At 36.0% G+C, this 61,044-nt stretch overlaps 1 protein-coding gene and 1 long non-coding RNA gene across 2 annotated transcripts; one reads left to right on the forward strand and one right to left on the reverse strand.

Moving 5' to 3' along the window:
• Window positions 1-4,719: 4,719 nt before the first annotated feature.
• LOC128199479 (uncharacterized) lies at window positions 4,720-32,091 on the forward strand. The gene is made up of 3 exons (XR_008252117.1): window positions 4,720-4,841; window positions 23,846-24,000; window positions 31,172-32,091. It is a non-coding gene; the product is annotated as an uncharacterized LOC128199479 (long non-coding RNA).
• Window positions 32,092-50,612: 18,521 nt separating this feature from the next.
• Window positions 50,613-60,684, reverse strand: LOC112056114 (two pore potassium channel protein sup-9; the record flags this gene model as incomplete). The annotated part of the gene is given in 8 exon segments (XM_052889307.1): window positions 50,613-52,770; window positions 54,079-54,166; window positions 55,338-55,452; window positions 56,767-56,954; window positions 58,064-58,254; window positions 58,652-58,778; window positions 59,316-59,471; window positions 60,081-60,684. Coding segments are annotated over 8 exon segments (1,734 nt in total). The 3' UTR covers window positions 50,613-52,028.
• Between the last annotated feature and the right edge of the window lie 360 nt (window positions 60,685-61,044).

Here is a 61,044-nt window from a genome sequence, read left to right on the forward strand (position 1 = left end):
TACTTTACGGTAGATGGCGCTATATGTTTAGACTTCTCACCGCTAGATGTCTATTCATAAATTTAGTTTTACTATTTGTCACAAGATGGCGCATTTTTAAGAAGTTTTATATCAAGTTTCGTGGCCTCAGTAACTAAACGGCAACGGGAATCCCACGTCTGCTTGTATTAAATAAATTTAAAAGTAATAATATCATAGAATGCACAAGATAGGTGAGCGAAACTCCATTTTAGTTGCATGATGGACTCATGAGAATAAAACCATCATTCGATTGAAATTAAACCTCTGTTAATTCTACTTCATTATTAGCAACCCATTTTCGGCTCACTGTTGAGCACGAGTCTCCTCTCAGAGTGAGAGGGGTTAAGCTCATAGTCCACCACGCTGACCCGATGCGGATTGGCAGACTTCGCACACGTAGAGAATTAAGATTAAAAATTCTCTGGTATGTGGGTCTTCTCGCGATGTTTTTCCTTCACCGTGAAATTTAGTTTATTAAAATGCACACAACTGAAAAGTTGGAGGTCCAGATTCGAACCTACTTTTTTTGACCCTATTTACCTATTTTTTTTTTTTTATTCTTTACAAGTTAGCCCTTGACTACAATCTCACCTGATGGTAAGTGATGATGCAGTCTAAAGATGGAAGCGGGCTAACTTGATAGGAGGAGGATGAAAATCCACACCCCTTTCGGTTTCTACACGGCATCGTACCGGAACGCTAAATTGCTTGGCGATACGTCTTTGCCGGTAGGGTGGTAACTAGCCACGGCCGAAGCCTCCCACCAGCCAAAGCCACCTATCTTAACGTAAAAAGCTAAATTTCTGTTTCAAGGTGGGATTTGGAAACATCTCCTTGAAACAGAAGTCAACTGGCGCAGTGTTACGCGCGGTGGATTTTCAAGACGGAGGTCCTGGGTTCGATCCCCGGCAGGGCAGATTGAGGTTTTCTTAATTCCACGTCTGCCAGTGGGAGGCTTCGGCAAAGACTAATTACCACCCTACCGACAAAGACGTACCGACAAGTGATTTAGCGTTCCGGTACGATGTCGCGTAGAAACCGAAAGGGGTGTGGATTTTCATCCTTCTCCTAATAAGTTAGCCCGCTTCATTTACCATCAGGTGAGATTGTAGACAAGGGCTTACTTATAAATAATAAAAAAAATAACAAAAAAAATGAAGAGATCCGCAGAAGCACCAAAGACATTTTGTTTTTTTAATTTATTTTATTGATAATATACCTACTTAACAATACTTAACAATTATTTAACATATCTATCATCATCATCATCCTCATCATCATCATCATCATCATCATCATCATCATCATCATTATTTAACATATCTATACTCTCGCCAAACTTATCTCAACAAAAATAACTCAGCGAGTCGCAAAACTGAAGATGCAATGGGCAGGACACATAGTTCGAAGAGCTGATGGACTTTGGAGTCCCCACACGCTGGAATGGCGACCCCACACCGGAAAGCGCAGTGTTGGTCGACCCCTCACTAGGTGGACCGAGGTCATCAAGCGGGTTGCAGGGAGCTGGACGCTGGCTGCTGGAAAGACCATTGTTTTTGAAAGAAAGAAAGAAAAGAAAGAAAAAAGCTTTATTAGTGAATTATGCCACACAACACAATTTGTTCTATAACAATATCCTGCGATGTGTGGCACAACCCAGTAAACGGATCCAACTCAGCATAATGCTACATACTCTTTAAATAACGAAAAATTTTTGGTGATTAAAGGTACGGGATGGTACAGTACTTACTGTCCACAGCTGGACTTAAGCCTCTAAAATATGTTACGGAACTATACTAACATACTTTTACTTGGAGGCGTAAGTGTGGACTAGACGTGGATTTTGAGAAAATTATATATCACGTGTCTCAAACGGTGAAGGAAAACACCGAAAGGAAACCTGCATACCAGAGAATTTTCTTAGTTGTCTGCGTGTGTGAAGTCTGCCAATTCGCATTGGGCCAGTGTGGTGGACTATTGGCCTAACCCCACTCATTCTGAGAGGAGACTCGAGCTCAGCAGTGAGCCGAATATGGGTTGATAACGATGAACGAATGTCATACATCTTAGAATCCTTATTAAATGAGCATATTTCAAAGTTAGATGTACAACTTTGCCTAGTACATTTTTTTTCAACGTGATCGTTAAAAGTACATTCAATAAAAATCGTTAAAAATAAAAAAAAATAATTGGGCCCTTTTCTTTTAAAAACAAACTCACTCTGTAGAAAAATAAACAAAGTTTCATTGGCTAATACAACTATTTAAAAATAATTACCAAGCATAAAATCAACGCTAAAATAATTTTTCAGCACATGGTACGACTAAACTGCATTGAAGGTTGGGGTTTTTGTATTTTGTACAAAAGCCACAAAGTCAGCCATTGACAGTCAATTATTCACACGTTTCTGCAGCGCATACGGCAGCGAAGACGTTACATAAGTCGAGTCGTCATGCACGCAGCGACAAATACACGATCAGTTATAGTAGTGGGTGCTGCAGACACATGAGAATAATTGATCGTCGATGGCGTGCATAACTTAAAAACTGTAAAATTTCGGCTAACATATTGCGTTATTTTAGTAGGCCTTGATATCAGCTATCACTCTGTAAAGTATTTCTTAATATTTACAGGAACACCCTGTATGTGAGAATTCTAAAGTAATACAATATGCCACGGTCGAATCCTTCAGAAATTGGATTGATAATACTTTAATGAGAAACCATCCACCGTCTCAGGAATAAACAAAGGTAACCCTTCAAATGTGCACGGAAAAAACTGTGGGTCAAATGGACCGCTATTGTCATACAAATTAATGGCTTCTTATTGCCGGGGTGCGGTCGTTACAATAATGTTTGTCTTTCATTGTTCCCTGAATGGGATGCTGCATCTTAGATCTTGATGCTTTAGTTTGAAATAACGGTCTTGGGTAGTTGAGTTTTTTAGTGTATTTTAATTATAAGGTATTGGAAATCAATTGATATTTGAAAATATTACAATGAATTATAATTTAACTAAATACTTTTTATTCTATTTCGTTACCCATTAAGTGGTTTTGTTTGTTTATTGTTAAACTAGCGGACGCTAGCGACGTCGTCCGCGTGTAATTCAGTTTTTCACGAATCCCGCGGAAACCGTGCATTTTTCCGGGATGACTAGTAGCTTACTAGTATGTGTTTATCCAGAGTAAAATCTATTTCCATTCCAAAATTCAGCTAAACTACATATACTTACACACACACAAATTTTCACCTTTATAATATTAGTGTGAAGTGTGATTTCCACCAATAGTATGGTGAGGTAGATACATGGGCGCTATGCTATTTTGCTATATTAAAATTAAAAGAGCATAGCATAGAGGGATGGAAAATAATGTTTACAAGCAGTAAAAAAAGTAAAAAACTTAGTAAGGCTAAATGCAAATAAAAGCAATCCTAAAGGCAAATAAAAGCAATCAGTTAAAATCATGTAAAATGTAAAAATATGAGCAAGGTGCGCCATGTATTTTATAATCGGCTTTAAAAAAAAGAGAGTTTTCATAATATAAAACAAGCAACGTATGATATTGGACCGATTCAACATAATCTACAAATAAAAGTTTTTTTTTTTGGTTACCAATATTTTATATGATGTTACACAATTTCTAAAGTAAGTAAACTTCTAAAAAAAAAACATTGAATCATACATTTTGCAGTCGGTTAATGATATAAAGTCCAACCCTGCAACGTCCACAAGGTGTCAAATATAGACATGTGGCCACCCCTCGTGAGAACCGGTTTCGCCGAAATGCAAATGTGCTCATTGTGCGGACAATTCTTCGATATTAATTGTTGTTTTTTACGTTTATGCTGTCCTATGGACGCAACGGATATGTCGATGTTTTACAAAATTAAACCTATTTAAAATATTTTGCTAATAAAATACAAAGTTAATAACCAAATTTTAACAAGTATTTTGACTTATGTTATTGCAAATATACATTATATTTTATTCAATAATATATGTCACCAAGTTTTATGTAGCATATTGATAAAAAAATATAATAATAAAAGAAACATAAATAATGTTGTCTCTCAATGAAGTAAAACTTTTTCCATTTTCCTTTTTTTTATCTTGGCAAACAGACTCTTGACTGATGACTGTCCGAGGCGTCTTAAACGTAAACGCATACTCGACCTGGATATTTGAAAAACAGGACGCACCAAATTAGCGCCGAATCCTAATGAGGATCGACCTCCACAAGACAAAGACACTCGCAACATATTTGTTTATAGTCTTAGGACTGATCGCAGATTGGCCGTACAAGAAAAAAAAATCTTTTTAAAAATAAGTTTTCAATTTTTATGGAACTCTAACGTTTCTTATTCTTATTATCTTTCAAAATATTTTTTTAATACTATAAAACAATGAATTAAATACTGTTTTTATTTTTATTTTATTTTATTAAAAATAAAAAGGTATAATTTCTATCGACATCGACAAACCAAATTGTCAGCTGCCACCACTGGCAACCGACCAAACCGGTTAGGTCAGTTCCGCAATCACAATAGAGAACCCAATGGTTACTTAAATAGGTCCAAAAATTATAATGCAATCCGGTATTATTAAACGTTCGACCCTTTATCAAAGGTGGGTCCTATTGTCCAGTTCTCGCCCTTCGCATCTTTTGTCCGGACCCCAGGAAGATAACCGGTAAGACAACTTTTGACCCCATACCGCAGTGCAAGGGTTAAAATCAGTTGCGTTTTGACCATGCATTGGTATTCTTGTGCTGAAAATATTTTAGTTTTGAAATTCTTGTGACGTGAATTTTCATTGAGGTAAGTGATTTTCATTTTTACCGTTTTCTCTAAAAGTTAAAAGTGATTGTTAGGAGGAGACTGAAAATCCATATCCTTATCGGTTTCTACATCGTACCCAAACTCGATCGTAGAGTGATAACTAGCCACGGCCGAAGCCTCCCACCAGCTAGACCTGGACTAATTAAGAAAACCTCAATCGGCCCAACCAGGGATCGAATCCAGAGCCACCTTCTTGTAAATTAAAAAAAAAACTTAGATTGAGATTTTTTTTAATTTTCGCAAAAAATAGAAACACAAATTCGTTATTCGTTCTCAAGTTTATTTTTAAAATAAACATCTAAACTAATAAATCAATAAACGAAATAAATCATAGTGATATAGTATCCCCAATTGGGCGTTTTAAGAACACCCCAGTTTTAAAATGATATTTTTTTCCACCCCCGCCACCCTTATCGATTGTATTTTTGAGAGCGCTCCTTCATTGGCGCATTTTTGTTTGAAACTTAAGCTTTTTCTAAAGGTGGGCGTTAGGGAGGCGGCGTTTTTAGGGTTGGCAGATGCTCTTTTTTTTGAATATTTCTTTTTTTACGTTTTAATTTTTACATGATTGGATAAATTTTTAAGCAGTAGGAAGATATTTATCTGATAGCCTATTCACTGTCTTTGAGTAGGTACTTTAATGGATATACTTACATGAAATTTACCAAATAGATATTGTTAGTAATTCCTAGTTGACGTGATTTAGTATTCACCATTTAATTATTGCCAACTGATTAAAATTACTAACCAGTGTGTTTGACATAGTGATTTTCGTTAACAATGGTCTTTAGGGAATACGAAAAATGCTGTTGTTATTGATTTGATGCTAATTATATTGGGTGACTAATAAGTTAGTAAATTTTAAAAAGTATTTTCATCATTATCAACCCATATCGGCTCACTATTGAGCATTAGTCTCCTCTCAGAATGAAAGGTGTTAGTCATCTACGCTGGCCCAATGTGGATTGGTAGACTTGGAGAATTAAGAAAATTCTCAGGTGATGCAGGTTTCCTCTAGATGTTTTTCCTTCATCGTTTGAGACACGTGTGTGAAGTTCGTGTCGAAATTCCTGTGTGAAATCTGCCAATCCGTATTGGGCCAGCGTGGTGGACTATTGGCCTAACCCCTCTTATTCTGAGAGGAGACTCGAGCTCAGCAGTGAGCCGAATACGGGTTGTTGTTGATGATGATTATTATTATTCATATGTTATAAGTATAGAAAAGACTATATAACACCAAAAAAAAAGAACTAAAATATAAAAGCAAATGCTAAGTGGCAACCCTATCCGCTGTTCTTGTTCTTAAAAAGATTTTCCCGTTTAGAGAGAAATTCTCCCGAGTCCTGAGCCGCTTTTATTAGTTTCGTTTTTTGTTTTGCTGTCGGTTTGTAACGCGAAGTCATATTTAATAATAAATCTTTTGAAAGTCCTGAATCCAAATAGCCTTATCTTTTAAAGGCTTTCATGTTGCGGTGTATTTTGAAAGAGTTATCACAAATACAAAAATAAAATATGGGTAGAAAAATTAAATTGTCATTTGAATCATTAAATACTTAATAAATAATTTGCATGCCAAATTGGCAAGATACATTTACCATCTACATCTACCGACCACCTGTATATATAATGCATGTATCTGCAAATATATAAATTGATTGATTGATTGAAGGTAGATACTTTAGCTTTTGAAGTCAGGATTTGAAGAATATTACTTAGTAGGTACTAGGTACCTAAGTGCTACCTACGTACACAATCATAATGAGAAAATTTTCTTTAGGTTCATTTTTAATTTAGGTCAAATTATACACGACATAGGTACACGCACATGCATAAATTATTATTTATTATTGCTTGATTACCTTTCAATGAAACTACTAGTTTCAAATCCATACAGGGCCCTTAGTCATGAACGTTGCAAAAACCATTACATGATTAAGGATTCCGTATGGTTTTGAAACTAGTTGGGCATACTCCGACGTGAGTTATAGCCGCGTTTCTTAATAAATTAATATGAATAGCACTTATGATAAAATTATCCTATTTTACTAAATTACATTATTAATTACTAAATTACCTATAATTATGAGAAAGGAGATGGTCCATTTCAGGTCCACACTTATACCCCGTATCATTAAAATTTAAAAAATACAAGGATTTTATTAAAATCTAAAAAAGTGAATAAACCTAAATAAATAAAAAACAAAAATTAAAACCCAAGTTTTTGAGTTATAAAAAAATGGTGCCCTTAAAGCAACCATGACATTGGCTGTACGGTATAATACCTTTGCCTTTTCCATACGGGAAAGAATAAAGAAAAAAAAAGCAACCATGACATGACAATTGACAGCAAACGTCAAATCGACTACTGCATTGAAAACGTCATCAATCCGCCATTATTATCCATATTAGTGTTAAATTTCTTGGGAGAGAATGAATATCATAAATAGTTAAATATATTTAAAAAAAATATTTCCTTTTATTTCTGCCAGGGTACAATGACTGATCCTGGGCTCCATACAATTTTGGACCATCTCCTTTACTTAGGGTACTAGGTACATATTATGTATTCTATGCTTAGGGCACCTACATAATATACTCATATTCAACTATAGTTTGAAAGATGCATAAATAAAAGTTGTTGTCCTCTGCAAAGTCGGTAACATCTTCCCAACCCTCCGCCGGCCTATCAAAACTTCGTAATCATTAAGCAAATATAATTACGAATAAATCCGAAATGGAAGGAGGGCCGTCAAAAAACTTGAAACGAACCAGGAAGGAATTGATTTTATTTGAGAGTAGACACGATTTTTTGATTAAAGAGGGTAGAAAGAAAACTTTTGTGTTGCGCGAAAGCTTTCGCTTTTCAAACCTGTTTATTGGTAGGTAGGTACTTGACTTACCTTACCTTACCTTACCTTACTTTACATTATTAGCCGATGGACGTCCACTGCTGGACATAGGCCTCTTGCATGGACTTCCAAAAACAACAGTCTCAAGCCGCCAGCAACCCTTTTGATGTCCTCAGTCCACCTAGTGGGAGGTCGACCAACACTGCCGCCATTCCAGCACCATTATTTATATACCCTCATCAGTTATTTAGTCGTCTTATATGTTAAATGATAGCGTATTTATGCTTGATTGAATTTAAAAGTGTATTAGGTTGCCTTTGATTAATTCCATTCATGGTTTCCTAGATTTTGTATGAAATATGTGTTTGGCCGCAATCTAACTAGGCGACCTATATTTTGCAATGTGTCATTGTAAATAGGTATTCTCTATCAATTATTTCTTATCACTAATAAATAACAGATGAGGGTACCTATATATTTCTAATGCCGAATCCTAGAACAATGGATTTTTTCGGTCTTCGCTTCGATAAAAAGTAGCGATAACAAAAGCTATACACTTACTCATGGGCTAAGTAGTGAGGTGTGTATTGTGTAAGTATATTTATATATCAGAAAATCATCGAATTTTGCTAGTTTTGGATATCGTCACCAAAGTTTGTTGTTATTTAATTTCCTCATCGGGACAAGCAACTAATTAGTAAACGGAGCCTTGAGCCGCCGGATGTTTTCAGACAAATCGTAGCAGTTAAAGAGTAAATTGCTTCCTAAAGTTTTCGCCGCAGCGAGCGATGTGTCACTTTGAAAAATTTACACCGACATTGACAGCTCGAGTTGTGACGTAGTTGTGATATCACAAAATACTTCGCTTAACTCGCGATTGTTTAAGGCTTGAATAGTTATGTTACAAATGTTAAAAGGTCATGTTATGACTGTTAAAGCCTGAAGGAGCATTGTTATAATGATAGCTCGATTTGTGATGTACTTGTGACATTCCGAAATACTTTCTGCGCTTTTTCACATGGCTATTGAAGTGTTATGGTTTTCGAGTGTATAATTATGTTAGAGAAGTTGTTTGTACCGATTTATACATTTGTTTCGAGTATGCGACGTGTGAATTAGTTATTACGCCACTATACGAGGATTACTGATGGTGTCAGAAAAAAAATAAGCCAACGCGGTGCGAGTTTTCATCAAAAATGTTGCCTCATCTTGTCGTTGCTGATAATAAGAAACTGTTGAGATCGTTCTCTTTTTGTAGATTTACGAATTAGTCCGCGATAGCCCATCTATGTCTTTCTTTATGGATTCACGATACTCGACATCTTTAATTCTGATTACCTTACGGGCGACCCCTATGAAAAATCTATACTATTATTATAAAGCTGAAGAGTTTGTTTGTACGCCGCTAATCATATAGCACATATATAATATATAAAATATAACCGATAGTAGTTCCTAGTAGTTAAGTATACAATTTTGGAAGCACAAAAAATAATAAAGGTTATGCACCTTACCTAACTATACCGTAAAACTTTTAAATCTATTTGTTCGTCATATCTATACTAATATTATCAAGCTGAAAAGTTTGTTTGTTTGCTTGTACGCTCTAATCTCAGGAACTACTGATCCGATTTGAAAAATGATTTCAGTGTTAGATAGCCCATTTATCGAGGAAGGCTATGTTTTATCTCCGTATTCCTACGGGAACGAGAACCACGCGATTGAGACCGCGCGGCGTCAGCTAAAAATATTTTTCCATTCAAATGAATTAATAGAACAATTACTAAAGATTAGGAGCACAATTTTATATCAACGGAGTTTACAAATTTTGAATCCAACAAATCCGGGCATTCATTTCGAAGAGATAAAATTTAAATTGCAAAATTCCCCCTTCGAAAAAAGTGGGCGTCAAAAAAGTACTCGCGGCCCTCTGAAGAAGGGCTCTCCCGACCCTATTAAATATTTTTCCTTTCTTCGCTTTCTTGCGATCGGGAAATTTTCCGCCGTGCCGATTCAAAATGGCGTTTTGTGTTTTGCGACTTCTTTTTTTAATAAGATTTCTTTAGTAAAACGTCGTTTTGAAAATAAGGGCTACTTCTATATGATATACCTACCTATTAAGTAATTAATACTCGTACACACTCCATAGCTATTACTCGCCTAGAAATGAATTTTTAACTTTCAATAAATTTTCAGCCAAAATATTTAATATCTTCCCCATATCTAAAGAAAAAACCTTAATTACCTACTTAACCTTAGAAAAAACGTAATTAATTAACCTTAAAATTACGAAATTACGAAATTATTATGAAATTACGTTTTTTCTATATCAGGTGTCATGTGCCATTGCAAAAATTTAGGATGTTCGGCTGAGTAACAAAGAAACAAATTACTTAAAGATATCGATCATTAGGTACAGGTAGTCTAGTAAAATTGGCCTTACGAAATGAATAATGACGGAACCCAGTTACCTTCAGTATCATCAACCCTATTCGGCTCACTGCTGAGCTCGAGTCTCCTCTCAGAAAGAGAGAGTATCCTCTCTTTCTGAGAGGAGACTCGACTCTGAGACCAAATACCACGCGGGCCCAATGATGTTTGGTGGATTTCACAAAAGTAGAAAATTAAGAAAATTCTCAAATGGTCAAGGAAAAACATGTATGTACTTCTTATAATTATTTAATTTATAAATATAAATTACTGTTAATTGTTAATATTAATATGTAACAAAGATATAAAATAATTAAAGGGATCCTAAATTTATCGCAAGAGAAAAGGAAAAACATCGTGAGGAAATCTATATTATCTTACGCTTGTATAAACTCAAAAATATATTCCATATTTAAAATTCTTTATCTCACTCACAAAAACAAATAACTAAAATTAGAAGGCATTCAAATATCCAAAGACAAAAGAATAGCTGTATAAATGAGCTAATGTTTCAGATTCATTACTTTCATTTGAAAGCGAGGGGTCACAATCAAGGAATAATTTTCTTTTGCCTGTCTTCGGACTCGCCCCTTGGAATATAGATAAGATAAACATTGTTCATTGCAAGCCAGGAAGTTGGAACAGATTAATTTTTTTTAATAAATTTCATAGATGAATCTTTTGAATTATGATATTTAAGCTCATAGAAAAACTCTATAGGTATATATTTTATTTATGACCTACAAGACTTTCAACGTTTGCCTCACCTCTGACGAAAATGAAAATCAATAACAAAACTTCAAACTTACGGTTACTTATTAATATATCAACGATTTTCTATAAGTTATTATTAAAAAGGCCTCAAACAGTGAAGGAAAACATCGTGAGGAAACCTGCACACCAGAGACTTTTTCTAAATTCTCTACGTGTGTGAAGTCTGCCAATCCGCATTGGGCCAGCGTGGTGGACTATTGGCCTAACCCCTTTCATTCTGAAAGGAAACTCGAGCTCAGCAGTGAGCCGAGTATAGGTTGATAATGATGATGATGATGATGATGATTAGCCGTAACTTTTTAAAATATCAAACAATCCCTTTTACCTGTAACTATTCTTATAGTTAAAATGTTAGTTATTCCTAGAATCTATATTTTATTTACCGATACGATAATTGTTTAGAAAGATGGAGTTTCAATTCGATGGACTACTATACATGGTGAAAATATTTTATAAAGGTGAAATTTTATAAGTATATATAGTTTATTTTTCCAAAGATTCAACATATTAGTACATTATTTTCAAACATAGCAGTAATATTGTGATTGGAACCATCCCATTAAGTTTGCAGTATTACTACTGTAACTTGTGACGGGCGGCCCCGCTCTTCCATAATATATAGTAGACTAATCTATACTAATATAATAAAGCTGAAGAGTTTGTTTGTTTGTTTGTTTGTTTGATTGAACGCGCTAATCTCTGGAACTACTGGTCCGATTTGAAAAATTCTTTCAGTGTTAGATAGCCCGTTTATCGAGGAAGGCTATAGGCTATATACTATCCCTGTATTCCTACGGGAACGGGAACCACGCGGGTAAAACCGCGCGGCATCAGCTAGTACATTGGATATAAATAATCATTAAAACTAAATTACTAATAATATACAAAAGTGCATGTGTTTGTGTTTGTGAGTGGTTTGTGTGTGTTGTGTTTGAGTGGTGTGTGTGAGTATGTGTACATGAGCATGCGAGTTTGTGCAAGTTTTTATATTCCGATTTATGCTACACTTGATGCAAAAGGTTTTCGGCTTGATCATAGTTAAGTTTAAAATTACTGTAGTTGTTGAAAAAGGTCTTAAAAAATGTACTTATTTAAAAAGGTCTTTTAGCCTAATAACTACTCGAGGTAAACAAAATCGATTAAGTTAATTAAAATACAAGACAATAAAATTAACTTTTTTATTATAACAAAATATCTGACGCCCGGGACTTCATCCGCGCAAAAGTCACAAATCCCGCAAAAACCATAGATAAAACGTCTCATATGTGTTAATCCATAGTATCTTCATTTCAAATTTTAGCCAAATCGGTTCAGTAGTTTCGGCGTGAAAGAGTAAGAACACACAATCTTTCGTCTATTTTTTTTCTTTTTAATAAATTTAAAAATAGAATGACATATAACAGACGGTTATAATTTGGCGCGTTCCTTGCAACGAAAGGTGGGATGAGTATAAATCTAGTTGGTAAGTCTGCAGTGGATTAGAGACACCGTGTTAGCAGTAATCTCTCTGATAGGCGGGAAAGGGTTAGATTCTTATTGGAGCGCTTGAATTCGAATTTGGAACGCAGATATGTTTTGTTTTTTTTAATGCTGCAACGTGCAAAGGTTCATTCTAAACAGCAGCTAGAACTATTAGAAAGTTACACTTATATTATAAAGGAAAAAGTTTGTTTGTGTGTATGTTTGTTTACGCTGCAAGCGTAGGATTTGGCTAAAATAAAAAGAAAGGGGATAAGTTTATATCCGTGATTAACACATATTAGGTTCCATTTTTATTTGGATAAAATAGTTTTCGCGGGAATTGGGAATAATAAATTTCACACAGACGAAGTCGAGGGCTTCAGCATAGTATTTCATTAAATAGAGATTGTTCATAAGTTCTTTGCCGTAGTTTGAATTGTCGCATCTAAAGCAATTTTTGGTATTAATTATTTGGTTAAAATTCTGAATGTAGGATTTTGTATATTTTCTTCTAAGTAGAATAGTAAGAGTGATAGTTAGTATAGATAGAGGGTGTGGGTTCGAATCCGGTCCGGGGCATGCACCTCCAACTTTTCAGTTGTGTCCATTTTAAGAAATTAAATATCACGTGTCTCAAACGGTGAAGGAAAAATCGTGAGGAAACCTGCATACCAGAGAATTTTCTTAAATCACTGCGTGTGTGAAGTCTGCCAATCCACATTGGGCCAGCGTGGTGGAGTATTGGCCTAACCCCTCTCATTCTGAGAGGAGACTCAAGCTCAGCATGAGCCAAATATGGGTTGATAACTGATATTCTACTTAAAAGAAAATCTAAATGCAGTTTTTTGAACCACTTAGTTAAACCTACTTTTAAAACTAAACCCCATTTACTCCCAAACGTCATGACAGTGTGAAAATTAAAAAGTTAAGCCGAACCAAAATGGCGGTAGGAATAGTTGCGAGTTTAAGAGGGAAAGTGTTGGGAAACTTTTTAATTTGCGAACGGTCCGTGTTCGAAAGTCGAATTTTTCATCGCGAAGTTTAACGTTCGAAGTGCGAATAGTTTAATAGATAGTTAAAGTTGGGATACCCGTATTTTAAATTGGCCACTTTGAGTTTGTAGAAATAATTTTCTATTTATTGCCGTGCAATATGTGCCGTATAACTTTGGATATGACCTGTGCTTTCGATCCTCAATGCACGCACCTCCAAAGTCCAATAATAATATAATAATAATAATAATAATTTATTTATTCATGAGAAAGTACAGAAGGTTTACAGAACTTGCTATAGACATACATACTTTCTACCTTGACAGGTGTATGAATATTAAAAATAATATTATACTAACTAATAATTCCAAAATTTCAGTAATTAAATATTCAATCGGTGTATTTTTTTTTTATTTATACCATATAAATAAAAAAAAAAATACAAGTACAATTAGCATAATTTGACGAAGCATTCTTAACATCAAATATAAATAATTAATATACTATCAGAATCCATTAAAATTAAACAGTGTCAATATAAATGCTATGTCAGGTGTAATGCAACATTAAATCAATCAATGTCATATAATTAAAAATATGAAGTCAAAAATTAAAAATTAATGTCAGAAATTAAAATTAAAATTGTTAATAATTTATAAGAAAATCATAACTGATTATATTTATTGTTGCATTCAGAATTTGTCATTTAAAAAGTCTTTTACACAATAATAATTTTTATATATAAATATTCAGTAGTCCAAATATTCAGTTATGTTTTTTTTTCTTTACAAGTTGGCCTTTGACTACAATCTCACCTGATGGTAATTGATGATGCGATCTGAGATGGAAGCGGGCTAACTTGTTAGGAGGAGGATCGCTTGGCGGTACGTCTTTGTCGGTAGGGTGGTAACTAGCTACGGCCAAAGCCTCCCACCAGCCAGACCTGGACCAATAAAGAAAACCTCAATCGGTCCAGCCGGGGATCGAACCCAGGACCTCCGGTTTGTAAATCCACTGTACATACCACTGCGCCAAGGAGGCTGTCAAAAAAAAGAGATACCTATAATTAGGTGTGTCCTCTGCTTTTTCCGTCATCTATAAGAACCTTTCTTAGTAGAAATTTCTAAAAAGAACTTATAGAAAATGCTAGGCCATAGATCAAAGAATGATCGATGTCCGTAAATAGATAACATGATTAGTGACATAAATAAGCTGCATCCGCCATTGCTTCCTGTCGCACCGGAACTCGGCTATTACGTCACTTCCGCGACGAGCGCGAAAATAGCCGTATACAAAAAGCTGCTTAGAACAAAGATTCAAAACGCTAAGACTAATGTTATGCCCCGTACCTCTTCCTTACGAACCACGTTTATAAGAGTACTAGCGGACGCGCGAGTGGTTTACCTATAGTGAGTAGACGTCCGCTAAGAACGGATTTTACGAGAGGGCCAGATTAAGGAGGTCTAAGTGTGGGCAAAGTCGCGGGCATTCGCTAGTGAATATGTAAAGTTACTTATCACGAAATAACGAAACCGCTTGACGTAGGTACAAAGTTCAACGGTAAAGCGGTCGGACTCATCACCGAGGGTGGTGGTTCGATCCCCGCTTCGTTGGACTATAGTCGTACCCACTCCTAATACAGAAAAGGTCATATTTAGAAGATATAAAAAAAAAATAGAAGTTTTTCAGGGAGGTACTTTATATACTAAAGTCTAGCTAAGAACGGACTTTGTTTTGTGAGAGGGCTAGATAAAGAAGATCTAAAAGGGCGGACGAAGTCGGGGGTGTCCGCTATACCGCAATACTACAAACTTTACAATAACCTAATAACCTCTTTATAATATTACTAGCGGACGCCCGCGACTTCGTATGCGTGGAATTTAGTTTTCACAAATCCCGCAGAAACCGTGGATTTTTTCGGGGTGAAAAGTTGCCTATGTGTTAATCCAGAGTATTATCTATTTTCACTTCAAATTTCAGCCAAATCGCTTCAGTAGCCGCAGCGTAAAAGAGGAACAAACATTCGCCTTTATAATATTAGTAGGAAGTAGGATTAAGTATAGAAGAATGTACGAGTATACCTAACCAGAATTTATCAATAAAGCTGTCCAAAACTAAAGAAAATCTTTCAAGAAAATGGCGTCAAAAAACCAGGGGATTCCAGGGGATTGAGCCAATTTAGATTTATTTATCACCCCCCTCGCGAAAGTTTGCAGCCACCCCTAACGGGGGGCGGTGAAGCTGGGCTACTACTATAACTGCCTTTATTTTGAGATTTTAAAAGTATTTTCTTTTATATTATCATCACAAATTCTTCATTTATTTAATTATAATTAATAAAAAAAACTTCTTATTCGTGTAACATCGTTTAGCATTCAAAACATCGATTATCAAGTTTTTATCAAACGCAAGCTAGAAAATTCGTATTATACAAACACTAGCTGACGCCGCGCGGTTTCTCCCTCGTAGTTCTCGTTCCCGTAGGAATACGGGGATAATATATAGCCTCGATAAATGGGCTATCTAACACTGAAATAATTTTTCAAATCAGACCAGTTGTTCCTGAGATTAGCGCGTTTGACGGCCTCCGTGGCGCAGTGGTATGCGCGGTGGATTTACAAGACGGAGGTCCTGGGTTCGATCCCCGGCTGGGCTGATTGAGATTATCTTAATTGGTCCAGGTCTGGCTGGTGGGAGGCTTTAGCCGTGGCTAGTTAGCACCCTACAGGCAATGACGTACCGTCAAGCGAGCTAGCCCGCTTCCATCTTAGATTGCAGTGAGATTGTAGTCAAGGGCTAACTTGTAAAGAATATAAAAAAAATACTATAATGATACTTGAAAATGAATTGCACTATATGACTTCAATACTTATTGTTAAATGGTGATAGCCTAATGGATATGACCCTCTGTCTTCGGAAGGTGTAGGTTTGAATCCGGTCCGGAGCATGCACCTTCAACTTTCCAGATTTGTTAATTTTAAGAAATTAAAAATTACGTGTCTTAAACGGTGAATGAAAAACATCGTGAGGAAACCTGAAAATTTTCTTAATTCTCTACGCGTGTGAAATCTGTCAATCCGCATTTGGCCAGCATGGACTAAGGCCTAACCGTTCCCATTCTGAGAGGAGACTCGTGCTCAACAGTGAGCCGAATATGGGTTGTTAATGATGACACTAAAAAATAAAAAACCTGACTGAGTTTGTTGTTGAATGTTTACATAAAATTATGCACAAATTATGTTACGATTACTATCATATGTCACTTAAGGTTACAATAGAGTATTTATTAAAAAAATTGGTTTCTAAAAAAAATTTAAATTTAAAATTTAAATAAAAATTCTTTAGTGGCATTATTTTTTTTCTACAGTTGACAAAATGTAATAAGTAATGAAAATGTCTCTGGCACACTTCCTGTTAATTGGGCCCCGATAAAAAGTACAAAAAGGGGTGCGATTTCACCCCTTCGCAAAAAGTTTCACCCTTAGGTAAGTTAAATCTGTTTCCTTCACCCCACCGGTATATAATGAGCGTTTTTCTATCAGTCTATTCTATAATTTAAAAAAAAAACTTCAAATAAATTTGGTTATAGAGAGTTTATCATAAACAATATAGAATAGTTTTGTGTTTGCGTTAGATCGGCAAAACGTGATTCTCTATCGGTGGAGTAGGTACTTACCTATTAAAATAAAAAAATTGTCTTTGTTTTAAAATCAATTGCCAAATAGACATTTTGATTTTTTATTGAGAACTAGCAGTAGCATGCGACTTTGTTCGCGCTTTTTCCTTCTTTTGATGTTTTAGCCATGATCTGACAACATCAACAGGGAAGCTGATTTTGATATGAATCAGCTTCCCTGTTGATGTTGTCAGATCATAAATGAAAATAAACAATAGCAATTTATAGTAAATAGAATAAGGGTTTGAAATATATCGACATCAATTAATAAAAGTTAAGGATTTCATAGAAAACTTTAAAATATATTTAATTTAAAATTTCATTATTTTTCCAAGCGTCAAAAACGCTGTCGTCCATTTTGTGACGTCACTATGTTACTTGTTGTCACTAAAGGAATAAACGTCAAACTAATTAGTAACTAATAGGTAATTTTGTCAAACACTTCGTTTCGTACGTTTACCTTAACTAGGTAAACGTAACGTCATGAAAAAAAACTATACACCATTAAGACAACAGCATTTTGGCCTGTATGGTCAAAAAAGATGTTTAATATTTTTTTTAATATCTCGTAAATATATAAAACTTGTATTTATTTAAATCTATTAGAATGCTGTTGAACAATTAGAAACTCTTAAAATAAGTGTCAACTAGCCTATTGTCGAACTTGCCTTGAACGAGCCTTGCCAAGAATTTTACTAGCGGACGCCCGCGAATTCATCCGCGTGAATTTTTTTTTCACAAATCTCTCCTGGATTTTTCCGGATACAAAGTAGCCTATGTGTTTCGCGTTTATAATAAATATTAGTAGGATGATCTAAACATCAATCTATCTAAAATCTAAATCGATTTTATTCAATTCCAAGAAGATCTTGCATAGAGAACTATTCTTACTCCATACACATAACATCATAAAATTATAACTGCCACATTAGCTGGCACTTTCGCCAGCCGCGTAAATTCAAACGACACCGGCCATTAATATCGCCCGCAAATGTATAAATTTGCTGAGTTTTGTAAGAACGCCAAATGCAAAGAAAACATTAAACGCGAATTGAAACATATTTTCTGGGTTTTGTAGCGGAAGCGGACGGAGACAGACAGACACAGTCGCTGGAACTGCGCCAGGACTTCCCCGACCAGAGACAATGACTTTTTTTTCTTAGGCAATGGTTGGCTAGTATCCATCTTAATGTAAAAAAAGTTTACGAACAAGAATTTGAATTTAAAATTTATATGAAGGAAGAGCAGCTGTTGACCGCGGTCTAATCCAGTTGAAATTAGGATGTTTTTTAATGTCTCGATGAGTTTAAGCAGTTCTTATAAGACTGCATTCATTATGAATATCATCATCATCATCATTATCAACCCATTTTCGGCTCACTGCTGAGCTCGAGTCTCCTTTCAGAATGATAGGGGTTAGGTCAATAGTCCACCACGCTGGCCCAATGCGGATTGGCAGAGTTCACACACGCAGAGAATTAAGAAAACTCTCTGATATGCAGGTTTTCTCACGATGGTTTCCTTCACCGTTTGAGACACGTGATATTTTAATTTCTTAAAATGCACACAACTGAAAAGTTGGAGACGCATGCCCCGGACCGGATTCGAACCTACACCCTCCGAAATCGGAGGCAGAGGTCATATCCACTGGGCTATCACGGCTCCCTATGAATATATACTAATACTATTTCTCTATATTATGAGTCATGAGACCCCTGTGCTTGTGCTTGTGGTCTCTGCCTTCGATTCGAAGGGTGTAGGTTCGAATCTTGTCCGGAGCATGCATCTCCAATTTTTGCAGTTATGTGCAGTGTGTACTTTAACGGAGCATGCATCTTCAATTTTTGCAGTTATGTGCACTTTAAGATATTTAATGTCACGTGTCTCCAAAGATGAAGGAAAACCAGCATTCGTGAGAATTTTCTCAATTCTCTGCGTGTGTGAATTTAGCCAATCCGCGTTGGACCAGCGACCAGTACTACAACGCTCGTTCTGAGAGGAGACTCGTACTTAACAGTAAGCCGAATATGGGTTATTAAATTATGATGATGATGACTAAATGATGATTATTTAGGCGACTGTTGATTTTCTTGCCTTCACTTCTTTGTAGAATCAGTTTCTGAATCTAACGAACGCAGTACCTATTTAAAAAAAGCTTGTCAACCTATCTGAAATAAAAGATTTTTTTTGAATAAAATATCCTCTATGATGGATTAAGTAAAAGAAATTGTAATACAAAAGATTTGATAAACAAACTTAATTATTTGCATTCATTAATTGTTTTATTCCATCCAATTCCTTGAAGCAATTTTTCAGTTTTCGCTTTGAAACTCCTCAGCTTTTCTCATTCCGCGCTTAAATTAAAAACAATTATGAGCCGGGGGTGGCTAGGGGGGGTCGAAATGAAAAATTAAGACAATTTGAGCTACGCCCGCCCTCGGTATAGACAGCCTTCGCCCGCGGATAGCGACTGGACATAGATTATAGAACTTCTTCGTCTACGTATTATTTTATTAACACCTTTTTTTACTCTACTTACTAAGGAGATTTGATTGGGTATTTCGAGATGTGTATTGATACTTTACAGTACAGCTTTAGTACTCTACAATCTACATAGGGTTGAACATACGGCAATTAAAGTCATTGTAAATTTTTAAAAATACCGTAAAGACTCACTATCTGGTGCAGTAAGAACGAGACAAAGATCTGTATAAATTATTTATCTTCAATATGACTGTAAAATGTATTTATTAGTATATTTTAATATGTATTATATTCATATTTGTGTAATATTGTTTATGTATTAGGATGTAAATTATTTTTATGTATGTGTATTACTAATACTATGGTTATTTTTGTTTTACGCCACCTGCTGATGTCCTTAAGTTTTCCTAAACCCAAGTTTGCCTGGAAGAAGTTGCTACTTAGCGATAAGGCCGCCTTTTGTATGCTGATCTCATCTTAATATGTTTTTATTTCATTTGTGTGTCTTGGTGGTGTGCAAATAATGTATATCTATCTATCTATTTATTTATCTATAGAGTTGAATTGGGGTGTATGGCAAAGTCAAAGTTCATCATCATCATCATCATTAAGTATTAATCCACTCTGCTCACTGTCGTCACGAGTCTCCTCTCAGAATTAAACGGGTAAGGCCAATAGTCCACCACGTGGATGTAATGCGGATTGGCAGACTTTACACACGTCGAGAATTACGGAAATTCTCAGGTATGCAGGTTTCCTCAAGAGTCAAAATTAATTAATTGTTTTAGGCTTTGATTACAAGCCCTTTTGAAACGTCAATTTATGATTATGTCATGATTTAATGGTGGTAATTAAAGTCGAAAAACTACGTATTTATTTTTATTTTTTCGGTTAAAATTATCCCTTGACTATAATCTCACCTGATGGTAAGTGATGATGCAATCTAAGATGGAAGTAGGCTAACTTGTTAGGAGATGAATGAAAATCCACACCCGTTTCAGTTTCTACACGACATCGTACCGGAACTCTAAATCGCTTGGCGGTACGTCTTTGCCGGTAGGGTGGTAAGTAGCCACGGCCGAAGCTTCCACCAGCCAGAACGAGAAACCGATAGGGATGTGGATTTTCATCCTCCTCCTAACAAGTTAGCCCCCTACCATCTTAAATTGCATCATCACTTACCATCAGGTGAGATTGTAGTCAAGGGCTAACATGTAATGAATAAAAATAAAAAAACTATGCACGGTTCGTTATCAATCCATATTCGGCTTACTGCTGAGCTCGAGTGTCCTCTCAAAATGAGAGGGGTTAGGCCAATAGTCCACCACGCTGGCCTAATCCGGATTGGCAGGCTTTACAAACGCAGAGAATTGAGAAAATTCTCTGGTATGCAGGTTTCCTCACGATGTTTTCTTTCACCGATAGTTTAAATTAAGAAATACTGGAATGAGTTCAGTAATCTTAAGCAACAAGATAAACAGACCTGCCTTCAATAGAAACGAGGCCCCTACAAAAAAAGGTAAGAAAGAAACGGGCAATGCCTTATTAATGAGTTAGAAAAGAATGGAAGATCACCCCGCGAAAAATTAAGATTCAAATAGTAAGAAAATTAAAATTCGACGAACGGTCAACTGTGTGTCTCTTTCCAACTCGTTACAGCCAAGTGTAGCTATCTCTGTCTTCTTGGGGTGAAAAAAAGGGTGATCCTTCGATGGGTGGGGTTACAGATGTTATTGGAATGGTAATGATAGCGTTTGACGGTTTTTGTTACGGTCTCTGAGCGTAATTTGCATTTTTTTTAAGAAAGCTCTTTTTTTTGCTGTATATCAAAGAAAAAAGACATAAGAATACAGAATAATTTTGTTAACATAATTTTATAAATTAAATGCTTACATTTTTTTTATTATTGGGCTTAACACACGGAATCACGACCAGTATTACACAAGAATATTAAGCCAAATATTTTAGTTCTTCGTATCTAAAGTCAGTCATTGACGGTCAATTATTCTCACGTTTCTGCAGCGTAAACGGCAGCAAAGACGTTTCACAAGTCGAGCCGTCATGCACGCAGCGACCAATACACGATCAGTTATAGTCGTGGGTGCTGCAGAAACGTGAGAATAATTGATCGTCAATGGCGTGGATAACACTGTTGACCACAAATTACCATTAAACTATACATATATCAAGAATTGACGGAATGAGTAGAAAGCATTGGACAATACACATTAGGTACAAAATTTGTTATCAAGTCCCAAATTAAGCGTAGCTTGTAATCATCATCATCATCACTATCAACCCATATTCAGCTCACTGCTGAGCTCAAATCTCCTCTCAATGAGAGGGATTAGGCCAATAGTCCACCACGCTGGCCCAATGCGGATTGGCAGACTCCACAAACGCAGAGAATTAAGAAAATTCTCAGGTATGCAGGTTTCTTCATAATGATTTTCCTTCACCGTTTGAGACACACTGTTTCACCCGCCTAGTTATGTAATAAAATATAGCCTGTGACACTCACAAATAACGTGATTTTCTATAGGTAAAAGAATTTTCATAATCAGTTCAGTAGAATCACATATTTTACTCTACAATCTCACAAACTTTACCTCTTTATAATATTAGTTTAGACAAAAGTTTTAATTAATCACGTATATCTATTAACAAAGTTATTTTTTAATTTGGATAATATGTCCGTCTAATCAGACGTAACGACTATTTTAGTCAGTGCCTACCCACTAATCCAGCAGGCGGGAATCGAACCCATTTCTTATAGACTCAGGTATTTATGGTTTGTAAGTTTGCTTATTTATTAAACGAAAACCATAACCAATTATTATAATCTATGAAGATTTTTGTTAAAAGTTAAAAACACAATAACTTATTTTTGTTGTCCTAAGCCGAGCCTCGAACCCTGGACTTCGACACACTTAGTGACAACCAATGAGGTAGTCATTATACGAGTAATATTATGTACAAGTACAAATTGATCGTCGGCTATAAACAACACCAGTTTTTTTTGTTTAATTAAATACTTAACGTCAGAGATCAAAAGAGGGTCTCAAGACAGTAAAAATGCCTCCCCCTCCCCCCTCCAGGGGGGTGAGTTTCTTTGTTCAGTTATCTATACAATTGAAAGTCTCGCAAAAAGATAGCTGGACGCTTGCTTAGGGTTGTTACTGTCGCCTGTTTTTGTTCTATTTTTTTTTATTTATAATTAACATTTAAAAGATATAAAAAAATCATTGAACTAAATATCAAGGAAATTTTCCTTGACTAATTGCGTGTGTTATCGAAAAGTTGAAACCAAAGTTTTCTTTTATGATAACTATCAAATGCCATTAGTAATCTCGACAGACTTGATGTACCTACATAAAAAACCTAAATGTTCCTACATAACCTCTAAAAACCTAATTTTATTAGTCGTTGTTAATAAATATATAGCAGATGCCCATGACTTCGTCTGCGTGAAAATCCTTTGACTTCGAATTTTAAATAACAGACTCACATACAAAGTTTTCATATAAGTTACATATCGCCTCCACCAATTGAATTAAGCCTCCATATGAATCTGTCTAGACACAGAGATTTCTTATTATCCGACTGTTAATTTCATAGATTAGCGCGTTTAAACAAAAATACAAACAAACTCTTTCGTTTTTAACCGATTTTTAAAAAAAGGAAGAGGGTCTCAATTCGACGGAATCTTATTTATTATATGTGTTTGTTTGTAGAGTTTACTAGTACATAGTGACTTTATCGTAGCAAATCGCGTAGCGTTTGGCTACAAAATCGTAGCAGATTTATGTGAGGTGTATTCGGGTGTAGAATAACTAACTTTTTGACGGCCTCCGTGGCGCAGGACTTCGCGGTGGATTAACAAAACGGAGTTCTGGAATCGATCCCCGGCTGGGCCGATTGAAATTTTTTTAACAGGTCTGACTGGTGGGAGGCTTCGGCCGTGGCTAGTTACCAATAAAAACGTACCACCAAGAGATTTAGCGTTCGGGTACGATGTTGTGTAGAAACCGAAAAGGGGTGTCGATTTTCATCCCCCTCCTAACAAGTTAGCCCGCTTCCATCTTAGACTGTATCATCGCTTACCATCAGGTGAGATGTAGTCAAGGGCTAACTTGTAAATAATAAAAAAAAAGAAACAACCTAGAAAGTCTGATAAAAAGTAAAAAAAGTCAAAGTCTGATACTTTTTAAAGTCTGATACTCTTTGCAGATGCTTTAAACTGCAATTTCTTTGGACAAAATATCAAAATTCTGAATATCAGAATTCATGCTACATAATATATTTTTCAATTTCCAGGCCAGTTGAGAGAAACACGGCGTCGAATGCCCTACAGAAACGTTCTCGAAAGGGGAGCCGAGGCAAAAATGACGCACAAAATAAAATAAATAACCGTCCATTACAACCAGACCTCCCCACCCCCGCGGACCATAGTCAACAAGGACCACTGTGGGGTGAGTTGAAGAATAATCGGGGATCTTGCTTAACTGGTCAGACGATAACTGTCTTTGGCAGAAGAAAAGATGGAGAATCTATGGGCGCTTTCATATTTTAATTATGTAAATAATGATAATATTTATTATTTTAAAGTAAAGGTAATATAAATAGAAAGTACTGGAACATTACTTCTTAAGAATTTTCATATAATAATTATAATTATCAGCCAAATTTTAACGGCCCTCTTGAAGGCCTTCCTATTGTAGGAGAGAGGTTAAGGAGCTTAGACCCACTACACTGCTTCAATGTGGGTTGGTGGGCATCAGAGAAACGTGAAAAATCAAAGTCCGTTTCTCCAGCTGAAAAACAGGCTGATAATTATTATTAAATGGATACACAATTGAACCTCGGGCTACAGAAAAAAATAATCCAAAAACATTACAATGCATATATACCTAACTTCAAAAACGGATATGATAACTATTTTTAACAATCTTCCGGACATGGTGAAAAATATTTTTTGATATTGAGTATTGAGTATATTTATGAACGTACATAAACGAAAACTGAAAGGATACTTTTTGGGACAACCTGTATAACACATCATACGTCACACTAGAGTATCAAGCTACATCGCAACAAAAGTATAAACACAATAAATAATTAATAATATGTTTTAGCTATCACAGCTCTGGGATATGACCTCTGCCTCCGATTCCGGAGGGTGTGGGTTCGAATCCTGTCCGGAGCGTGCACCTCCAACTTTTCAGTTGTGTGCATTTTAAGAAATTAAATATCACGTGTCTAAATCGGTGAAGGAAAACATCGCGAGGAAACCTGCATACTAGAGAATTATCTTAATTCTCTGCGTGTGTGAAGTCTGCCAATCCGCATTGGGCCAGCGTGGTGGACTATTGGCCTAACCCCTCTCATTCTGAGAGGAGATTCGAGCTCAGCAGTGAGCCAAATATGGGTTGATGACGAATATGTTTTTACTACTGTTTTAACCACTACCTGCTAAAAAATATTTTTTCTATCTTATTGTTGTTAGTTGTTTACTTTTTATGACAGGAAAACCAACTGTGGTTTATGTTGTACTATGGTTAGGCTTTCAATGCGGATTTTGTAGAATAATCACAATCACACTAAATAAAGGCGAAAATTTGTGTGTAATTGTATATGTTGGTTCCTCTTTTACATTGCGGCTACTGAAGCGATTAGGCTGTTATAATTTGGAATGGAAATAGATTTTACTCCGGATTAACATACATAAGCATCGTCGCGGAAAAATCCATGGTTTCCGCGGAATTTGTGAAAAACTGAATCCCACGCGAAGTCGCGGGCGTCTGCTAGTAAAAAATAAAATAAATAGAAACAGTAGAGTCAGCAGAAATCAAGCACTATCTGGGTATAGGTAAGGGTCGGCGGCACGTCGTAGGCAATTTCCTATCTGACTGACAATTTCCTTGGCTCGCCCGATTTTAATATAAAACGAGAAAAAAGCCGGCGCTCCCGTGGATTAATGTGGACATGACGTTGAATATTTTATTGACTATCTCTTGGAATGCACTTTTTAAGTATTTGGCAACACGATCGACCTTATAATGATGATGATGATGATGATGATGACATATATTATAATTACACATGTTAAATTAAATGAATATAACAATGAATTTAATGAAATTAAGTTATTAAGCAAATCGTAGAATTTATATACCAAAACATAATCAATCTACGTCTATTAAATATAACGTTTTCAATATTATCATAGTGTTACTATCGCGTTGACGTAAACGCGAACTTATATGGAATTGAAACAGTTGCTAACTAGTAAAGCATTCTTGCCAATTTCGGATTCTATGTTTTCTAAATCGGCTCAGGTCTGGACAAATTCGACTGTGACTAGTTATCATCCTGGCAAGGACGTACTATCAAGCAATTTAAAGTTGTTATGATGCTATAACAGCATTCCAATGCGCCTCCGATAATGGCTCTGGTGAGAGAAAGGCTAGGCAAACTTTGAGGAATCAAGACTCGATACGATCGTCTACTTAACTCTAGCTAAGTTTGTGAAATTATGGTAAACAATAAAAATACTTCTTTAGAAATAAGAAATAAGAAAAATCTTTAGAATTTTTTATTATCTTAAATGTAATAGTGTATCTATTAACATAATTTTTAAGATAACATAATGTAACTAACCAATGGGCCTTTGTAGCCATAAATAAAGAAATTTATTATTGTTATATTATTATAAGTCTTATCCATAGTATTTCATCGCACCTCCGAGAATGGCTCTGGCGAGAGAAAGAAAAGTGGCGATCCCCTCCCCGCTCGTCCCCACCCTCCCCCTCTCTATAAGACGCTGTTTTATTTCGCTCATTGTATTTTTATCGATGTTTCCACTCAAAGTAACAACGCTGATGGATATTTTGAAACGCCTCATTATCATCTTAGTTTAGTTTGTGCGCATTTTAAGAAATTAGATATCACGTGTCTCAAATGGTGAAGGAAAACATCGTGAGGAAACCTGCATACCAGAGAATTTTCTTAATTTTCAGCGTATGTAAGGTCTGCCAATCCGCATTGGGCCAACGTGGTGGACTATTGGCCTAACCCCTCTTTTTCTGAGAGGAGACGAATATGGGTTGATAATGATGATGATTTTTTATTGGTTACTTAATGTGATGTTCTTGTCTTTATTTATTTTTAACCCCGGACGTAAAAAGAGGGTAGTTATAAGTTTGACGTGTTTGTCTGTCTGTGGGACCATAGCTCCCGAACGGAGGAAGGGATTTAAATTTAGTTTGTTTTGCATGAAAGGTGATTTGTGTGCAAGTTTTCTTAGACGCTTGATGAAAATAAAGAATATTGATCACTTGATCGAGAGTGTAATTAATAATAATATCATGGTTACCTTCGGGGGTTATTCAAAATTTTCAATTATACGTTATTGGCTGTGGACCAAGCAGAGGTCCCATCTGAGGGTAATCATAAAACTAGGGTCTATTAATAAAGCAACATTTTGCAAGAATCCATCAATCTAAGGTGTAGATGTACCTGCGTGTGTCATTGTGCATTACAGCTTTATCAGAAGGGGTTTTGTTTACACAAAAGATGACGTTTTAGAGTTGGTTCGTATAGTTATATCATCATTAACAACCCGTACCGGCTCACTATTGAACACGAGTCTGCTCTCACAATGTGAGGAGTTAGGCCTTAGTCCACCATGCTGGCCAAATGCGGGTTGGACTTCACGAACGTAGAGAATTAAGAAAATTCTCAGGTATGCAGGTTTCCCCACGTCGGGCTAACTATAGTCTGGCAAGTTCGTTGATAACACTCCCATGATATGCGGGCGACAGGGGAAAAGACTGTGCGGGCGTGAAATCGAAATTAGGCTGGAGGGAGGCTTCGACCGTGGCTAGTTACCCGGTAAAGACGTACCGCCAAGCGATTTAGCGTTCCGGTACGATGCCGTATAGAAACCGAGAGGAGTGTGGATTTTCATCCTCCTCTTAATAAGTTAGCCCGCTTCCATCTTAGATTCCATCATCACTTACCATCAGGTGAGATTGTAGTCAAGGGCTAACTTGTAAAGAATAAAAAAAATCGTGCGTGCTGGGAAGTGACGTGCATCAGTCGTGGATTTTTCATTCATCGCTACACGCCCCCCGGCCCGCGTGGAACATCGGGAGTATTACGAACGAAGTGTCAAGCTATACCTACCAACGAGGCATTTTGAGGAGTATCTATTGAATAACCAAAGCATTACTCGCAGTGTCATAGACTAACTACTGTACCAATGAGGCAGTTTAGAGGTACAAAGTCGAGGTATAACCGATTATACAAAAAATCGCACGGAATCGGTCCTCATTAATAAATCGGCGTACGGCGGCGCGCCTGCGGTACGCGAGCCGGTTTATGACGCGTAACCGATTAGGGGGAACTTACTTTTATGAGCAAGAAACATAATACGACTGGGAAAAGATCTTGGTTTCTTCAAGAGTTTATAAGTCGTGCAGATTTTTTTTTACTTATACAAATTATCTTCAAAGTAAGCCTACAGATAGTTTGCTAGTTTTTTTATTCAATGATAAGTTATTTGACAGCTTCCGTGTCGCAATGTTATGCGCGGAGGATTTACAAGACGGAGGTCCTGGGTACGAATCCCGGCTGTGCCGATTGAGGTGTTTCCTCGAGTTTTATCGAGGTTACTACAACATTGATGAGTTCCTTAATGATAAAGATGCTTGGAGGCCGTTGGATCAGCTTCCACCTTCACACAGGAAGTAAAACTAAGAAATTGTAATGTTGTCATCAATTATTACAATGTTGTATGATTTTTTAAAAAGAGCTACTGTTGAGTTTCTTGCCGGTATCTTCTCAGCAGAACCTGCCTTCCGAACCGGTGGTAGAATCTTTACAAATAGTCAACTGACGTGTCAAAAGTGCTTGTAAACTGAGCCTACTTGAAATAAATGATTTTTGATTTGATTTTGAGTGGGATAATTTTCCCATTCCCCTCCAACTAGTCCGAAAAGACTGCTAATAATGTATGATTTTATAAAAGAGCAAGTTTTGAATTACTTGCCGGCTCTTCTCAGCAGAACCTTCCGAACCAGTAGTCTTTACAAATTGTCAAACTTGACGTTGACATTTTAAAATTGCTTGTAAACTAATCCTGCTTGATATGTATTTTAAGAAATTAAATATCACGTGTCTCAAACGATGAAGGAAAACATCGTGAGGAAACCTGCATACCAGAGAATTTTCTTAATTCTCTGCGTGAAGTCTGCCAATCTGCATTGGGCCTGCGTGCTAAGGCCTAACCCCTCTCATTCTTAGAGGAGACTCGAGCTCAGCAGTGAGCCGAATATGGGTTGATAATGATGTATTTTGATTATGTTTCTATAGTCGATCTAAGAAAATTTGCCATTATTTTGAAAATAGCAGCCATTAAGTTCCTCTCCAACTCATTGGAAAATTCTGTGTTAGGACCACTCCTGCTAGGACTATTGTTGTAGGCAGGGATCAAACCTTGACCTCTCAGCCTAGCCCCTTTACCACGTAGAGGCTTTTGTTAGCCCTGTACTCATTACCAATCAATTAACATAATTGATACCAATCATCATCATATCAGCTGATGGACGTCCACTGCACTACATAGGCCTTTTGTAGGGACTTCCAAACATCACGATACTGAGCCACCTGCATCCAGCGAATCCCTGCGACTCGCTTGAGTCGTCAGTCCACCTGGTGTGGGGTCGGCCAACACTGCGCTTACTAGTGCGGAGTCGTCATTCCAGCACTTTAGGACCCCAACGTCTATCGGCTGTTCGAACTATGTGCCCCGCCCATTGCCCCTTCAGCTTCGCAACTCGTTGAGCTATGTCAGTGACTTTGGTTCTTCTACTTATCTCCTCATTTCTGATTCGATCACGCAGAGATACTCCTAATGGATACCAAAGATAATCAAAAAGTTTCAAGTAATTATCAAACAAATTCTCCCGCTTTACACATTAGCATTCTAAACAACGATCTCAAATATGGTCGATTCAAGATTAACAAAACACGAACTGATTTCGCAAAATGAAGAACGATTGATTCGTATTCGCAAAGATAAGTAATTACGCAGCGGAGGCCAGATCTATAAATCTGGGGGAGGCTCCCTTGAAAAAAGGGGGTTCTTCTTATATTTAAATATCGTACCCCTTCCGGGTAGGTGCCACGGTTTTTCCAGTAAAAGGGGTAAGTGACAGAAGCAGGGCCCAGCGCAGCTGTGGAGTCGCATTCGACTGATAAATTTTGTCGAAATAACATTACATACTCTTTTTTATTTTAATGACAAAGGAGATGGTCCAAAATTGTATGGAGCCCAGGATCAGTCAATGTACCCTGGCGGAAATAATAGATAATAGGTATAACTTTTAACTATTTTCGGTTATACATATCTACGAATTTACTTTAATTCTTTCGAAATAATATTCATTCTCTCCCAAGAAATGCAAAACTAATAAAGGTGACCTTGGCGCATTGATGACGTTTTCAACGTAATAATCTTTTTGACGTTTGCTGTCAAATGTCATGTTGCTTTATGGGCGCCATCTTGTTAAAATTCAAAAACTTGGGTTTTAATTTTATTTATTTCTTTTTATTTCGTTACATTTATTCACATATTTAGATTTTAACAAATAGCGTATATTTTTTAAATTTTAATGATACGGGGTACAATAGTGGACCTGAAATAGACCATCTCCTTTTCACTTGACTGTGTATTCATCTGATGGTAAGCAACGTTGCAATCTAAGATGGTGGCGGACTTATTTGGAAGAGATACAAGTTTACTCTACCCATAGGTACCTAAGACGGTTTCTACGCGGCATCTTAAATATAAGATGAGCGATCCTGTATGTGTATGTAATCGTTGAAATATCTAATTAACTACTTGATATACTTGGAGCCTATAACATAACTAGGCTCTAAAAATATGACTATACTGTCTTCCTGGAATTTCTCAGTAGCATCATCATTATCAACCCATATTCGGCTCAATTTTCAGCTCGATTTTTCTCTCATAATTAGTCCATTAGTCCACCACGCTGGCCCAATGTGGTTTGGCAGACTCCACACACGCAGAGAATTAATAAAATTCTCTGTTATGCAGGTTTCCTCACGATGTTTTTCCTTCACCGTTTGAGACATTAGTTGTTTTTTAGTTTAGTTTATTTCATTATTATTATTGCCTAATTAGTTTCTTAAAATGCACAAAACTGAAAAGTTGAAGGTCGGTATCGGAGGCAGAGGTTATCTACCCACTGGGCTATCACTCTTCAGTAGCTTGCCGGAGTTAAAATGTTGATGATTTCAGCTAATTCGGTTAAGTAGTCGAGGCGTAAAATAGTAACGAACATTCATATCATTAAAATCATCAGTTTTCGCAAATCTCGGGAAACCATGGATTTTTTCGGGATAAAAAGTAGCCTATGTGTTAATCCAGACTAAAATCCATTTCCATTCCAAATTTTAGCCAAATCGCTTCAGTAGTAGCGGCGTTAAAGAGTAACAAACATCCAAACATACATCCAAACATCCATACAAACTTTCGCGTTTATAATATTAGTAGGAAGTAGGATAATAATTTTACAAATTATTAAAAAATAATTTAACAATTATCTATTCCAGGCACGCCGCTGTCCCGTCTCAAGATGGACTTAAGAAGCAAAAAGGAAAGAGTCCACGGGGCGGCGCCCCCGCCCCACCCCACATCGGAATACAGAATAATAATCGCCAAAAGAAACGAGGGGGATGAAAAATATAAATAGCTCTATCTAGGTACCTCTTCGAGATATTAAAATTTGTTCAAGAAATACGCCGGCCTTTCACAATTTTGTTAAAATAAAATTATACTTAGATACCTACTACGATTGTTATTTTGGTATTATGTTTACAGGGTGTTTGAATTTTATTTTGTCGTATATTAAGTCTTGGATAGTATTTTAAGTCCGCCATTGGTATCTAAATCTTTTATGTCCTGTAAGTTTTTTCACAGATTAAAAAATCATTTCTATAGAATTTTTAACCGACTTCCAAAAAGGAGGAGGTTCTACGTTCGGCTGTATGTATGTTTTTTTTTTTTATGTATGTCCAGCGATAATTCCGTCAATTATGGACCGATTTTGAAAATTCTTTTTTTGTTTTGTGTTATCAAGATCTTTGTAAGTTTGAGTATTTCCAAGTTTTTCAATAATATTTGACAGATTGATTTATTCGTACTACTAATTACTATTAATTTAAATTAAAAATAAATAAATAAAATTAACCTATATTACATAATGTACATTCATTGGTAAGCACTAATGGTACTTGGGATCAAGAGCAAATTATATTTACAACCAGGAACAAATTCATGACCTACTGCTCAAACTATGTTATATTCATGGCTGGTCGGAAAATACTATTAAGGCGAACCATGGCAATGGATTTTTAAGCCATCACTTTGGTAGGTACGTCAGATAACAAAAATGCCCTCTGAAAATTGTCCAAGGTTAGGTACCACTTGAGTTTAAATATCTTTCTATCTAGTCTGCGAATATCGGCTCTGAGGTTAAAAATTTAGAAGGTTTTTTTTGCTGGTTTATTTATAAATAAGATTAATCATTTTCTATGGAGCTTTGGTAACACTTAACATTTTAATAGATCACAACCTGTGGCAAAAATAGATGGGTTATTTGAAAACGATACAGGGCATAAAATAGTAACAGCACTATGACGTCATTTATAAACTACCTAACTAAGTTCATGAGAATTTAAAAGCACAGCTGGTAAAGGCAGTACATTTTGGTCATATATTTTTGTACGGAATTTAGACTATCGATAGATCCATGAAAAACAATAAGAAAATTTATACCAAATGAAAATACATATCAAGAATAAATTGCTACTTCAACGTAGAATACACTAGCGGATGCCCGCAACTTTGTCCACCCTTAGATCTCCTTGATCCGGCACTGTCGTAAAATCCGCTGTTAGCGGGCGTGTACTGACTATAAACTCCCTGCCAAATTTCATCTTTGTACGTCAAGAGGAAATCGATATTTCGCGATGAGTGACCTTTCGCCTTAATATAAATTTACCTAGATAAGTATAATATGTAAATGGTAAACGTGGAACCAAAATTGATTGACCTCCTTTGGTGTAATTTTTTATCGAATTAATAGAGTCGTTTTTAGTTTTGATATATGCATTATATGTTATACGCAAAATGTCTTAACGTATGTTGTAATTATTTAACTTTTAAAGGTGAAAAATAATATTTCGTACATTCTCAAAAGTTTTCTGAGAAAGTGAATGCGCAGCGTAAGTGAAAATCGTCGAACTTTCCACTCTCAACAACTTAAATCGCGTTAACTTTTAGCTGAGACGTAACGTCAGCAAAAACATGACAGCATTCCAAAAAAATTAAAAATGTTTGAAAACAATTACAAAATAAATAAATATAATATGTACCTATCTATTTATTAATTTTGTAATGCATTATATAGGTTTTTATAAAAACTAATCAGGTTAACTAAAAAGATAGAGGACATTATGATACAACATACCTACAGGCTACTAAAAAAATTAATTAACTTATTTTCTTTCTTCTTTCTTTCTTTCTATTTAAGTATCTCGATTTATAGAAACACGAGAGAAAATCCTACATGCAATAAAACTTTTGAGCAGAAGAAACAACGTATTTTTAACCGATTTCAAAAAAAGGAGAAGGTTCTCAATTCGTCGAAATCTTTTTGGAGTTTACTCCTTAAGAATCGATTTTTATATGTGATATGAAAAAAATATGGGCAGTAAGATTCGATGAACGAATGACAGCGTTACGTTTTAGTGCGCAAACCTATTCTGCGCACCTTTCACTTTTCACGCGTGGGTATTGAGACGTACATAGTGTATACTGCGGGGCAAGATACACCTAATTAGACAGTCGATCTGAAAGAGTAAACTCCATTCGTGCGTCGGAGCTGATACACACTTTTTTATGTATGTTCACCGATTACTCAAAGACGCCGATTTAAAAAATTCTTTTTTTTTTTTATTTAAAAGCGTATTTTAAATTAAAATGCAGTAGCAAATCCCATAGACACCTAACTTAAAAATTTTAAATTGTGCAAAACGTTTTCCATACAATGTACTATAGAGCTATCGTAAGCTATATCGTAAGTGTGTAACCTACTTAATTGAAATTTATATACAAAATTTCCCTTGACTACAATCATGCCTAATTCCTATAAAACCAAAAGACAAGAAATGTAATCCTATCCTAGTAACATTATAGACGCGAAAGTTTGTATGGATGTTTGGATGTTTGTTACTCTTTAACGCCGCTACTACTGAAACGATTTGGCTGAAATTTGGAATGGAAATAGATTTTACTCTGGATTAACACATAGGCTTACTTTTTATCCCGAAAAAATCCATAGTTTCCCGAGATTTGCGAAAACTAATGATGATATGAATGTTAGATACACTTTCACGCCTCGACTACTGAACCGAATTAGATGAAATTTAGTATTGACATATATTATAGCATGGATTAACACATAGGCTACTTTTTATCCCCGAAACAATCCATGGTTCCCGAGGGATTTGTGAAAAACTAAATTCCGCGCAGACGAAGTCACGTGCGTCCGCTAGTTCTACTATAATAATACTGTAATACTGTTCTATGTACTGTACTGTATAGGCGAAAAAACAATATAGGTACCTATTTTGAGAATAGTAAAATAAATTACCAGTTAAACTATAAGCAATGTCAGTGTTTAGTTTGAGTTTGTTATGCTAACGGTACCATCAAGATTCTCAGTGACCCACCTGTTAACGCGTGAAGTGTCATATAAGTTTGTAATATTTTCGATCTACCCTTTTATTTTATGGTGTTTTTATTGTATCTAATGTAGTACCTATGTACTTATCGATTTGAACCTGATTGTAATTTTCTTATGATGTGTAATAATTATTATGTATAAATTGAATAAAATTGAATTTAAACGCTATAATACCCTTGTATTTTGCTACAAATCCAATAACTAAAGGTACAATCTTATATAAAATTATTACCACGAGTATAGACACGAGTATTAGTAAATAATAAGAGATAAAGTTTCTGTTATTGTGGGGACTTAAACCTGGATCTACTGAACCGATTTTTAAAATTCTAGAAGGCCACGTTATTTGTCAATGATTTTTTGAAAAAATCTGAAAACGTTTTTTTGCTCTGGTGAACACTTTCGTTTTTGTGGATTACTACAATTCTGCCGTCGGTATATACACAAATATATTGGTGTGCGCGGTGGATTTACAAGAGAGAGGTCCTGGGTTCGATCCCCAGCTGGGCCGATTGAGGTTTTCTTAATTGGTCTAGATCTGGCTGGTGGGAGGCTTTGGCCGTGGTTAGTTACCACCCTACCGACAAAGACCGATTACCGCCAAGCGATTTAGCGTTCCGGTACGATGCCGTGTAGAATCCAAAAGGGGTCTGGATTTTCATCCTTCTCCTAACAAGTTAGCTTGCTTCCATCTTAGATTGCATCATCACTTACCATCGGGCGAGATTGTAATTTGAAAAAATTAAAAAAAAAAAAATTAAAGCCATAATTGTGCATGTGTGCGCTCAGTGTAGTGTAAGCCTTTTATTCGGATAACTTTTTGCGGTGATTTTGTAGGGACGTAACCGATCTATAGTATAAAATTATCATTGCACCGGACAGGATTCGAACCCCACGCCCTCCGGAATCGGAGGCAGAGGTCGTATCCACTGGGCTTTCACTCTAACCTCATGTTAATTACTATAGTTAAGTTAACCTCATGTTAGTTACTATAGTTAATAAATTGCCTGTAAGTACACCGGCAACCAACCTTCTTAGTGGTAGTACTTCCCCGACGAGCTTTATCTATAAGTCTACCACAAAATGATAACCATAACCCAGATCCATTAATCACCTCTCTTTATCTCTTTTAAAAACTTCCCAATGACATAAGTAAGTGTGAAAGAGACGGCTAGAGAGGGGGTCATTTTTGCCAATACTTAAACGAAGATAGATAGCGTCCACCCCTCGGGAGGGTGTTTTAAGAAAATTTTAACTTTTCTTTATTCAAAGCAATACCCGACAGTGGGGTGCGCCCGACCCCCCACGGGGCGGTACCATTTTTCTTATACTATTCTCTTTGAGACTGGCCAAAGGAAAATAACAGCTTTCCTACTCGAGTATTTATTAAATCCACCATTGGGGGGGATTGTTTTGGGAAAAAAGGTGTTTCGCATTTATAACAATTTTGTTGGATATCTTGTAAGCAATTTGTTTTTGGAATAAACTTTGGAGTTAAAAGCGTTTTTGTTTTATTTTGTGAAGAGGGTTGTTTTTAATTTGTTGCTTGGTTACAACTGACTTTAGTCACTTTATATCTTCTGTTCTTTATCTATAAACTTTTTTTTTACTACAAGACTTGAGTTTTATCCACAATAGTTAATTAGTAATTTTTTTTTAAAAAGTATATTAAAAAAAATAGATAGGTCATATTTTTAAGTATGACCAATGTTCCCATTCCCCTCCAACTAGTCGGGAAAGACTGTATTAGGAGTGGGTACGACAATAGAGAGGTGGGGCGGTGATCGAACCACCACCTCTCGGTGATGAGTCCGCTTTTACCGTTGAGCTATTGAGGCTCTGAACTTTTCAACTAACAACCCATATTCGGCTCACCGTTGAGCACGAGTCTCTCAAAACGCGAGGGGTTAGGCTAATAGCGTCCACCACGCTGGCCCAATGCGGATTGGCAGACTTCACACACGTGTACAGAATTAAGAAAATTCTCAAGTATGCAGGTTTCCTCACGATGTTTTTCGTTCCTCGTTTGTGACACGTGTTATTTAATTTTTCAAAATGCACATAGGTATCTGAAAAGTTGGAGGTGCATGCCCCTGTCTGCCCCCCAGACCGGATTCGAACCTAAGCGATCTGAATTGCGACACTTCGAGTCGTACTGACTCGAAAATGTATTCCTTTTTTGAATTTTGTATTTGAAGCGGCTACGACACTGTCGTGTTTAGTACGCCCTTTTTGCTTAATATTGATTAATCTGTGATCGTCATAGAATTAGTATCCTTATAATATTCATTTACTCTTTGATTAGTATCAATAACTTTTTAAAAATTGTGAAACAGCGCCATCTAGCGAAAAATAGTAAAACCAGATAGGAAATTCTACATTCGCTAAGTAGTTTTACGAGTAGGTATATGCCTAAGGTACAGATGTCGCTTTAATTATTTAACTAAATATATGTGAATGCCCATCTCCGGCCCCGACCTTTTTCGACATATCTACACATTTGAAGCTGTATTTATTGATTGATAAATAAATAATAAAACATTTTATATACGAGGCGTACCTAGCGTCGCCAACCGTATTATAATATTAAGTACTGCTATAATAGTAAGTACTTGCTATATATATATATATATATATATATATAGTAAGGTACTTATTATGTATCTTTGGGGTCTGCGTACTATATACTGTTGATGAAATTTAAAGTACCTACGCAAAATAACTACCTACTATATTTTCAACACTAAAATGTAAAAAAAAATATTTTAAAACTTCATGACCATTAGTTTTGGACATGCAATAGCGTTTAGTCCAGAGTTCCCCAAACTTGCCATGTTTTTCCGTGTTGGGTAGACCCCTTACTTACCTGATATAGATTTCTTGTAAATTTCTAACTGTAGTAAAGTTTAGTGTTAAAAACTTAAAGTAAAGGTTTTCTTTTCTCAGGTTTTTACAAGTTCAAAATGTATTGCGACCACAAAGCGAATACCAACATCCTAAAACTTGAAATTGTTCAAGAAACATGTGTTTTTATAAACATTTTATAAACATATATAATATTTTTTTTACTTCATAGGTACTTTTATAAATAATGTATATGTTTTGATAGATGGTATGATGTAAGTAAATAGGTAGGTACTATACAGTGTATGTGTTGAGATCGTGGACCCCCAATTTTTTTTTCGCTGACGTAGACCCCTTGCAGGTTGTCATAGACCCCTAGGGGTCGATATAGACCACTTTGGAAATCACTACTCTTCCGAACTTGTCATCTTACTGATTTCCAAACATTTAACGAACAAATTAGAAAAGATATTGCTTTGGTTTTCAAAAATTTTGAAACAAATGTGAAAAGGCATAAGACACTCTTATATTTTAGAAAAATGCAACAAGATACATTGATTTATTTAGAATAAATGTAATTTTTTTGCTTATTCCGTAAAATACTGTATTTTCTGAAAAAAAAAAAAAAAAAATGTTGGTAACCCTACGTTGCCAACATTATGATGTCGGTATTTATGATGTAACAATTCTTGTTCGAAGAAGCGTGGGGACTGTAGAAATTAGAGACAGAAATGGTTTAATGTATTTTTTTAATGAAATCCGATATTTATTTTACAATTTATTTATAATAAATTACAGTTTTAATCCAGACCGCGATCCCATACATACGTACCAATCTAACAGTCAAAAACTTTATATTTAATAAATAATTACATACAGACACACATACATATTTATACACGCATACAGACATGGTTACAGAATATAATAATTAGGTATATGGTTGTAAAAATCACTAACCATTTAAGTTTGGAATAAAAACTATTTTACAAATAATTTTATTTATTAGATTTTGCATTTTTACTACAGTGATTTTGAATACCGAATATTACGAGGCCGAATAATTTAATATTCGGCTAAATGGTATATCGGTTCTATCATGTTCTATCTAACATAGACTGATTTCAATATTCGGCTTTAGTCTACAAAACTGAATATATGTCGAATAATAATAATAAATCAATCAAAAACTTATATAATATTCAAATTAATGTAATATTTGGCACTGTTTTATTAGTTCTCACTTTTGTGTGATAGGTACTCGTAATATAAATAAAAGAATAAATATTCGGCTAGTAAAAATAAAAGCCGAATTAAAAAAATATAAATAAAATTTGTATAATACTTAACCAAAACTAATCTGACATTCATTAATTAAGTCTTTGAACATATATTATAAAACAAAATACATTTATGTTAAAATATAACACATTTTAGATCATTGAGATCTATTTATATTTAAACAATTTAGTTAACTTTCATCATATAATTTTATTTATAATAAAAAAAAGTTTAATTTTTAATTAATTAACTACTTTCGACTACATATCAGTACTTTTCTTAAGAAATAAGTACTTTAAATTTAACACTTAAATCTAAAAATTAAATAGAAAAATATTTATTAATAAAATAAGCGTAAAAAAACAAGCGTATGATGGAATTTATTAAAAAAAAACATTTTTTTTAAATCAATACTGAATTTGGCACATTTGGAATGTCTTAAAAGTAATATGACTAGAAAAAATATTAAGAAACAATATTTAGTATAAATGACACAAAATATTATCTGTATATTTTAATAAATAATTAATAAAATAGAAAATTTTTAAATAAATAGGTAGAGTAAAAAATAACACATTTTTTAAAACAGTGTCTTTTCTGTTTTAGCAGCTTATCAAAATAATGTAAGCCAATTCAAAAAAATCGGCCTTGCGCATTTAATAAATCTAATCATCATCATCATCATCATATCAGCCGATGGACGTCCACTGCAGGACATAGGCCTTTTGTAGGGACTTCCAAACATCACGATACTGAGCCGCCTGCATCCAGCGAATCCCTGCGACTCGCTTGATGTCGTCAGTCCACCTGGTGGGGGGTCGGCCAACACTGCGCTTACTAGTGCGGGGTCGCCATTCCAGCACTTTGGGACCCCAACGTCCATCGGCTCTTCGAACTATGTGCCCCGCCCATTGCCACTTCAGCTTCGCAACTCGTTGAGCTATGTCGGTGACTTTGGTTCTTCTGCGGATCTCTTCATTTCTGATTCGATCACGCAGAGATACTCCTAACATAGCTCGTTCCATCGCCCGCTGTGTGACTCTGAGCCTTCTTATGAGGCCCATAGTTAGCGACCAAGTCTCGGAACCATAGGTCATCACTGGCAACACGCACTGTTCGAAGACTTTCGTCTTCAGGCACTGAGGAATTTCGGACGAAAAGATGTCGCGAAGCTTCCCGAATGCAGCCCATCCGAGTTGGATTCGACGGTTCACCTCTTTCTCGAAATTGGACCTACCTAACTGGATCATATGTCCTAGGTATACGTATTCGTCTACAATTTCGAGTGCAGCGTTCTCAACTATAACTGGGTGGAGCGATACATGAGCATTACACATTACTTTCGTTTTAGCCATGTTCATTTTTAGGCCCACCTGTTGAGAAACTCTGCTGAGGTCATTGAGCATGGTACTAAGGTCATCCAGATTCTCTGCCATGATGACTACATCGTCCGCGAACCGCAGTTGAGTGATGTACTCGCCATTGATGTTGATGCCAAGTCCGCCCCAGTCCAGAAGCTTAAAGACGTCTTCCAATGCGGCGGTAAATAGCTTCGGAGAGATCACATCTCCCTGACGCACTCCTCGCTGCAACTGGATTGGCCTCGTAGTCTGATCCTGAATACGGACTGACATAGTGGCGTTTTCGTACAAACACTTCAACGCTTGGATATACCTGTAATCAATTCGGCATCTCTGCAATGACCTTAGCACAGCCCAGGTTTCCACCGAATCGAAGGCTTTCTCATAATCCACAAACGCTAAGCAAAGTGGCAGGTTATACTCGTGAGTCTTCTGTATAACCTGCCGCAGCGTATGGATGTGGTCTATGGTACTAAAGCCTTTTCGGAAACCGGCTTGTTCGGGAGGCTGGAAGTCGTCAAACCTATTAGCGAGACGATTCGTAATGACTCTCGAGAACAATTTGTAAACATGGCTCAGCAGCGAGATGGGTCTGTAATTCTTCAGCAAGGTGTTGTCACCTTTTTTGAAGAAAAGAACCACCACGCTCCTATGCCACGCCTCAGGCGTTGTGCCCTCGTGAATGACGGAATTGAACAATCGCTGAAGGACTTTAAGTATCGGTTTTCCACCCGCTTTCAGGAGTTCTGCTGTGATTCCGTCCTCACCTGGCGCCTTATTGTTCTTCAGGTGTTTGAGAGCCACACTAATCTCGTATAGGCTGACGTCCGGGATATCTTCGGTATAGTGTCGGGTCAACTTGGCTCTGGGGTCTTTAGCCAAATTGGCAACAGGCTGCTGAGTAGTCGTGTATAGCTGTCCATAGAACTTCTCGACCTCACTTAATAACTCGGGCTTGGAAGAAATCAGATTACCGTGTTCGGTCTTCAAACGCGTCAGCTGCCTCTGTCCAATAGACAGATCTCTGGCGAAAACTTTTGAGCCTCGATTGCTTTCAATCGCATTTTTAATACGCTCGGTATTGAAGTTTCGCAAGTCGCTGGTTTGCGACTTAGAGATCTGTCTACTGATTTGTCGGTATTTTGACGCATCTGCTGAAGACTGTAATCTCATTTCTTGCCTCTCTTCCATGAGTTTAAGTGTTTGGTCCGAGAACTTTTTGGTTCTTTTCGTACGCTGGGTCTTATAGAACTTAGACCCAACGGAATGGACAGTTTCCACGAACCTGTTGTTCAGATCGTCCACAGTTTCGCAATTTGCTAGGCAATCAAAGCGGTTCTGCAGTTCTAGTTGAAAGGACTCGGGGTTTTGAATATGGGCATGAGAAGGTCGGAGCGTAGACTTCACCAGTCGATACCGTTCCAGCTGAACGTTGATATTCAACGTGCCTCTAACCATTCGGTGATCGCTACCGGTTTTCACCCTATGGATCACAGAAACATCGTTGAATATTTGCCGTCTGGTAGACAAGATGAAGTCAATCTCATTTTTCGTGGAACCATCGGGGCTCATCCAGGTCCATTTCCTGTGTGGTGGCTTCTTGAAGAAGGAGTTCATCATAAAGAGGCCCTCCTTCTCCATGAAGTCAGCCAACATTTGGCCCCTGTCGTTCCGTTGCCCATATCCAAATCGTCCCACTTTCAACTCTGAACCGCTACGTTCGCCCAACTTTGCGTTAAAATCCCCCATCACAACATTGTAATAAGAGTTTGAGGCATGTATGGCTTTAGAAATATCCTCATACAATACTTCAACCTCCTCGTCGGGATGTGTCGAGGTCGGTGCGTAAACCTGTATAACCTTCAACGAATACCGTTTGGTAATTCGGAGGACCAGGAACGCTACCCTGCTCGACACACTCTCGACTTTTACAACATTGTTCACGAGGGACTTGTGAACGATAAATCCGACACCACCCTGGGACTGATGGTCGCCCTCCCGGTAGTAGAGCATGTTGCCGGATTCAAGGATTATCGAGCCCTCCCCCTCTCTTCGGACTTCAGACAATCCTATGACATCCCAGTGCAACTTGCTCATAACTTCTTCCAGCTCGATGACCTTTTCGTCGGACCTCAAAGTGCGTGCGTTGTATGTTGCCAGGTCTAGTCGTCGGGGTTGGCAGCGGAATCTCTTCCGGAGATTCTTAACACCCCTTGCCCCGCCGTTACCGTAACCGCTGCCAGAGCCAGGAATAGCGGGGCTGCCGGGGACTAGGGGCTGTGTTTCAGTTTGTTGGTCCATCTACAAAGGTTTGCCCGATACTGACCACGCTGGGCATGCGGGTTGGTCAGCGCAGGACCAGATTTCTCGCACCGGTGTCGCTGCTGCCCGACACCGGCCTGTGCCATTTGAAAAAATCTAGCCATTGTGAATGGATATATATAATAAATCTAATATTTGGCTTATATTTTAGCAAATTAGTATTTACATAGAAATATTTATGTAAAACACATTTCTTTATAATGTACGTAAAATTTACAATATTTATTTTTTTCTTGATAAATATTATTTTACTTTTGGATATAAATAACAAAATGCATTTTTGCCATATTGGTTTTAAAAACTCAATAACAGTTATTAGGTTTTTCAAAAGCTTAAAGCAACAACTTTTTATAATAATATTTCAAATGGTTTAACCAAAAATTATTAAAAAATATACCTTGTATGTAGTAAATACAAACTAACCTTATCTTAACCGATACTAAAAATCGGTTTATCGGATATCGGTCCATATCGACAACGAATAGAATGACAGCCTGCGATGGTCAGATATACCTCATTATAGAAATACTAAAAGTTTGCTACCCCTGCTCCTACCTTATGGTCCAGATTCCTTAGAGCATTTTTACAATTGATTACTATTAAGTTAATTTTTTTTGAAGCTTCATCTTGATGAGACGCTCAACTTTTTTACCTACGAAAACTCTTGATTCTGGCAACTAACAGGGTTACTAGCACAGAGTAACCGGAGTGAGGCCGTTGAAACACATTAAAAAAAAAAAACAAACGTCACGCGTCTCCTTGAAAACCGCATATACAAACTTTTTTCATAATTTGTATTTCAAAATTTAACACTAACAACAATAAATTAATATATTAATCAATAAATACTAATAAAAAATACTTATTTCTTTAGTTTTTGTGAACACTTTAAAAAATATTAAAAAACATAAGACGCCATTTTTTTTTAAATAATATTGAAAGTTACCGATGCGACGGTTCGTGTCGTACTGACTCGGAAATGTATTACATTTTAAATTTTGTATTTGGAGCGGCTACGACACCGTCGTGTCCCGTGCGCTTCATCTGTATATTATTGATTAGTCTGTGGTTACTAGGTAATAAAAACTACTGAGCGTAGTAACGAGATAACGTACCACGCAACTTGTGCCTATGGTAAGAGAATAGGCTAACAAATTTTCTGCCTTCATAAAATGAGGTATAGCTAACGCAGGCTTTTAATCCAGAAAAACATTTTAATTACATAAATAGGTCAATAAATCATCTATACTTAAATGATTTTTTCGTTACAATCAACAACTACGTAAACATACAAAATGGTCGAACATAATAATCGGTTGTGTGCGATTTTTGAATGCATTCGACAAAACTTGGGCTAAACCAATCAACAAACAACTTCAAAAATTCGACTGTTTCTCCACATACATTGTCTCAAAATGACTACAACAAAGAACTTCTAATAAGATTTTAAGGAGGTTATGCCATTTTAGTTTATAAGACTTTTAGGAGGTTTTCCATTAATATGGATGATGACAGTTTTTTAAATTGTATATAGATTAAGAGTATACTAATAGCAAAGCAATTTTGTAAAAGTAACAGGGTATCTGCGATCATTACTTTCGGAGCTACAGGGATTTAAAGGGTCAGATTTGCGGCGCTGCCGCGGATCCCTGAAAAACGCTCCATACAAAATGGCACGATTTAGTGACGTCATTGGCTCGCTGATCGTTAGGTTTGTATGGGCGTTCAAACAAAATTTTTAAATTGTATATAAATTAAGAGTATACTAATAGCAAAGCAATTTTGTAAAAGTAACAGGGTATCTGCGATCATTACTTTCGGAGCTACAGGGATTTAAAGGGTCAGATTTGCGGCGCAGCCGCGGATCCCTGAAAAACGCTCCATACAAAATGGCACGATTTAGTGACGTCATTGGCTCGCTGATCGTTAGATTTGTATAGGCGTTCAAACAAAATTACTAATATCTTTGTTATTTGTGCGTTTATAGTTCATTTATTGAAAAATGTCACATTTAATGTAAGGAAGCTGAAACTGTATGATATTTCATCTAATTACGATAAAAAAAAAATTAATAGATTTTTAAATTTAATAATCTTATTTATTTTGCAAATATCCAGACAATCTTTGCTTTTTATGTATCAATCAGTTAACATTGACCTTATTTACCCGAATGTATCATAAAAATCAATATATTCAAACCTTGTCATCATCCCCATTCAACCCCTTTGCCCCATAGTAGGAGTTTAGGGACTTTTAACCGACTTCCAAAAAAGGACGAAGTTCTATGACCGACTATATGTATGTTTTTTACTGTATCTATATTTAAGCGTTAATAATACTATCTTTGAAGCGATATATTCGAATTATGTTCCAAAAAATCGCATTTTGTAATAGCCTGAAATAAAGTTGAAATAAGGAAAACTTAGACTAATCCATACTTTGTGTTTTGGATTTATTTTTGTTTGTAACAAATGAGTTGCAAAAAATTATCACATTTCTAAATTAAACATGTTTTTATGTGTGATCTTCGAATTAATCTCTCTCTTTCTTTGTATATTGTATAGCAGACAGAGAGAGATGGAGACAAATTCGAATCTCAACAATCTCGACTTGTCATAAAATTACAGAATTAATACTAATTAAAATAATTGCATTTTTGGTTCTTGAAACTAATTTTGTGAGAATATATTTTTTTTTTCGTTTAAAAATTCTCCTCTTAAAATCTTATTAGAAGTTCTTTAAATTTTAAAGGAGCCGTAATTTTTCACAATTACGCAATTTCATACACACAAACTTCAATTTATTTACATAACTACACCTACCTATTTATTTATATTCGGTTCAGCATAATAACGCATCGAATCAAGCGAGTGAACGTATTCGGTCAACAATTTAATACAAGATTCATGTATTAAATTGTTGACCGGTATGAATTCCAGTCATAAAATCAGTGTTAAATTGTATATTATGATTTAAATTAAGTACATTTAGTTCATATAAAGTCCATTATTGAATTGTTGATCGAAGTATGTTATGTTATGTAGACGTTATCAAGTACATAGCCGTTTTTGATAACGTTATTACGTATGCATTATTGAAAACATAGACGTTATAACGTACGTTATTATTATCTTTATAACATAAACGTTATCAAAAACATAGACGTTATAACGTACGTTATTATTATCTTTATAACATAAACGTTATCAAGAGCATAGACGTTATAACGTACGTTATTATTATCTTTATAACATAAACGTTATCAAGAACATAGACGTTATAACGTACGTTATTATTATCTTTATAACATAAACGTTATCAAGAACATAGACGTTATAACGTACGTTATTATTATCTTTATAACATAAACGTTATCAAGAACATAGACGTTATAACGTACGTTATTATTATCTTTATAACATAAACGTTATCAAGAACATAGACGTTATAACGTACGTTATTGTTATCTTTATAACATAAACGTTATCAAGAACATAGACGTTATAACGTACGTTATTATTATCTTTATAACATAAACGTTATCAAGAACAGACGTTATAACGTACGTTATTATTATCTTTATAACATAAACGTTATCAAGAGCATAGACGTTATAACGTACGTTATTATTATCTTTATAACATAAACGTTATCAAGAGCATAGACGTTATAACGTACGTTATTATTATCTTTATAACATAAACGTTATCAAGAGCATAGACGTTATAACGTACGTTATTATTATCTTTATAACATAAACGTTATCAAGAGCATAGACGTTATAACGTACGTTATTATTATCTTTATAACATAAACGTTATCAAGAACATAGACGTTATAACGTACGTTATTATTATCTTTATAACATAAACGTTATCAAGAACAGACGTTATAACGTACGTTATTATTATCTTTATAACATAAACGTTATCAAGAACATAGACGTTATAACGTACGTTATTATTATCTTTATAACATAAACGTTATCAAGAACAGACGTTATAACGTACGTTATTATTATCTTTATAACATAAACGTTATCAAGAGCATAGACGTTATAACGTACGTTATTATTATCTTTATAACATAAACGTTATCAAGAGCATAGACGTTATAACGTACGTTATTATTATCTTTATAACATAAACGTTATCAAGAACAGACGTTATAACGTACGTTATTATTATCTTTATAACATAAACGTTATCAAGAACATAGACGTTATAACGTACGTTATTATTATCTTTATAATATAAACGTTATCAAGAACATAGATGTTATAACGTACGTTATTATTATCTTTATAACATAAACGTTATCAAGAACATAGATGTTATAACGTACGTTATTATTATCTTTATAACATAAACGTTATCAAGAACATAGATGTTATAACGTACGTTATTATTATCTTTATAACATAAACGTTATCAAGAACATAGATGTTATAACGTACGTTATTATTATCTTTATAACATAAACGTTATCAAGAACATAGATGTTATAACGTACACGTTATTGTTATCTTTAAAACATAAACGTTATCAAGAACATAGACGTTATAACGTACGTTATTATTATCTTTATAACATAAACGTTATCAAGAACATAGACGTTATAACGTACGTTATTATCTTTATAACATAAACGTTATCAAGAACATAGACGTTATTGATAACGTTCTAAGGTAGACATTCTTAATGTTATACGTTCTTAATAACGTTATAACAAGCGTGTAACGTTAACAATTAAATTGTTATTTTTCTCCAACAAAACTATTTCGAGGGAACCTATTTTAGTCTTATTAAGTTATCTATTAATTTCACTTTTGAGTTGGCTATTATTATTAGTTTGCGTGGAAGTGTATTTTTTTTTGATTTGAGATTCGTGCTTTATTAGTATTTAAGAAGCGCACTTTTAGAACCTATTTAGGATTTTAAATTATCAGCAAATTATATTTACCCAAATAAAATTAAAAAGTGGAATTAACGACTTCGTTAAGTTTAAATTTTAAAGGAAATTAATCATGTACTTTTTTTTTCAAGAAAAAACCTTGGATTTGGACTACTAATGCAGACTACATTAAAAAACCTCTTCAGTAAAGAGCCATGCGCTTACGACTAAAGCAGGAACACATTGAATATCGTATACCACGCGACATCACGATTGCCGAATCAAATTAAAGGTATTTTTAGGGTTCAGTACCTCAAACACACAAACCCTTATTGGATAACATTGTTGTTTGTCTTTTTTTCACGTTACCCTAGGGATTTTTTCAAAACTATTCAAATGAGTTTAAGATAATTAGGTGGTGTATCTACCATTTGCGCTGTATCCATTAATTAAGGGACAGCCTGTATATCCTACTTTTGTGATTGTTTTCATGTATACATAAATGACCGTTTAGCTAGTCGCGGAGGAGGGACTTTTGACTAACAAAAATTAGCCCTTAAAACCTTTATAATTTTAAAATAAAATATCTTTTAAGGTCCTATCCAACACACCATAGTTTGGGGTATTGTTGGATAAACACCACCTAAATATCTAAAACTCATTTGAATAGTTTTGAAAAATCCCTAGGAAAACGTTTTGTTTTTACTCCGTTATCTCATAAGATAACGGAGTATAAACAGAACATCCCTACTTTACATGTAGGGGAAGTAACTACCCTAAAAAATTTTTTTTCAACATTCTATTTTACGACTTTCTTGACATTTTTAATGTACATAGTTATGAAAAACTTAACTTTTTAGACGTTATATTATTTGAACTAAACCGCGGACAGACAGACGGACATGGCGAAACTATGAAGGACTACAGAACCCTAAAAATCTCCCTAACTCTTAGCGTCGCGTGGTATACGGTAGAGTGTATGAGTGCAATGAGTGAGATCTTAGCTAAAGTTTGTTACAGTATCTACAAGCGAAGCCTACTGTCTCTCTCAACCATATAAGTAATTCCGGTCTGAATATCTAAGTATGAATATGAATATGGAACATTTTTATTGTACAAGAGAATACATGCACCATAAATCATTATACAGGATGTACCGTAATCAATGGATAAATCAGTAGTAGATATGTACAACACCTAATTATCTAAAACTTATCTGAATAGTTTTGAAAAAATTCCGAGGGTAACCAAAGAAAAAAGAAAGTGGGTAAAAAGCTTTAAGTGTAATTATTTTTCTTTCAAATTAGTTTTATATAATTAGGTGGTTTATCTACCATTTGCGTTTTATCCATTAATTACGGGACATCCTGATTAAGAATACTAGCCGACGCCCGTTTTCACCCGCGAAATTTTAAAAATGGTTCAGTACATCCAGAGATTACCTCTACAACACCAAAAGCTTTACCTCTTTCTAATATTAGTATTATTTTTTTTTAAATAATATTTGCCATATCTTTTAAATATGACCAATATTATTTCCTCCTCTCCAACTAGTCGGGGGAGACTGTATTAAGAGTGGGTACGACAATAGACCAACTGGGAGGGATCCAACCACCAACCTTCGTTGATGAGTCCGACCGCACTTACCGTAGAGCTATTGAGGCTCTATTGAGTATAGAAGTAAAGATAGCATAGATGAACATTCATGGTTATCTATGGACATCTCAGACCAATTGCAAAAGGACCTGACTCGTTACCCCTCTGTCAATGATCAAGAATGAACGATCTAACGTGTATATAATAACTGTGGCTATAGAATCAATGTTTCATTGTTGTAATCGTTTTCGTCGTGTAAAGAGCTCCCTAAAAATGCCGGTTTGTGTAAAAACGGTCAACTTAACAAATTTACTAAAAGATTAGGTTACATTTAATTTGTAAGTATTTCTAAGATAATTAAATAAATCAAAATTGTAATAAAAACTGAATTAAGCCGGAATAGCAAAACATCTATTAAGTAATCGAATATTCTGTGTAACAAATTCAAGCGATGTGTTTGTTAGTCTGTGTAAAAACTAAATGTGTATGTATTGTATATCAAAATAGTTGTGTAGCGCAAGGACACAGAATACATTTAAATATTTTCGATGTATTACCTCGATATCTTCAAAAATGACATAATTTTGCTGTTGAATTTGGGTGCGATACAGGCCCATTTGTAATTGGTCAGAGGATTTATTCGCGAACGGAATTACGCACATAGCTGTGAGAGATGCAAAACGAGAATTTACGAATTAAAAAACGCATCTAACCACCCTAAGTGTAAAAGCTAGATCGACCTACGCGAATTTTATTAGTCTTTTTTATATATTAATTGGCCCTTTTTAGACTAACCTAAAAATTAATCCTTTTTTTCTTCGACAAAGTAGACCCTAGTGTTGGAAAGTTTTAAAGAACACAAAACTGCATTGTTACTTACGATTACGTCCCAATTCGAAAAAGGAATAGGGATGTGCCTGTCATAGATACGACGGCCATTTTACAAGAATACGTATACATTTTTAAATGAATTAGGAACACAAAATGGCGGCTTACCTCCGTGATGAGTCACACCTCTCATTCGGTAAACCATTCAACAATCTAAGTAATTTTGGTTATAGAAAGCTAAAACACCAAGACACGGCCGTGTTTTACATAAATACGTATAGGTACTTAAGCAGGGAACTCAAAATGGTGGTGTAGAACTCAATTTTATATTCGCCGGGAAATTTAATAAAATAGAAACAGCTCTAGGTATGTTTAAAAAGTTACGCAATTTACCACGTTAACAAGTTCAGGCAACCAATACAAAAGTGTCTTGATATTTGAGATACCAATCCACAGTGTTTTAAATGATTTGACTTTGATTGACGTCAGATATTTTTAACCGATTTTAAAAAAGAGGAGGTTTCTCAATTAGACCGTATATATTATATATTTTAGGAGTTAATTTTACAAAAAGTGGTGTTTTATTTTTGGGACTTCTTTTACTTTTATCATAATACTTGTATAATTTGATCGATTAAAACTTATAAAATAATTTCCTATTGATGTAATGTAATGTGTTTTCAGGCACGGAGGCAAAGAAACGCCACCGATTTCGCATCTCTAGGATGTTATTAAGAATTTATTGATCGCGAATCGCGATGGCAACCAATTTAAAAGTTATTGCGACGCGATTGTCGCGATGTTCATTTATTTTGGATATTCGAAGTCGCAACGCAGTTTTGTATTTTGGCCCTTCTCAAATCAATGATTTCATTTTCGAAAACTCTATAGGCCAGGGTTGCTCATTCGTTCTGATGATGTTCAATTTAGAGGCATATTTGGAAGGGGTTAGGCAATTTTAAAATGTACACTACCTACCCCTATATACTTAGTTTGTTATACTGTTTTATATTTGACATACTTTGTGAATCACATTAGGTAATGGTAGGGTGCCGATTTTTTGTCAATCCGTGGAATACATAAGTTCTTTTTGAACCCCTATAATAAAATGTCAAAATGTTTGTACTTGCAAAAGTCTTATCAAGTATCAAGAACATTTATTAAGTTGGGTCACTGTATAATGAATGATATTTTCCTTTAAAACAATAATTGAAGTTGATTAATTAGTTAGCATGTATTACTTGTATATATTTTGTTTATTTCGTTAATTATTTATCACTATAAAATTAAATTTTAGTTTATTTGAAGTTTAATAGATGCAGTTCAAATAGATTTTTGATATATGGTTTAAACGCATCGTACTGGAACGCTAAATCACATACCGGTACGTATTTCACAGTAAATAGACATTGCTGATACTTAGCAGCAGACAAAATTGACTGCGGTAAGTAACCTCATTATTTTTAATTTTTAATTTGTCTATGATCACTAATACAATCAAGGTAAAAAGCTTGTCAAATAGAAAACAGCATAATAAGGGTAAAATCGGTTTCTACAGACGTATAGTGCGACATAAAAGAGTAGAAAACAAATGAGGGCGCTGCAGTCACTTATTGTCGTTCATAGGGTAACCCTGTGTACTGTCATCCAGTTGGAATTGCAACAACCTTGATACTTGATAATAATTGATATTTCATTCTATACGCAGGTAATATTATGTTCTTATTTTTAACTAGATGATCTGTTGAAAATAATATTATTATCTAGTATTAATAAATATATTTTGAAAAAACTATCTAAGCATCATGTGATATGGGTACTAAGATAGTTAATTTAATTATTTATATTTATTATAGGATATGGTCCATTTCAGGTCTACTTTTGTACCCCGTATCATTAAAATTAAAAAAATACAAGGATTTTATTAAAATTTATTAAAGTGAATAAATCTAACTAAATAAAAATAAATAAATAAAATTAAAACCCAAGTTTTTGAGTAATATCAAGATGGCGCCCATAGAGCCACTATGACATGACATTTGATAGCAAACGTCAAATCGATTACTGCATTGAAAACGTCATCTATCCGCCATTATTATCCTTAAAAGTGTTTCATTTCTTGGGAGATAATGAATACTATTTCGAAAGAATTAAATTAAATTTGTAGATTTGTATAATTAAAAATAATTAAAAAAATATCTTCTGTTATTTCCGCTACAATTTTGGACCATCTCCTTTAAATAAATGCAAGTCAATCTCATATAAACAAATTATATTCTTCTGGTAATTATACGAATTTCAACTATGGTTTTAATAATTTGACAAAATATGGTGTTGCCACACAAAAAAAAAATCATTTTTTCCATTTTTATTAACTTCTACTCTTTTACGTCGCACCGTAGTTAGCGATCGAAATTAACAACATATCCAAGAATCCAAGATTATGTCGACCTTAGATTTATCATTATCAAGTAATTTCACTTAAATCTTACCTAAACTCGATTAATCTCGATTTTGGTTTGATTTTTCCCTCGATTATATACTCGCTCGATGTGGTGGAAGATTGAAGGTCAGGGTGTCGTTCAGGAAATACTGATCCTGTTCATCATCATCGGGTAAATAATACCCGTAGCTTCCATCATTTGACACCTGGTCAGCGTAAATCGAATTTTTCGGCAAATCACAAGTGAATTCATCCCAATTCCTGTCAATCGATTTTCTCCTCTTAGCGAAAATTATCGATCCATCGAAAGTGTACTCGTCATCGAAATGCAACACTGCGTCATCGTAAAAATAGTTCTCTACCCGCTTATTATTAGTATTCCTCGCAATGTTTTTCATTAGCTTCTTTTTAGCGTAACTAGATTTTTCGGAATCGTAATCATCGACTAAGGGATCGTTGGAGCGATTCTCTGTTCTGATATTCATAGAGTATAGAGAGGAACTGTGAGGGCTTTCGCGATTGAAACTATTCTTGTACGGATCGAGATATCGGTCGTTCGATATGTCGTACGACATCATCCCTTTGCGCAACTGTTCGCGTCGCTTGGCAACTATATCGCGGAAGTCCTCGGGGTCTATTTGGAATTCGTTGGTTTTTGCGTTCATGTAAAGGTAACCCGACGCGGAATTTAATCTTAAGGACTGCGAATGGTTTTTCGATGATGATTTTTCGATGTACCGCGGTATGCTGCCCAATTCGCGGTAGTTTTTGGCCCTCAATTGCTTTATGTTTGTCGGTAAGACGGGAGACAATGGGTCCCGGTATGGTATTGACCTGAAAGAAATTGATTAGTTGATTAATGTTATATAAGACTCAGGAATTTCCGAATTTTATTTCGGTGCCTCAAGACAAGTCTTCGAACAGTGCGTGTTGCCAGTGATGACCTATGGTTCCGAGACTTGGTCGCTAACTATGGGCCTCATAAGAAGGCTCAGTCACACAGCGGGCGATTGAACGAGCTATGTTAGGAGTATCTCTGCGTGATCGAATCAAAAATGAGGAGATCCGCAGAAGAACCAAAGTCACTGACATAGCTCAACGAGTCGCAAAGCTGAAGTGGCAATGGGCGGGGCACATGGTTCGAAGAGCCGATGGATGTTGGGTTCCCAAGGTGTTGGAATGGCGACCCCGCACTACAAAGCGCAGTGTTGGTCGACCCCCGACCAGGTGGACTGACGACATTAAGCGAGTCGCAGGTATTCGCTGGATGCCGGTGGCTCAGTATCGTGATGTTTAGAAGTCCCTACAAAAGGCCTATGCCCTGCAGTGGACGTCCGTCGGCTGATATGATGACGATGATGATGATATAGGACTTCCAACTATCATTTTCAGCCTACTTCAACGGCCAATTAACCCTCATCTGCACGAGACTTCTTTTAACGGACGCTAAAAAAGCGTTCAAATATAGTATAATGTGAAATGAAGGACTTTATTTGAACGCTTTTTTAATATCCGTTAAAAAAACTCTTGCGCGAATGAATGCTTATAGGGCTAGGACTCCTTCTTTTAGTATAGAAGGGATATGAAGCTAGGACTCATCACGCTCCAAAGCAGGTTAAAGCAGGTGGGCGAGGGTGATAATGTTACATTCATTAACGATCTAACAGATATTAATGATAATGATTAGGACCGACGGCTTATCGTGCTCTTCGCGGCAAGACCACCTTTATAACCCTGGACTAAAGGAATCAAAAAAAATAGGAATCAAAAAAACATTTATTTCAACAATTGTGCCACACTTAGCCCCTTAACACTATTAGCACCCGATACCTAGACCACTTAGGCCAAAGGTACTCTAAGCACAACCTTGAAAAAGGATCAAGTTAATATTTGCTTCGTTCAGCATTGTGCTGCTGCACCAAGTAAATGTTGATTGCTACTAAGAATTTCTTATAAGAAAACAGCTAATATTGAGCTTCCAATATTTCAAAGCCCAACCCAGGACATGAAGCCCGGATCATATGATCTGAAGTCACATAGACGATCCACTGTACCAACGAGGCAACCAAAGTGATTAAAGCTTGTAACTTTTATATTCATTTACCATTGAATCTAAGGCTTTAAAAGTTATAAGAAACTTACCGATTAGGTCCGAAACAGTTACACGAACAACTGCATACACTTGGTGAATAGTCATCATCAGAGTACAAAGGAATAGCTGACGCGTCACCTGCGAACATACAAATTTCATTATGAGGGTAGGTATACGAAATATTTTATATATAACTAGCGGACCCGGTCAAGCATCGCTTTGACTTATGTGCACTTCTTCCTTATCCCTACCCTACCCCTAAAATGTTAATTACCTAAAATTAGAAATTGTTTTCGGAAATAGAAACTTTAATTTACACAAAATGAATTTATGAACACACGCTTTAATGGTAATCATTTGTCAATATTTCTGAACCCACGTTTATATGTCAAACATTACATAAATATTATTTGACAGGATGGACATCAAAAGTTTGACAGGTACCAAACAAAGTAACATTTATGGAAAATTATTCATCTTTCATAATTATTTATTCGTTGAGATTTCATTGTTTTTAAGATGTATTCTGCTATTCATGGCGGAGACAAATCCAACGAATCAAAAACCATGAAAATAGGTCCAGCAGATCTCGAAGTGTCGTGACAAACCCGACTTTCTTTTATATATATAGATTCATTACTATTGCGTAATCAGCTGCAACAGTTGTAAGCTAATTGCTTGTGGTTTTTTCATGGCATATGTAGCCTTTAGACCTTCCATTTTTGTATTTTTTTTTTACAGGAAATCCCATATGTAGGCGCGCTTTAGCCTTCTAACATCTATTGGATGACTGAGAGCAAGCGAGCGAGCGAGATGAGCGAGCAAGTTTGTTTTAATGGGTGTTAATGCGATTTTTATAGCTAACTGATATGAGTTCAACCTCTTATTCTATATCATTCATAATCTCATTAGGTATACGAAACTGATTTCGGTAAGTTTCTCAAAGCTTTTAAAATAGTTTTTGGCCGTTTTTTATGCCACTCAACTACACGAACCGGGGTTAGGGAGCTCTTTACACGTCGAAAACGATTACAACAATGAAACATCGATTCTATAGCAACGGCTTTTATAAACGCGTTAGATCATTGATTTTTGATCTTTGCCAGAGGGGTAACGGTTAGCGAGGCAGGTCCTGTTATTAATGGTCGAAGTAAAAAACGGAAGTTATTTATACAAATAATACCTAAATATACATATATAATGTCGAGTTGTGTGTTTAGGAACTTTAAAAACTGTATATACATAAATATGTAATGGTGTGGATGTGTGGAGTGGATAGGACAATAGTCCGGGGGGTTGTGCGACTGACCAGCTCTAATAAGTCTGGAGGGGGCGGGCAGGCGGGTGCCCCGCGCCACCCCGCGCAGCACGGCGCCGTCCGCCGTGATGACGTCACCCTCCAGCCGCACCGCCACTTGTTGCGCCTGGACGAGACAATTCATTTTCAATATGTTAGACTAAAGGTTCTTGGCGACCGGGTCGCATGACCCACTGCTTAGTATGAATTTATATGGAGCACTAAACGAGACCGCGTCGCGCTACCGCCTTAGTGCTCCATTAAGCAGTGGGTCGTGCGACCCGGTCGCGGTCGCAGGACGCGGTCGCCAAGAACAGAAGGCTACCTTAAGAGCCCGTGAACCCCAGATGTTCGTCATTTTATAAAAGCTGAAAGTGTGTCATCTTATGCTGCTACTATAAGTTAAGTACGGCAGCCAATTATGGAGTTTGGACTGTGGTGACTTTGGGAGGTAGCAGGTAGTAAGGACCCTCGTGCTACCTCCGAAGGCCACCACGGTCCATGCTCCATAATTGTACTTAATTATATAATAAAATATTATCAAGAATTACAACACAAATAATTATTAATAATTATAAAAAAACATTATTGCACAAAATCACTAAAGCGACTAGCGGTATTTACGCTGTCTAACAAACAACTGAGCTAAAGTCATTTTTTTCTGTTTGAGTGCAAGTATATAGGCTCCATATGGGACCGCTGCTTAGAAAACTCACGTCCGGGTGACATAAAATATCGGGGACATCGTCTTCGCCGGCGAAGACGATGTGTAGCTTATTTGTGTTGCCTGGGAAGCATTGTTGGTCGTCATGTCATTGTCTGGATCGTGAAGGACGATTTTGGGACGCCTGATTGCAGTTAAATTTAAGTTTGAAGTGTAATTACATATAACACTATTACCTGTAAATACAAATACAGTAGAACCCGCTTAAGACGATCACGCTTAAAACTATTTCCTGCATAATACGTCATTTTACGCCAGTCCCTACAACTTGAGACATGTTTATCATACATTTTGTAACGCTTAATACGATTCGTCATCCCGTTTAATACGCCTACATGTCACACGTTTGTAATTCCAAATGCGATAAATAAATTACAACAGACAGATCAGGACATCATAAAGGTCCTTAAACAAGGTTGCAGGACAAGGCTTATACATGACATCTTAAAGAAATGAAAGACCCTGACAGCAAACGACCCTTGACATGATGCGATTCTAAACTGAAAATTTTGAAGACGCACTGCAAACTATGTATGTGTACATTAGTCGTTATAATTGTTTCACTATCCCCACCCATATCCCGTATAATACACTTTCCCGTCTAAGACGCGGTTTTAGTTGGGTCCCTGCGAAATCGTATTAAACGGGTTCTACTGTACCTCCCCTCCATAATAATGTTACTACCACCCGTTCTCGAGGAATTCGTAACGTGTGTACCTGTTCGGCCTGCTGCTGGTCGCGCTTCTCGTCCTCGGTGTTCATGGTGACGAAGCGCAGCACCAGCAGGTTGAGACACGCGGCGACAATGGCCAGCCCAAACAGTATGAAGATGAGTGCGAACATCACATACGATGGTTTGCGGTTTAGGGCGTTGTCCTTTTGTAATGCCACCATGTCACCGAAACCTGGAATCACCATTATCATTATCAACCCATATTCGGCTCACTGCTGTAGGGTGGAAAGTCATTTACTAGAAAAATGTTGAATGTGCAAGTGGACATAAGAGAAGAGGAAGGCCAAAGAAGAGATGGTTGGATTGTGTGAAAGAGGACATGTGTGTAAAAGGAGTGGATTATGAGTTGACGAGTAATAGAGACGAATGGAAAAGATTGACATACTTTTCCGACCCCACTTAAGTGGATAAGGGTAAGGAATGATGATGATTCGGCTCACTGCTGAGCTCGAATCTCCTCTGAGAATGAGAGAGGTTAGGCCAATAGTCCACCACGCTGGCCCAATGCGGATTGGCAGATTTCACACACGCAGATAATTAAGAAAATTCTCTGATATGCAGGTTTCCTCACAATGTTTTTCCTTCACCGTTTGAGCCATGTGATATTAATTTCTTAAAATTGAAAAGTTGGGAGGTGTATGCCCCGGACCGAAGTCGAAGGCAGAGGTCATATCCACTGGGCTATCACGTCTCTAAAGATTTGTTAATTATAGTTTTTCAATATCTCTTTATCAGACCACAGACCCATGACATTTACAAACACAATTAGTATCATAATCATTATCATCATAATTATCAATCGATGGCCTATGTCCAGATATTTTGTACTTAACCACAGCTAATATCACGTAAAGGAAAGACTAGAGTTGGGTAAGACTACTACTAGGACAACGAGATCTTATGATCCATTTTGTGAGGGGCTCATCAATGAAGTACCACAGCTTTGCTTATGTCTACTTTCAAATAGCATTTTAATTTGCTGTGTTTTCGTCTAAAGGTCGCTACCAACCAACCAACTATCTATTTTCCTGATTGTGTAAGTGATTTTGACGAGCCCAAAAGTACCTATCGTCTGATTGGTCCCGAAGGCAGAAGCAGAAGAGATAGGATATTGCTTAAATAGCTTATAGGCTAATCCCAGACTGTATGACACCCTTTAAATAAGCGAACAAAGCTCAGTTCCGTATACATCACTGGAAAAACACAATTCAAAAACTTCTCCCCTGGGTTCGCAGTTGAATATCTTCTGGAAATTCTTGCTAGAGTTGGTAATGATCTTACCGATGGTAGTAAGAGTGATGAAGCAGTAGTAGACGCTGTCAAAGTAGCTCCAGCCCTCGAACTTGGAGAATGCCGCAGCGCCGCCCGCTATGGTGAGCGACGAGAGCGTCGTCACCACACAGATAAGGTCAACTTCGGACGCGCTCGTCTGCTTGCAGTTCAATGCGCGCTTTATTGACTTTATTATTACGCTGGAATGGGAGAACAGTTCAATGAATCATCATCATCATTAGCAACCCATATTCGGCTCACTGTTGAGCTCGAGTTACCTCTCAGGATGAGGGGTTAGGCCTTAGTCCACCACGCTGGCCCAATGCGGATTGGTAGACTTCACACACGCAGAGAATTAACAAAATTCTCTGGCTATATTTTCGATTCTGCTGCCAAATAGTGGCGGAATCGTCCCTTTTGTCCCATTGCAACAAAAGAGACAGCGATATCGCTGGTCTGTACCCACCTTTTGAGAGTACCGCGTTCGAACAAAAAGTACGTTTTTAAAGTGTCTAGTTATCGCGAAAATTTCAACCACCTTTTTTCCATCTTTTACCAATTAACAAAAGTTTTAATAGGAGTTATGCAAAAGATTACCTGCTAAGTCTATTAACTCTTTCGCCGATACTCTGGAACATTATAAGCCCTAAAGGGATCCCAACAATGGCGTAGAACATCGTGAATAGCTTGCCACCAATCGTCGCCGGCGTGGAGTGACCGTAACCTGTAAAGGCAATTCAATTGTTACAAATGTATATGTCAGCATCGGTCTATTTTAAGGCTAGCTAATAAACCACCTAGACTTGTGCAATTCCTTTTGTACACATATACAGATACTATAACCGTAAACGCCGTATATATTTCCTAAACCCATACCATATAAGGTCATTGTAAAATGTACGGCATCATGTTCAAAATATCATGTAATACGGACAATAATGTATACTAATTATGCCGTCCAAAAATTACAGTTAATATTTGTGTAAATAAATAATTATCGAAATGTACCGCGTAATAGACACAAATGGAGAAGATTGACATATTTTGCCGACGAAGTGGGAAAAGGGATAGGATATGATTATGACTTAGATGGTTTCGAGGATACAGACTGATTAAAATTCAGTCTCCTTAAGATGAGGAATTGGCTTGAATTGAATTGAATTGAATCGCTTTTGCTGGCTCTTGCTTCAACTTACCAATGTCCATGGGCTTGTAGTCTAATAATATAGATTGACAACTGACGGCTTTTGCTCCAACTTACCAATAGTGGTCAACACAGTAGTGGCATAGTAGAAGGCGCCAGTGAACTTCCACTGCTGGCCGGCCTTGTGCGGCTCAGACTTCAGCACCACCGTCTCCATCACACGGAAGTCCTCCTCGGTTATGTTGTACTTTTCTTTAATCATCCCTTCGATTGCTGCAAATAAAAACAAAGATGGCTATTTGGCGATTTTCTGAAAATTGATACAACTTATTGTAAGGAAACTTTTATGAGAAAAAATTAAATCTTTTTAACAAAAGAATTTAACTGACTTCAAAATCACACAAAATATATATATATATATATATATATATATATATATATATATATATATTGTGTGATTTAAAAATACAAATAACATAAACATAGTATGTGCTACCTTTTGATCACTTTGAAGCCGGTGCCAAGACAGTGGCGTATTAATTAAAGCCGTTTCTGAAAGAACCACGGGAAAGAACTGTATTTGTATCCTAAAACTTAATAATTTAATCGGCTTAAGTTAATGCATTACTGTGTTGGCACCGCCTTCAAAGTGATCAGATCAGGTGATTTTTGGATGGTGGGAGGCTTCGGCTGTGGCTTGTTACCACCTTACTGGCAAAGACGCCAAACGATTTAGTGTTCCGGTACGATATTGTGTAGAAACCAAAAGATGTGTGGATTTTCATCCTCCTTCTAACTAGTAAGCCCGTTAATCTTAGATTGCATCACATCATGTGAGATTTTAGTCAAGGGCTAACTTGTAAGAATAAAAAAAAAATATACCTTGTAAAACTTCAAATCTGTTCCTCTCAGTGGTAGACTCGAGGGCGTCAAAGACAGCTGCGCCGACCAGTAGATAAGTGAATGTGCACACAATCAAGGATAGAGTGCGAACATTTTGCTTCTTCATCACTGACTGTGTCCCGCCTTAGGGCAAAACGCCCATAACCACCCCACTATATGTTCAAAATAATACTCTCTCACGCAACATCTCCATAATAAACAGTGCATTTTCATACAAAAACTATGCGTTTCATTTTTGTAACAACATTACTTGTAACACGATTTCCATTTTGTAACAATTTACAATGCACACAGATTAATAAATACGTCTGACATTTAAATATGCTACAGATACTGTTTGGTATTAGTTTAGGAATTGTAACCTTAATTTACAAAATTTGTTACGTTTATCATATTATAGTTTTTTTTTTTGATAGTAGCGTGAAGTAATTGTTTTTTGTAAAAGGATGTCTATTGATAAATTGATCCCTTAATAATAATTGTTCCATTCATCTTGTTCTTTGGCTTTTGAATACTTTACATGTCTTGATTGTTTTTGGCACTTCGTTGTTTTTTGTTAGGATTTTCTCAGTTTTGGTTGCACCTGAAAGAATTTAATATAATTCATGAATTTTTGCAAAAAAAGTTGCCAAGTCGACAACTTCTAAAGATGCTTGGGTACTGGATTGAAATGTGGAGAATCTTTGAGGCATTGTTATAATAGTTTTCACAGAAAAATGCAAAGTAATTTTATTACAAAACATATCAGAGGGAAAACACAATATCTATCTATTGGCAATATTAATCTTGTGTAATTTTATAAACTTTGAGAAGATATGGAGACATTTTTGGACATGTCAAATAAAATCTTGAAAAAAATTGATCAAAGCTTGGTTGGGTCCACTAGTACTATATGAGATATTACAAAAAAAAATTCAATGTCAAGATGCTGTCCAAAAATGTC

This window comes from Bicyclus anynana, chromosome 25, assembly GCF_947172395.1.
Source record: "Bicyclus anynana chromosome 25, ilBicAnyn1.1, whole genome shotgun sequence".
Taxonomy (NCBI): Eukaryota; Metazoa; Arthropoda; class Insecta; order Lepidoptera; family Nymphalidae; genus Bicyclus; species Bicyclus anynana.